Source organism: Trachurus japonicus, unplaced genomic scaffold (assembly GCF_045865225.1).
Source record: "Trachurus japonicus isolate A0001 unplaced genomic scaffold, Traja_1.0 AP029965.1".
NCBI lineage: Eukaryota > Metazoa > Chordata > Actinopteri > Carangiformes > Carangidae > Trachurus > Trachurus japonicus.
The window spans coordinates 38,865-110,953 of NW_028220098.1; the positions used below are offsets into that span (position 1 = coordinate 38,865).

General features: G+C 41.3%; 1 protein-coding gene across 1 annotated transcript; it reads left to right on the forward strand.

Moving 5' to 3' along the window:
* The first annotated feature begins 24,431 nt into the window (after window positions 1–24,431).
* On the forward strand, window positions 24,432–25,364 carry LOC146960814 (olfactory receptor 13G1-like). Its single transcript, XM_085772036.1, has one exon. The coding sequence runs from the start codon at window positions 24,432–24,434 to the stop codon at window positions 25,362–25,364; it is 933 nt and encodes a 310-aa protein (XP_085628162.1).
* The last annotated feature ends 46,725 nt before the right edge of the window (window positions 25,365–72,089 follow it).

Consider the following 72,089-nt stretch of genomic DNA (forward strand, 5'->3'; position numbering starts at 1 on the left):
TCTGCCCCTTTATTCCAGACAATCTTTTTTTTCTTCTTTTACCTATGTTAAAACAATGTAAAGCAGCAGGATAAACTCAGGTGACAGAATAATAACAGTCTCAGCTCTGCAGATCAGTGTGTGCTGCTGCTGGTGTGTTTTTAAACTTGGAGGGTTTGTTTTTTCTTCTCTAATAGGCCTATGTATTTGTGTATGAGAAACAGTGTCTCAGATGAAAAAATAAAATCAGAATGACACTCTGACTATAACGTAATCAATCAATGTCGGAAAAGCGGAATGTTTGAAAAATAGTAAAGTGCCGCTACTCCGACAATGAAAAAAAAAAATGTCGGAATAGTGGGACGCTTAAAAAATAATGTTAATGCTGCTATTCCGACAATTAGAAGTCAATGTCGAAATAGCGGCATGTCTGAATAGCAGCATGTAACCTCCCAGCCCATATCTCCCATCACGGCTAGTGTTGGTGTGAATTTATGTACGCCAAGAAAACACCGCATGGCTCTATTTTGCATTCGCATTTAGGGTACTGTTTGAATCCCCATACTCCTACTACATAATCTAACACTGGACACACACAAGTGTAGTAGTGCGCACCAAATGTTAAAATGATACATTGTTTAATTTTTCAGTTAGTGCGGTTGCTTTCACACCTGCTTTTTGTCACTCGGGACCAAACTTGGAGAGCGTCATGTCTCCATGACTACCGGTTGAAATCTGGAAGCGCTGATTGATAAAACATTAATGATGGAGACTCAAGAGCTGGTTGTTAGTAGCTCTGGTCATTTATTTCTATATTGTTTGTATGTATAACTCTTGTCAAACGATAGTTCCGATCTACTTTTCTAGTTTGGTACTGGGAACTGCCCACTGGTCCGACCTCCCTTTGGTTCGACCTCCCGTTACTCCGACAAAATCAACCTCAAGTCGGACCAATAGGAGGTCGAACCAATGGGTGGTCCTGTTAGTTCGAACTGTCATCGCTACTTTGTGACAAACTTTCTGTCTCTCTCTCTCTGTGAGAGAGAGCAAAATAACGAGAATTACTGAAAGAGAGAGGGCTCTCAGAAACACACAGAAACGCACATCACACACACGCGGCCCAGAAAGGAGCCAGATCATGTCAGATCGCGCACAACCATCATAAATGCTGATCAAGATGTGTAAACTGATAATCAAAGCCCCCCCCCCCCCCCCCCCTCCCAGAGTACAGAGTAAAAGAAATATACTTTCCCCCCTCCGCTCAAGCGTGGCTAAACCTGGCTTGAGCTCACTTCACTAGTGATGGGATCGGCAGCTCTTTTGACTGTACTGAATCACTAGAATCAGTTCCTTAAAATGAGTCATTCAATGTGTTCACCGAATCACTCCCCCCGGTCAGACGTTACGGTTGTCCCCCCCCCCCTGTAAGGGACGGTGCAAAAAAAAAAAAAAAAGAAAGAAAGAAAGGGGACGTGCGTAGTACAGTGTACAGTACAGACATTCGCGGGAGAAGCAGCAAATATTACTACATGGTGAACGCAAGTTCTCTGTGCACAGTACATTCACTTAACATGATGCTACACAGATGTGCTAAGTTTAGCAGTACGTGAATCAAGTCCTCTGCTCTGTGCATGCAGTACACCAGGCAGTGAGTGACACAGCGCCACATTCAGCACAGTACGTGAACCTGAATTACGTCTGCAGCAGCAGTTCTCTGGTGCAGGTTCGCGAATCAGCAGTGGCAGCGCAAACCTGAATCACGTCATCAGCAGCAGTTCTGTGTGTGCAGTAGGTTCGTGAGTGAGTGGCAGCGCGAATGTGAATCACCGTGTCAGTACGTTTGCGAACTACACGGAGTGAATGGGCGGCCTCAGCCCCCAGTACATGCAGTGAACGACGTGCACAGTGAGTGAACTGGAGCCCTCAGCCCCGACTGTCAGTGAACGCATCACTGAACATGCACCGTTCCCTCGCAATGAGAGTCTCCGCCACCAGATTCGCAGGTCATTCAGTGATTCACAGACCACACAGCAGTTCCACTGTCGGCCTGCACGCTCGCTGCTGAGCTCAACTACTGAACTGAGAAAGGAACGAATCAGGTCAGGAAGTGATTCTAGTCAGTACGTTCACTTAAATAATTCGTTCCTTCGAACGAATCACTCGCGAACTAATGAGGACCTCCCATTAGTGGAGTACACCAGGCAGTGAGTGACACAGCGCCACATTCAGCACAGTACGTGAACCTGAATTACGTCTGCAGCAGCAGTTCTCTGGTGCAGGTTCGCGAATCAGCAGTGGCAGCGCAAACCTGAAATCACGTCATCAGCAGCAGTTCTGTGTGTGCAGGTTGGGAGGTCGGACCAGTGCCATGGACCCTTTGTACTTCTGGCTGGTTTCCGGTTGCGTTCACCCAGTTTGGTCCCGTTAGTTCCCGTTAAACACGGGCGGACCTCTGCTGCTCGGTAATCAGCTGCTCCGCGGACACCAGGGACGGACCCGCCGACCTGTCCGGTGTCGGAGCGGACTCAGCGGACACGCACCGACCGGCTGCCCCGCTGCTGCTTCTTCGTTTGTGGGGACAGAGCTGCGTAGGACCGGAGCAGTGGTCTCCCCGCTGCGTTAACTCGTCAACGACTACTGGAGCCCTTTTAGCTCAAACTTGTTGAGTTCGCCTGGCAGTTGGGTCGCACCAGAGTGCGGTTGCTTTCACACATCAACTAGTGCGCACCAAAGTTAGGCTGGAGCCAAACCCAGACTACCTCCTGAGCCGCACTAGTTTTGGTGCGCATTAGAGTGCGATGTGCTTTCACACTGACCCAAACGGGACCAAATTTAGTGCAATCTAAATTTAGTGTGCACTAACACTGCAGGTGTGAAAACACCCTAAAAGCTGGTATGTTGAAGTGGTGGGATGTCGGAATGACAGCATGTGACCCCCATTGCCTTGAAGCGACGTCATCGGCAAACTGCAAACCCCGCTAAGATGACATGATGAAGTCCACAAATCAGTCTCATTTGCCCACAAAAAAAGGCAGAGCAAATAGCTACCTCTGTTAAACAGGAAGCATACATTTATTTTATTGTTTAATTTATTCATCAGAGGTTGTAGCTATTCCTTTTGTAAAGCTACAGAACTTGTTTGACTCATCAACGTTTTGTAAGTTTGAGCTATGTGTTTAAAGGTGTGAAATACAACAAGATGAGAACTTATTCCCAGCACTTCATGTGTGTAGTTTGTTTGCTTATCATAGAAAGTCATTAGGTTTTTTTTTTCCTTTTCAGTAGATACTGAATTAAGTTGTGTTGTTAACCTTCCTGGAACTCCCCGGCATTCATACTTGTTAATGTTAATGTTTTTAACTACCTTCACAATGATGTTAGTTGATAATGTAAACAAGAGCTGAAATACCTAGAGTCTGTTGAGATGAGAATTCACAAAGGTATAAAGACTCACACACAAAGGTCTATTCCCACACATACACTCTTTAATCATACACTTGAGACACTAACTAGCATCCTGTTTAAACATGTTTGTGTTGTAGCTTGTTTACTATAATTCATTCTTGTATTGTACAAATGCCATGTTTACAAACAAAATCCTCTTTAGGGCACTATAGTACCTTCCCCTTTTGGGAGCGATATTATTGATAGTGTTATTGTTATTATGTAATTAATGCAATGATTGCAGTCACTCTTGACATCGGAAGCCATGACTTCTCAGTTGTCTCTAGACAGCCAGACAATGACTGTTTAAAGGAATTTATTAATCAGGCTACTAACGCAGGATAAATGCAATGATATATTCACCAAGATAAAAATTTTACATTTTTCTTTGTTCAAGTTAAAGCGGGTCCAGGGTGCCATTCTGAACGTTTACTTTAATGTTTCAGAATGCCGGCCCTTAAAGGGATAGTTCACCCAAAATTCAAATTTCACTCATTATCTACTCACCCTCATGTCGACTAAGGGCTGTTAGAAGTTTCAGAGTCCTTCGTGCCTTCTCTGAGTTACAGCGGGGCTCCGTGCAGCACTGCATGTCCATATGACTGTTGCAAATGGGCCTCACTTTTCTTCGTCCAAAAAGACACACCAAAAAAACATCCGAATACATCCATAGTGCTCGTCTGTAATGTCCCTCTTGTATTGAAGCCCCAACATGAGAAATTGTTCCGAAATTGTTCCGAAAAAAAAAGTCTATCTACTAAGCTTGTTTGTAACGGAAGCTCCCAGTGTCTCAGTTCACTGCTTTGCCTGTGTCTGTGCAAATCTCGCGCAATTTGCATTGACACCCAGTTCACAGCGCTGCAAATCGCACAAGATTCCGGCAGAGCAACACTGCCCTACAACGCAAGAAGGGGGTAACTCATTTTTTGTCAAAAATGAGATTTTGACATTTTTGGGACAACACAGGTCTGCTACATCATGTGAATAAATATCTTGACTTATCTTGATCTTATTTGGGATATATTTGTGGTTGGTTTTCACGGTAACTCCCAAAAACAGTGGTGAAACAACAAGAGAACACTGTAACTAGAGTTGCCTTATTCTCTCTGTGTATAGAACTACCCAAAGCTGTGGGGAAACAACAGGAGAACACCGTAACACGAGTTACCCTTTTCTATCTGTGTATAGAACGCACAACACGCCCTACTGTACAACGGACTACTAGACGCTCTTGAGATACCGCTTTCTATCGTTGTAGAACGTACACCAACAAGCTCTACTGTACACACACTGAGTTACCCCCACCCGAGTTACCGTGTTCTTTCTGTGTATTGACGTGTCAGATTTTTTGCCGCGCTTTGACTACGCATTCCATTCATAAACCCTGAATAAAACAACACAGATTTTTATTGGTGCTAGAGATTTGTTTCAGCCTATAGATTTTCGTCATCAAGATGGCCCATTTTTCCAGAGGAAAGCTATTGATGGATTTGGCATTGAAGCGCCGCCTCCATAGTACCGGTAAGTAATAAATAAATCAGCGTTGATGGCTTGACAGACCGTTGGATCTCCGCTGTGTCTCTTAGCTAGCTAGCTAACGCAAGTTACACAAGCATAACCCCATAAGCCCACATTTCCGAACGTTTACTCTCATGTTTCATAATGTTTATGACGGTAATTATTTTTGAAAAAGGGTCGCCACTCCGAATATATAAGTAGATCTGTCATTTTGACAGTTTGTTTAGTAGTTTGAGTCTGCTCAGTGAAATAGCATCTGTATCTGACGTCAGTACAGAGGAAACGTCGCTGTGACCGGTGTGAGCATACTGGGTTTGATCCCGAGTACAAACTTTTTTTTTTAAACAGTCTTTATTAATTTTTAATTGTAATATACATATTAACCCACACATTATGTAAATTATTAGCGGACCTAAGCCTAAGCTGCCAGATCCCTCTTGTTTTATCCTTCTTTCTTCCGAGGAAATCCTACTTCCCAGTTCAAATCACATCTCACAACAGACTATCTCACACAAAGCTTTTACTTTGAAAAAAAAAGAAGCTATCACTTTGTAAACTACTCTAACGTAGTTCTAATATTTTGGCTTATTTGAAAGATTGTGCAATCTGATTTATAGTTTGATTGCCTTCACTGCCCCTGTCTGTTTTATTTTAAAAAATAATAGTTTTTATTTAAAAAAATAAACAGTTCTGTGTGGGGCTCGAACCCGGGTCTCCACGCTGTTAAACATAATAGTTACCTCTACACTACGGCAGCATTTGCTTCGCTACCAAAATATTCTCTACTTGTTGAATGTTTTCACAAATGTCTCCCCCCCCCCCCTCCTCCTCCTCCTCCTCCTCCTCCTCCTCTCCAGCTTCCAGTGGAAAAAGAAAGCTCCTATCAGCCACAGTGCCCTCTGCAGGTACATCCATGCCCTATTTGCTAAATTTGTCATTGATTATCAGTCTATAGTTATCATTAAAAATATCATATTAACATGAAAATATTAAGCCAATTCATATTTGAATGTCTATATTAACTGTTAACTCCTCTGCTTCAGCTCTTGCAGTGCCCACCACACCAGACAGTGTGGTTCCAGTTTTGCCACATGCAGATGGTGGGTTATAGGCTTAATCTCAATATCCTCCTGAGACCCAGGAAAAAAAAGTTTTCTGATTTTTATTTTTATTTTTTAACATAATGTTGGGGTGGTAAAGAACAACTTGCAAAGAAAAAAATATGAACATTTAATTTAATTTTGATTTTACAACATGTGCACTGTTACTAAACATGCAATATTTTGATGCTTATAATGTACATGGAAAGACTAATTATCTTGTAAAGTACAGTAATATATATAAAATAATATCAATTATGTTTTTGTTTTTTTTATCAACCACACTACTTATCTTTGTGATTTCATCATTAGACATTCTTCCTGAGATGGTATTTCAGTGAGCATTTAGAAGTTTTAGAGCAAAAGAGCGAGACAGCTTCTGTCAAAAGCTGTCCCTGAAAAACATGTGACCAAAACACAAGTACAGAGTCCCGATGTCCACTACAGTGTACAGTACATTAGTAAAATTAGCTTTTTTTCATATGAAAAGTAAACAATCCAGTTATGAAAAATCACTTAAATGTTGCTGAGATGATTATTTATAATAAACAATCAAAATACTTAAAATTGTCAATACCATGCTCTCTTACTCTTTCCCATAAAATGTGCTTGTTGAGATGTTGGCCATTTTTAAAAGAGACACACAGGAAGTTTTTAATGTCACACCCCACACACAAGATATCATTATAAAGGGCCAGTTGTCCTCTGTAGTGAACAACAGGACGTAATAAGATGACATCCATAGTATAAAAGAAATGGGCTTGAATATGATGTGCACTACAGTGTACAAAAATGCATTGCTGGGTCTCAGGAGGATATTATGGTTGACATGTATTTATCAAATATTGTTATAATATTATGTTGAAATATAGGCTACAATATCATTGTAAATGTGACATATTTGTAATTATTATTTGGAGGTCTCTAATTATTATTTGTTTTATTAATTTCAGTTTCATGTGGGGATGTTGCAGAAGGCCTTGAAGAGGAAGAACGGGCAATTCTTGACAACTGCCTGACCGAGGAGGACCTCTTTCCTGGTTCCCTCTTCCCTGAATACTCCAGTACACCAGAGTCAGACGGTTCACGCCTCCGCGTCGTCCATTAATTTCTGATAATGGACACCTCGTCGGGCATTATCCCTTACTTAATGTACGCACCCAAATGGTTTTGTGCACTTTCACAGTGCATAACATGCAATTACAATGTACTTTGAATGCTGTATTGGATACATGGCCTAATCTACATAATTTCATAAGGCCATTGACATGGTCAATATATTTAAATATTTAAAATAATTTTTATGTATAAATTACGTTCAAATTTGGTCAATATAAGACGTCAAAAGGACGTCCACGCCGAGCATTTTTCAACCTTATTTGAACCTTGTATAGACGTCCTATAAACGTCAAAACTGAACGTCCAGAAGACGTCCAAAAAAGACGTAATAAAAACTTTAATTCTGCACCCGCCAGGGACGTCATTTCGACGTCGGACCATGACGTAGAAAAGACGTTGTTTCGACATCGGCTTGCTCGCTGGGGCAGAGTCTGTGGGAGCCGCGACCGGGGACCGTGGCAGCAACTGTCACAGCAGCAGCAACCGCTCCACTGAGCTGATCTTCCGGGGTGACCTCCGCAATCCCGGGGGAGAAAACGATCGAGCCAAGTAACTTCTGACGGTCTTTCATACTTTCAATAAAAGTGTTTTTTGGGTGGTGGTTGAGGAGGTGCAGTTGGAGGTAGGAAATCCGGCTGGTCCTTCAGCTGTGCCATAACGAATTCCTAGCTTTCATGCTGGTGGCTGTGATGTGCTGTGAAAAAGTGTACAATCAAAGTGCTTGCATATTAGAGCGCATGCACAAAACAGCGTGCACGTTGACTGACAGACGGGCCATCCAACCAAAGTTGTCTGAGACTAAATTGATTGGTCGGCCAAATTTTAGCCCCTCCTCACACAGATGACCAACTTTCGTCATTGATATGTCAAATCACTAATAGCATCAATTACTGTCTAATACTTTACCAACAGAGCTCCGGGAGCTGACGTCACGCTGATCAGCCCCGAAACTGACAGCGACGCCATTTTGGAGTAGATACAGGGGAGAGCCGGGTGCGGAACGAGAGTAACAAAGCGATTTTCTCCGAGCCCATACAAGTTTTACATGTATAACTTTGTCATCATGTAGTATGACCTAACAGAACGTTGGTTACGTATTGTAACCCCAAATTCTATGAGTATAGGCGCAGCCCTCTAAGAGCTATCGCTGTTGGGTTTATCCCCGCGCGCATGCGCAGTCCTGAAAAATTTCTTTCGCGCCACTGTGCCCTGCACAGTTGCCCCTACACAGTCCGCATCATGACTATATTACACCTGCGGACCCGTGTATCTGCTCCCAAAACCAGCCTTTTTCTTCAGCTGACACTAGTGGGACAGTGGGGCCTCGATTCTTAGAGGGCTGCGCCTATACTCATAGAATCTGGGGTTACAATACGTAACCAACGTTCTATTTCGTATAGGCTTCGCCCTCTAAGAGCTATCGCTGTTGGGTTAAGGGCGAAGCTGATGTAGTCAATGCCACACTGTACCACAGTACACAAGCATTAACACACACACCGCATATCCCTTAGTGTGCAGGCAATAAGGGCACGAGATCCTTCAGTTCCATGTCATGAGTAAATAATCCTAAAGAGGAGAATTATACTCAGTCACTAGGCATACGTCATGTTACAGAGGGCGGAGACGATAATTACGCACTGTAAAAAGTCCCAACAGAGGTAACAGGACGTGTGACAGCCTAACACATAGCCAGGGTGCAGCGTAATTACGCACGACGAGACTGTAATGTGCGAGGACGCAGAGACGATGGTTACGCATTGTAACAGTCTCAGGGCTCGCGCGGCACATCTCGGAGTTATGGATATGTGGAGGGTGAGGTCCAGCTTCACTGGCTGTTGACCGAGCTCAACACTGAGTGAGACAGGGAAGGCACAGACATATCACGGAGGTAAAACCGAGTAAAAGCGCAAGGTGAAGCCCAAGAGGCTGCAGCACAGATGTCCGCTACAGCCACGCCTCTGAGGAGGGCTGTGGAGGAGGACACTGCTCTGGTTGAGTGGGCACGAATGCCGGATGGGGGATCCCTACCAGATGTGACGTAGGCCTGTGAAATGACGTCACATAGCCAGTGGGCCAAGCGCTGCTTCGTCAGGGGTTGTCCCTGTGAATGCTCTCTGTAATGCACAAACAGCTGTTGTGTGCGTCTGAGGCTCGCTGTGCGCGCCACATAGAGAGACAGTGCGCGCACCGGGCAGAGTTGATGTAACGTCTCCTCTCCCTCACCTTCATGAGGAGGAGGGAAGAAACCTTCCAGTGTAATAACTCTCGAACTAAACGAGCTCGTTATGACCTTGGGCATGAATGAGGGATTCGGTCTCAGTGTGGCTGCACTCCCGTCTGGTCTGATGACGAGACAGGACGGCGAGACAGAGAGGGCACATAAATCACTCACTCTCTTAGCTGAGCACAGGGCTAAGAGGATCGCTGTCTTCAGAGACAGGTGTTTGAGAGAGGCGTGTAGGAGGGGCTCAAAAGGAGGCTCTCCTAGGGCGCGTAACACCAGAGGGAGATCCCACTGCGGAGCCAGGGGGCGCTCACTGAAGAAAAAATGGGAGCAGATACACGGGTCCGCAGGTGTAATATAGTCATGATGCGGACCGTGTAGGGGCAACTGTGCAGGGCACAGTGGCGCGAAAGAAATTTTTCAGGACTGCGCATGCGCGCGGGGATAAACCCAACAGCGATAGCTCTTAGAGGGCGAAGCCTATACGAAATAGAACTGCAAAACATATTGAGGATATGTCTTACTTTGACCGAGTTACGTTCAAGAACCAGCGGTTTTCAGTGACAGAAAAAATTCACTCTGGCGTAATTTTTTTCGATCGATCAGCTGTGTTTACTAGGGGTGTGACTTTGTACATGTGTACGTTTACACGGAATGAAACTGTAAACGTTTAGTAAAAAATCCCTAAACGATACACGCAATTTTTTTTTTTAAATTTATTACATAGCGTACATTTTGAGGGGGCTGGGTGAAAAATAGTAGCCAGGCTGGCGCCGCCTACTGGTTCCGGCGAATTTCATTTGCCTCAACCATGTAGTCAGGAAACTAGCAATGCGTTTCGGTTTGCTCCGTCCGCCAAAACGGTAGTAATCAGCGAGCAGATGTGGCGATGACGGGCGATGACGTTGAACTGAAGCGCCCAAACTTAAATACCGGTGTAGTTCCCAAGCTGCGGTAAACAGTTGACGAGATGGATGTCGGCGAAGCTATACGCTCTGTGCTTGAGGAACAGAAACGACAACACTCGTCAATACACATGTTCTTCTTCTTCTTCTTGTTTTACGGCGGTTGGGATGTCAATAGCCTACACATGTTTTCAATATGCTCAAAAAGACTACAATGCTAAACCACCCGGCTTCCGGCGCATAGCATACGTCACCGCCAAGCAGCAGCGATTAGTCGAAGCAAACGGAAGCAACCGCCTCCCGGAAGCAAACGAATCCCTACGGCTCGTGTTCAGACGCTATATGAAATGTAATGAAATAAGCGGCTGATGCATCAGGCTAGAAAAATAGTCCCTCACACTGTCTTAATTTAGAGAAAACTATGATTTAATAAAAATGATGCTGTGACGCGCTTCCCTCCTTCAGACAAAATGTGCGTGACTGCGTTCCCCCCCCCCCCCTTTTTTCTTGTCTTTTTTTTTTTTTTTGCGAGCGAGTGTGATGGCGCCGCCACCGAGTAAACGCCCATCCGAAATAAACGCCGGGTCAAACATTGCTTTTCTGGTTGCCAAAAAATATTCTATACAAATATAGCCTCCCTAAACACAAACAAATAACCTTAAACGGATTGAAAGGGGTGTCTAGAGACACTGAAGACGGCAGAGGACTGAGACGCCTCTGGGCTGGTTGCTCCTGTCCGGTCTGTCCACTCCTCTGATCAGCACTTCAGCACCTGTCCTGGGCTGCGGGGAGGGGGGCGGGACGAATCCGCCGTCGGGTCTCCTCCGCTCCGGTGTAACACCGGCCCGGTGGCTGCAGTGGCAGTGCTTCCACCGGCTGCGCATATCAGACTAAACAAAAATAAGGCTATAGCAACCTATAGCGGTCCTGAAGCGTGTACACGAAAAAAAATGCACAGTACATGTGTACATATTTTCGTACACGTTCACACCCCTAGTGTTTACCGTTTCAGGTGTCATAGTTATGATGGTTAGACAGATAAATTAGTCCTCTAACACACCCTAAAGCTTGACATGTCAGAGTTTGTCAGTATAGAAGCAACTAGGTTTAAGTGTCGGGAGTCACTGTGGGGAGTAACAGCTGTCATTTCATCCCTCTGCACATTGACAATGAGCCTGCCTGTCACTCTGCCGGTACCGCGATCACACTGTGTTACAGGATTAATTAAAACACACAACGTAACGTAAACAATGTGACTGTATATGTAGATAGTGCGGGAGGAGGGCAGACGTGGATCACGGTGGACCAGGAGAACAGCTGCATAACATTTTGGCAGTAAAATGGAAGATTTTAAGCCGTCTGTTCACATGATCTCACTTTAATTCCAACACATTGGACTTAATATATAAAAAAACTAAATAGATTAAATATTAACGACCCTTATAATGCTTTTCAAAAGTATCTCCGGCCGCCGGTGGACGTCCCAGACCTGCAGTATGCGGACACAGCTAAGTTAGGCTACCTGATCAACTTTGCATCGCGCTGCTCTGAAAGCATACAAAAGCCTGGAGGGTTACACATGGACGCAGTCTGGCTTTGTGATGAACGTCCAGCTGTGGAATCTACCAGCGAAAAACGGCTGTATCCTCACTAGAAGGGTAAGTGTCGTATCATCCCAGTTAATGCAGTATAGCATGGCTAACATTAGCTAGTAGCTGTCCGGGGTGCCGACCGGGAGCTCTCCCCGGTGCTGATCAGCCCGCGGCGGTGCGCTGCGACCGGCTCTGGGTCAGCTTGGAAAGGCTGGAGGCGAAAGAGACTCACATCTTATAGTGTTTGCCTCTTTCTTTTCTTTTTGTCACCGTCTTTCCTGCTTGTGTCATTTTGTGGAGCACAAAGAGCATAAAGCCGGCTTTTGTATGCTTGTGGAGTAGTTGATCAGGTAGCTGTGTCCGGATACTGCAGGTCTAGGACGTCCTGTTCGGTGGAAATATTTTTGAAAAGCACCCCGGGGGCATTATAAGGGTCGGTAATATTTAATCCATTTAGTTTTTTTTTTATATTAAGTCAAATTTGTTGGAATTAAAGTGAGATCATGTGAGCTCAGACGGCTTCGGCGCTTACAGTCAATGCTTCCACGCTGGCCAGTTTCCTGCCAAAATGGCCGCTCGAACGCTGGAGGTCACGTGGGGTCCGGAGCTCTATATACTCAGATTTTTATATTTTTGCCACAAAATGAGCCGCCCGGGATGGTACCTTTAAGTGTGCACACTTTATTATTTTATTTTTGGGAAACTTGGGTCATTATGGTTTTGTACAAGTTGAACATTTCTCTTGATTCACTGTAAAAATACAGAGTGGCTACTCAACAGTTATTCCTTTGCCTGACTCATTATTGTTGCTCAACACATTGGCTCCTTACGAATTTGGTGTCTTCTGATTCTGGCCAGAGTCTTTTAACTACTCTAAGTTGTTATTATACTGTAATACACTTTTATATCACTAAAATTGGTTACAACCGCAATGCTTCGTGCTGCACTCACTGCAGGCGTTGCTGTGCAGCGGCAAGTGTGATGCCACCCGAAGAGCTACGACTGGTGGAAAAATGTAGTCCTTGGCAGTTTTGACGACAACCAATGGCTCGCTAATTTCAGAATGTGACGAGCAGCGTTTGACATGACTGATCGCCGACGACCAAGGCTCACACGCCTGGACACGCACCTCAGGCAGGCAATAGCGGTGGTTAAACGTGTCGCAGTTACCTTGTGGTGGTTAGCCACAGGGTCAGGGTCCTGCACCGTTGCGCACCTTTTTGGCATCGGCAAGGCAACAGTGTGCATGGTTTTCGGCGAGGTGTGTACCGCCTTGACTGCTCTTCAGAACGAGTACATCAAGCTCCATGTTGGAGATCACCTGCAGCACATCGTCCGGGGCTTCCAAATGCGGTGGGGCTACCCTCGCTGTGGGGGATGCATCGATGGGACACATATCCCGGTGATAGCACCCCAACACAACCACACCGAATACTTCAATAGAAAAGGATGGCATTCAGTGATCCTTCAAGCGGTGTGTGATCATCAGTCAAGGTAACAGTTGTTGTTTTTACTACTACTGAGCAATGGGCTCTATGCACAGCTCCACTACTTCCTGAATTTAAGGCAGCTCCTTTATTTCCTGTCTTACGTTATTGGGTGATTCTCACGAAACTGTCCTAACTTTTGCAAAAACAATTTTGGGTCAATTTGCTAGGTTTTTCTCTTATTAGTAGCAAGCAGGGTCTCAATTAACTGGTTCAATTAAAATGAGTGATCAATACATGTTTTTTTATACATTTTTGGAATGCTTTATTGAGTCATTGACCAAATAAGTTAATTACCGTAACACATTTTCAATTGATGAGAACTGAATATGTATGAAAGGTAGACCTTTTATTTTTTTCATGTATGTTCTATTAATAGTTAAGAATAGCCACATAGTGTAAACATTCAGAATTTTTTTTATTGATACATTAATTTTAGTTATTATGTTCATTACCGTAACAAAATTACATGTTTTACACTAAATTTTTCTTGTAGTGTAAATTTTACAAAAAAAAAAAAAAAAAAGTCAACTCAGTAATCTTAAAAGACTTGACAAATAGTTCCTGTACAAAAATAAAATTTGAAGTTATCACTCATTCCCATCCAAATATTTACATATACAGCAAGTGTTACGGTAATGAAAAGCTGTTACGGTAATGAAAAGTTTTGTTACGGTAATGACCTCACACAGCATTCTTACATAGAAGCCATGTTTCTAGTATTCACAAATTAGGCTATATGGTCCAATCTTTTTCACTGTTTATTATGTAAGGCTACATTAGAACTACTGAATGATTAGATTGTCTTGGGTAATGAAAAATTAAGCTTGACTTTACAAAAAAACAATGAATCAAGAGCAATTCAGAGAACGTTTAATGTAACCACAATCAACAATAACATTTTCAATTCATTAAAACATAACAGAATGTTATGTATAACATGCATAACAGAACCACTATCAATAAAAATGTAAAAATAATCAATACAATACAATAGTCAAATACAATAAACAACCCTCCAACCCTCCTCCCCCTTTCTACCCTCCCTTACTTGTGGTTTGCCCATATTTCTTGGGCAACGCTGAAATGCCTGGCTGATGATGTGGTCGGCATGGGTTCAGGGATGAGGTCCAAGATGTTCTGCTTAAAATACCAGACCTTGTCCCCTGGGATCCTGGTCGCGGGGGTGTAGAAACAATTTCCACCTGCAGACTCCATTGTTTCAACCTCAAATTCATCACCTACGATCTAGAGATGACAAAAAAAGAATCACACTCAGTGTAAAGTGAGCGGCCCTACAATAGCTCAAGCAATGAACAATCATGCATACATAATGATAACTTATTACATTATTCAACTTTTATTATTACTTAAAGCAGAAGTAAGCGATATTTTTGTGTTAATATAAGTCTTAAATAGTTATATCTTCCGACAGCAATCACTTACATGGAGTGTTTGGACCGAAACACGGGTCGCTCAGTCCCTCTGCTCTGCTCTGAGCCGAGGAGAAAACTTCTCTTGTATCCTACAAGTCTTATCCAATGAGGAGAGAGAACGGCTGTTGAAGGGTTGTGTGTGCAGCCAAGGGATGTGCCTGAATGTGGTGACGTAGGGACGAGGACCAATAGATCCATGACGAGGGCGGGGGCTGCTTACTCCGTCGGCTGACAAGAAGTTATGGTGCGTTCAAGGCAGCCCGTAACTCGTGATTTTCCAACCTGTGAAGTCGTACCAGTTCGATCTGGTGCGATCTGTTACCTCCCACTCCCGCCTGTGTTTTGGTACACGTTCTTGCTGCCTGTCCTTGACAAGACTTTGCCTGCTGCCGGACCTGTGATGAAGCCTGTCTCATCTACGTTGTAGATGTTTTCAGGCTTATTCATGCAATCGGCTTTATCAATAAGTATGAGAATGAGAATGGCTGGGTCAGAAGTGGTTTGCATCTGGGATGTGTTCCGCTTTCCTTAAGGTCAGTTCCAGATGGTCCTGCGTTATTATTATTATTGCTCTTGCGATGCGAGGACCCGGTCTCACTCAACAGGATCGTCACGGTGCGTGGAGCCGATCAGCTTCACCAGGGCCAGGTCTGCTGCATCCTCCAAGTTGAATGTACCAGAGGAAGGCGTGGTCTACCATATCAAAAGCAGCTTTGAGATCTATAAAAGCGATGAAGGTGTTGATTCTTCAGAAATTCTCTGACCCGTGGTCTATGGTGGACCGTTTGGACATAAAGCCTGCTTGTTGAGGGCGACGGTGGCTTCTAATGGCAGGAAGAGCACGGGTGAGGAGAATACGGGTTAACAGTTTCGCATACATGGAAAGCAGAGTGATGCCTCTGTGGTTGCTGCAGACTAGTTTGTTGCCTTTCCGCTTCCAAAAGGGCAAGATGATGCCTCGGGTCCAGTTGGTGGGAGGCTACTCCGTCACCCACACATGGTTAATGATGTGGGTGAGCCACTGGACCATGTAGTCACCACCTTCTTTCAGCAACTCTGCGGTGATGGCACAGATTCCTCGGACCATGCAGTTTTTGAGTTTCTCCATTGCCTCTCTGACCTCATTAGCTGTAACCAGGTCAGTTTTGCAGTTGGGGTTTGGGGTGGCTGAGTTGGCAGCAGTAACCAGGTGAGGGTCAGTGGGGACTGGGGGATGATGGAGGAGGTGGAAAGTGCTCTTTCCAGCGTTCAAGGCAGTCGGTTTCTGTGGTGATGAGGCTTCCATTGGCATCCTTCACGAGGGTGTGTCTTGATGCGTGTTCCGGCACGGGCTTGGCGGAGCATGTTGAAAACATGTCTGCGGTCATTGCTCTGTGCTGCTGATTCCAGGCGTTAAGCTTCTTCCCCCCAGTATCTCTCCCTGTCAGCTGCAATGGCTGCGCTGCATTCAACCTCCGGTACTCGGTCATGTCACCGTGGAGACGGGCCTCTCGGTGGCGATCAATGATGTCGAGGGTCGGCTGTTCTGGGGGAGACAAGGCGTGGGTGGTACCTGGTGGATGGGTCCACTCGGAGTTTGAACCGGAGTTGGGCAACCAGCAGGCGATGGTCTGTGTTACCAAGCTGTGCTCCTTTGAAGACCCTGCAGTTGATGACGGTGGATCCCCAGCGGCGGGAGATGATGATAGTGGTCCTGCATGAAGCGGTCAAACCATTTTCGACCCGGTCTTCCGTTCTTGAAGGGGATTTGAAGATCGTTGGCAAACTCACAAACTCTTGAATGAGATCGAGAAGGTCCGTCCGGGTAAAGCCCCAACCCCATTGGTAAAGGCATGGAGAATAACAAAGCATTAGTCTTGGACGCACACCACTGGATTAGGCAAAATCACATTTTTCATGACCTCACTAGTAGGGCTGGGCGATAAACCGAAAATTTACCGATACCGAAATTTACGACGATAACCGACGTCATTTTGCGCATGTCGGTATATTCGGTTTTAAAAAAAGAAGAAAAAAAAGGAACAAAATAAAAGTCGTTTTTGTCTTTTTTGGCTTTGTGTGTTGGTAGGCTATGTTCATGTCCCTTTAAGAGCCATACTACGTGTTCAGCGTGTGTAGTCACGTGACTCCACCCCATCCAGTCAGTAACAGGAAGGGACAGAGCCGGGGACACACCGGCAGCAGCGCGGCGAGCGCGCTCATCTGTACTGAGACTGTTGTTATTTTTTCACCTGAGTTAATGACACACACACACAAGAGCAATGAGAAAACACCTTGCTGAAATGATTAAAAACGTGCAGCGTCGGTCGCCACTGTCACGTGATTTTGTCAACAGACCATCGTGAAGGGAGTGACAAAGAGATTATAGACAGAAACGGACATGACGGTGTTAAATTTATGGGCTGAAATAACCACGTTGACGTTCTTCATTGATAAACAGAGCGCCGTCCAGCGGGTCGAGGCACTTTAAGAAGTTTACAAAGTGACGGTAGATTACTGTGCATCTGCTCCGACCCCATTATGAAATATTGGCGGCGATAATTAAAGGATCATTTCCGTTTTTTTACAACCTGGACCTTATTTCTAGCATAAAATACTATCATTTTACTTACCGAGACAACTTTGGTGTCATTTGGAGTTGTTTTGACGAAATTAGCCCCAGTGGAGCGGTGCGTATATCCATATAATGCGAGATCATGGGGCACGCAATGCAGCCTCTAAATAACACATTATCCGCCGCAAAACTCGTTCATTTCGCCAATATTTTGTTATGATACATTACTGCTATTCCTCTCCGAGCCCATGGTGGCATATTATCAACATACGGCGCCTGTAGGTTGACTACTAACCTCTTATATGGATGATGTCATCTCCGACCGCTGCCCCGGCGCGGCTAACTTGCTACCGCTAGTTCTACGGTTCATTTCTGCGTGTTTCCGACTTGTCAGAACAAAATGAGCAGCTGGATTAAGTTCAGCTTCCACATGCCTCCTCTCCTCAACCTGGTCTCACTAAAGCTCCGGCTAGTTGAGCTAAGAATGGACCTGAATGCCAAAGCAGAATGATTATTATCAGAATGAGCCGGGCAGCGGTCGGAGATGACATCATCCAGGTCAGAGGTTAGTAGGTCAACCTAGAGACCCCGGATGTTGATAACATGCCACCACGGGCTCGGAGGGGAATAGCATTAGTGTATCATAACAAAATATTGGCGAAATGAACGAGTTTTGCGGCAGAAAATGTGTTATTTAGAGGCTGCATTGCGTGCCCCGTGCTCTCGCATTATACGGATATACGCGCCGCTCCACTGGGGCTAATTTCGTCAAAACAACTCCAAATGACACCAAAGCACCACGCCCCCTTCTCATGTGTATGCCAGTGAGTCCCTAGCAACCACTCTACCGTACACCCCACCAGACTGACTCATAACAGTCTGCCTCAACGACTTCTTGTCAAGTTGGGGTAGTTCTAGAATGCTGGCGGCTCTAGTGTTAACTCATTGAGTGCCAACCACGTAATTTCTCGTTTTTCGTTCCCATGCGTTGAGTGCCAAAAACGAAATTTTTCGTTTTTTGCTTTTTTTTTTAAATTATGAAAATAGACACTTTAATACACATTATATGTAAATTTGGGGACTCTACGACGAGGAGAACTGAAATAGATGACGATCAAAGTCACATGACAGCTCATGATCTGGAAGTTTTTATCATAACTCAGCTTCTGCAAACGGAGTTCTGCATGCAGATGCAGCGCAGCTGCTCCGCTGCTGCTCCGCTCTCACCCGCGAGGCTGCAGCAGCTGGGAGCTGAACCAGGAAGCTCTCAGCCGACTGTCCCGCCCGGTCTTCATCTGGAGCAACACCGTGTCCTCCCCAAAGTCCTCCCGCGGTAAAATCTGATGGTCTCTGGGTCAAAGCAGACCGGCACCACCGACCCGTACCACAGAAGGACCACGACCACCGGCGGGACCGGTGTTCGCGAGCCGCTGTGGCCGGCAGAGCCTCACGTTCCGCGGCGAGAGGCTGTGACACGGCACGGTGCGTCTGTGTTATTGTTGTTTAGTGGCGCCCCCCCCCGCCCCCGATGGTGGTTTTGTGAATAGAACAACAATTGTTGTATATATTTATCTTATACGAGCCCTTTGATCCAGAAATGCGAGTGTGAGAAGAGCGACAGGCACAAACAGAGCACCTTTCATAAAAGACGCTCTATCTCCTTTTCTAGAAAAAAAGGAGGGATTTTGGTGAAACCCAGCCATGTTTAGCTTGACTTTTCTCAGGAACGGAGGCACGTAGAAACAAACGGTTTGTGGCCATTTGAAGGATAAAGTTAAACCTTTCAAATGAGCTACAGTATGTGTTGGTGGCAATAATATAGAATACACTATGGCTCTAAAATAAAAAGTCAAATATGGTCTAATTTGCCGGTACACTTGACTAAAACTTTGGAAAGGAGCGCGGCACTCAATGAGTTAAGTCAACTTGAAGTCTAAGGAAAAATGTTTGGTGTTTTTACTGTTCTCAAATGTAAAAATGGCTCACATTGTACCCTCGACATAATGTAAGGCCTAAATAAGGTAATTTAAGGCTTAAATAAGGTGACATGATTGAGGTGTATAAACTTGTCCATAGAATATACAATTCCACAGTGGAGCTGGTTGTTATGCTGCGTTCCATAGTACTCGGAAAGATCCCACCTCCGAGTCGGAAAAGTGCAATAGAACGGCCCTTGAACTCGGGATTCCGACTCTGGAATTTGGGTAGGATCCAAGCAGCCCGAGTAGGTCGGATATACGTGCAAAAACATTAAAGCAAAATGGCGCCGCACACCGTGAGAGGTAAATAAACACTTTCTCCCCAATTTTGGTTGTGTGTCGTTTAATTTAGCATTTGTGTTACTAAACGTGTAGGATTACTTTGTAGTGGTATTTGCACTCCAACTCTGTTAATTAAAGAATTTGTGTGAGCGTAGTAGGGACAAAAAAGTGCAACCATCAAAATAGAAATTTTTACACTTGGTGAGTGAAATTTTGAAAGAAATGTTTCACTGTAGATGTGATACATTCATTCATGCGTTTAGAGCTGCAGCTAAGGATCATTCATCATCATTGGACAAACTGATTAATCCAGGTGTGTCTGAGTAGTCACAATGGCCAGACACACCTAGATTAATCAGTTTGTTCAATAATGTAAGACAGGAAACAAAGGAGCAGCATTAAGTTCAGGAAGTAGTGGAGCTGTGCAAAGAGCCCATTTATCTGATAGCTCTCAAAAAGAGTTTTGGTTGCCTATATACCAAAGAAACACGGCAAGCTTCTGGTGAAGGGGAACCTCTGGTTGGCCTCCAACATGAACCTTCTGGATGTGTTGGTTGAGCTTCTGCAGCAGAAAATCCAATTGCGCCCAGGTCACCCGAAGATGCCGGCGAAAAGTGTGCTCATCCATATGCATGAGTATTTCCCATTCTATACCTGTCTTTAAGATCGACTTACTGATGGATGGTTTTGACAGCAGCAAAGCATACCTGTGAGCCAACTGTCTTTACACTGCAGGCCTTGATGCCCAATTCTGATTTGTTGCCTATATCTGATTTTTTTTGACTGTCTTTTTACATGTTCTATCAGAAGCGACCCATATCGGGTCCAGGTTGCCATTCCGAAGGGCTGCCATTCCGAACGTTTACTTTCATGTTTCAGAATGCCGGCCCTTGACTATTTTTTGAAAAGGAGTGCCATTCCGAACCTGAAAAAATGTCCGCCATCGACAGGATTAAGGCACCTGGCACCTAATGCAGCAAAAGCTATGGTAGTACAGCGGTCAGAGTATCTCTCCAGTGCGGGAGATAAGCGTTCGACTCCCAGAGGAGCTGCATTTTAGCTTTTTTTTTTTTTTGGCCTCTACCTGATCTTTTCACTAAACTTAACCAACTCCTTTCCACATTGCCTAAACCCAACCAAAGTACAGAGCAAGGACATTTCTTTTTCAGCAGGAGCGCCGCGGCTGCATCAGTGAAATTTCGAAGGGGGGGGGGGGCTGGTCTATGTGCCACGGGCGATCGTGTCAGGCAGGAAGTCAAACACAGAAACACGAGAGAATCCGGTCAATTTTCAAAATAAAACACATTCGGAATGACGGCCCTTAGGGGATTTTCGGAATGACGCACTGTCAGAATGGCGGTCCTTCGGAATGGACATCTAAATCACGGGCTACAGAGGTTCAGCGCAATATGTGGGCACATGAATTAATATTATCATTGATGGCGTATGACACGCATTGCCAGGAAAGATCCAATCTGTTAGACTGCAGACGCATTGGCAGATATCCGATTTGTATCTGATTTATTTCCACATAACGGGGGCCTGAATCTGATCTGACAATATCCAATTCCATGTGGATTTGTCCTGTTTACATGTTCATGTTACAGATCCGATCTGAGCCACTTGAGAGGAAAAAACATTGTTTTTTTTATTAATCTGTTTTTATTGTTGTGTGTGACAGGTTTACACATATATATACACACACAACCGAGGGGGAGGTGACACCTGCGCGGGTTGCAAAAGTCATACTTACAGCATACAAGTAAGTACTTTCTCTCTCTCCCTTAAAGCTATGGTCTACGATTTGGAGCATTGGTAATTATTATTAACATCGTTTATACAGCGATTATGGTCCTGTGGTCCGATATACACAATATAAATAACAAAAAGAATCAAAAAAATCCATTCAGTCTATCAGCCGTGGGCCTGCATAGAAATTGACCAATGGGCGCCGCGCGCCCCGCCCGGCTCCCACTGGCTCGTACCCTCCGTCCAATCCCCTCGTCTCGCCCATAGACTGTAAAAGGTCTCGCCTGCTCCTCCTCGACCCGCCTCGTTCCCACCCCCTCCGCTTAGATACTACAAGTAGTTGTAACTGCTCTGAGCTGCTCAGCCACAGACACATGAACCCACCAATTTAGCCCCTTTTGCCCCCCACCTCCGGTCGGTCTGCCCCACTAGGATTCAGAGAAGCACAGTACAGAAGCACAGAATGTTTTGCTGCCGTTATTACTAGTACCGGTGCCGCGCCGAGTCTCCCTGATCCTCTCCCCGACACACAGCTGCTTCCAGCTGCAGCTGACCCGGGTGCTCTGCACCCTGCACACCGCGGCCCTGCTGACCTACTGGTCTTCCTCCTCTCCCCGACACACAGCTGCTTCCAGCCGCAGCCTGACCGGTCTCTCTGCACCGCGGCGCCGCGGAGCTCCAGGCCCCGGTCTTCCTGCTCCTCTCCCCCAGAGACAGCACCCTGTGGCCGGTCACCCAGCGCGAGGAGTCTCCCTGTAGCATGAGGCTGTGCTCGGCGCTAGCCCACTAATAGCGGCGGCGCCAGCCCCGATGCCGCCGCTGTGCACCAGCTGCCGGTGATGAGGCGGTGTGCCAGTACCGTCGACGCCGTCCCCGGCAACGGGACCGCGGCGGGCGACCGCTGGTACGAGCAGCGCCGCCATTAGCAGCCGTTAGCACAGCCTCATGCTACAGGGAGACTCAGGCTGCAGCAGCGGTGCTGAGTTTATGTTGAACAGGTAATTTTTGGTTTTATTGTGGAAGTTATGACTGTGAATATGACATTTTACTCCGCATTCAAAGCCGCGTTTGGTTTCAGCAGGCAGCAGGCTTGTTGCTTGCTCCGCTCTGCTCTGTGAGGGGGGGGGGGGGGCGTGTCGCGAGGAGGTCCCGAGGGACGGGCCATACGAGCTCAGAGGGGAGGGGCGGGGGTGTGTGAGAGGTGCTTTTTTCAAATTTTTCTCATCCTCTTTCAAAACGTAGACCATAGCTTTAAAGCAATACTTACCAATCTGGAATTTCACTCAGCACAGCACAAACATTTGAAAATTAACAGCTCCACCTCCCTCACAAGTCCCACCCACCTCTCCCTCCTGCCGCATCTCCACGAGCCCCCTCCCTCCCTGCTGCATGTGTTGGCATGTCAACGGTAAACAGAACAGGAACGCGAGTGAAACAGGAACAACACAAACACAACACCGGAGTTGTAAACCGTATAAACGGACTCAGTGATGATGACTGATGAGTTTTATAATAAACTGTTGTTAGCCTACTGCTACTGGAGACGCAGGGTAAGTGATTGTTACAGATTACAGTTCTCAACGAGCCGGGCTGGGGCCGGACCAGCGCCACCTGATGCGCTGGTTCAGGGCAAAAATAAATCCAGACCGAGCCGAGTCGAGCCGCGCCGGTCCGGAGTTCAATCGGGTCCAGACCGCTGAGAACTCACAGAGCTAACAGTAGCCTAGCCGTTAGCACTGGATGCTTTATAGACACATGTGACTTCCTGTGTTTACGTATCACTCGGGGCTGCTCACTATAACGTTACAATATCAGACATGAAACGCCACGACCAGCTGCGGCTGCAGTTATTGGTCTTTTAAAAAACTATTTATTTCCAAAAACCTTCTTTCTAGTGTGTTGTGACTCTAGTCTCCTCTGCTCATGTCCTACTGCTCTGTCAATAAGCGTTCTTCCTGGTCAGGAGGGGGGAGAGGAGGAGAGGGGTGCACAAAGTGATTACATATTAAGTAGGTTCGGTCGCTCGTCAAATCTTATTAATCGGACCGAATAATATTATTGGTCAGACTTTTCTCAGAATTATATGAGAATGAAAAAATGATGAGTTTTTAACCCTGTTGGGTTTCTCTTACATTTTAATGTATCATCAGATTATTAATAGCATTTTAACTTAGACAAAGAAATGTGCAAAAGTTCCAGAAAGGTAAGTATTGCTGTACTTCGCCAGAATAATTTTTAAATAGGCTATTCAAAAGACATCCTAACAAACATCAGCTTGCTGTGGCCGGCCATGTTTTCCGAGGTTGTGCAATGAAACACATTTACCTCGGAAGTCGGAATTTCCAAAAAGGTGTCATTGTGACAAAAGAAAACATTTTTTTGCACTTAGGGCTGTAAAAGTATGGAATGAGCTTCCTGAGGATGTATTGCAGGCTCCGTCAGTGAACTCAAACTAAAAATAGACTTGTTAATTTCTGGTCAATTAAGGATTTTTTATAAAATTATAAAGCAAAGTTATGAAATTGTAGACCTTGTTTGTTTTTTTTGTTTGTTGTTTTTTTTTGTTGATGTTGTTGTTCTTTGAGGTAATGTGGGAGATTATTTGTCGGAGTATTCTGATATACAGTATGTACTTAAGTGATATTATGTATGGGTTATTGAAGTTTCTAATGGTATATTTGTGTTTATTTTCTGTATATTGTAATTATTTTGAGTCTGATGTAGAGGATCTATGTCCTCTATCAGATGTATTTTCATTACTTAGACATCTTTCACTGTGCTCCTAAAGTAAACTAACATGTTAGTGTAGAGCCCTGAATTGTGTTCCAGACCCTAGGGAAACAGTGTGTCCATATTCATCCGGGACCTCATTCAAATCTAAAATAACATCAAATACAACTGGGCAAAGGTCCCATCCAATAAGAAGTTACTTTTGTGGAGAGCTTTAAAAGTGTGCAGCTGATTGAGTGAATCTCTTACAGATAGATAATCTTTATAAGTTTATGGGTGACTTTGACAGACTGATTTTTATCTCTGTCAACAGTTGAACTAATTTTGTTAAATATGCCTTTATATAATGATTCAATCATAGTAACAGAATTTGTAATAGGTGGTTTTGACAAAACCGAAACGCCAATGGTGGTTGGTCTGGTTATATTGATAATCTATTGTCTAGCTCTTCTAGCAAACATGGTAAATATCATCTTCATCATTTGTGACAAGAGATTACACAAACCAATGTATGTTCTGATTTGCAACCTTGCTATTGTTGATATACTGTACACCTCCAGTGCCAGTCCAACAATGATTGGGATTCTTGTTGCTGGTGTTAATACTATATCCTATGTGCCTTGCTTTATTCAAATGTTTGCTTTCCACTTAGGAGGGGTGATGGAGATGTTTGCATTAGCAGTTATGGCATTTGATCGATTGGTTGCTATTAGTTATCCTTTTCAGTACCACAGTTATTTAACAAATGTGCGTACTCTTGTTCTTGCATGTTTACTGTGGATTCTTGCCTGTTGCTTTGTGGCTATTTTGCCTGCAAGTCTGGTCCCTCTCCCCCACTGCTCCTCAACGCTGAAGTACACTTTCTGTGACTACGCTGCTATAATGAGAACGACTTGTGTCAATCCTCGTTACTATTTTGGTATGGTTTCAATCATAACATTTTTTCTTTTATTTTTCACTTTCTCCTTTATTTGCCTGTCATACTTGGGGATTATAGTTTTTGTGAAATTATCTTCCAACAGTGATAAAAAGAAAATAGGCAGCACTTGTTTGAGTCATTTGATTGTGGTGGCATGTTATTACTGCCCATTATTTATCCGCGTTGTCCTGACCAGGTTGGGTGTTGTATTAACTCTTGACCAACGCCATGGCTTGATGATTGGGGCCATTCTCGGCCCATCTCTTGTTAATCCTTTTGTGTACTGCTTCAGGACAAAAGAAATTAAATATAAGATATTAAGGATATTCAAAATAGTTGCATCTTAAATTCTTCTTGTGTGGATTTGTTTTCTGTTCATTTGACTGAATTTACTTTCTGTGTGTAAATATGATTTGCAGACTGCTGAGTCCTTCTGAGGAGGGGCCTCTGCTGTGTTGTGCCATGCACTTGTTGTGAAGCAGTTGTGTGTTTTGAAGGTCTGAACTGCAAAAGAGTTTGTCTGGGTGTTTGGTCCTCAGGGTTGAAAACCTTTTGTGTTAGAGAGTTACTGACCTTGATATGCACAGGGAAATGTATTGTATTGTAAATCATCTTCCAGCAATGTGAGGAACTACAACATTGTTGTGTCCTTTGTTGTTTTTTTCTCTTTGTGTCAGGGTAGAACATATCGTCACTTTTACCTATTTCGGCCATACGCTGTCATTCTGACCGCACGGATTTTCCCACGATTAAGGCCCTTTCACACCGGAGACGTATTTTTTCGTGCGGTCGCACCTCACGTACACACAGAAACGGGCGCATGGACAGGTCGCGCTTGGCCGCTAATGTAAACAATGTAAACAATCTGTGTCTCTCACCAAAGACAGTTTAGAAATAGCAACAGAGTGTTTGCTCTCACCATCTCTTGACTTTTATATACTGTCAGGACAGTGATCAGATATTGATCAGGCAGTGATCAGATATTAAAGACCCCCTAAAGAGGCATTTTCATTCTATGACTATTCTTTGATTAAAATTGCTTACCTACACAAAGTTGTTTAAAATAACTCTCCAAGACACTAAAAACACGTCCATTATTTCTCCCTCATTGAAAAATTCATCTTCCATAAATATGCATGACTGCCTGGTCAGGGTTGCTTGGTAACGGCGGTGCGCGTCAGGGGCAAGGGAGACAGAAAGGTGATGTCAAAACACGAAGCTCACGTCAGGTTTCACGTGCAAGCTTGTGTTTCCTCCGGCGAGTAAATGTAAATTTGAATGTAAACTGAAATGTGAATAAACTTTATTACAAAGAAAAAAAAAAAAAAGACCACACCGGGACTCAAACACGAGTATCCTGTTTACAAGGCGGCGACGCTGCCGCTCAGCCACCGCAACCAACTACTTACACACACTGCATCTAGCTGGATATATAGAGTTCTTTAGGTGCTCGCATCCAGGGGCCATGCCCAGAGTCTCTGAGTTGCTCGGTAACAGGCTGGTATCACCGTCCTTAACCGCTCCTCACCCGCTCCTTTACCCTCTTATTTTATTCTTTTTTTAAAATTTTATTTTATTTTATTTTATAACTGCTGTACATCGGAGTTGTCTTACACAGGTTCTTTGATGTGGATGATAATCTGATGGTACAGATTTAATGTAAGATTTTGTTGACTTGTTTTTATGTTGTGATTGCAGATTTATGTTTAAATGTATTGGTTTTAACTGTGGACCCCAGGAAGACTAGCGGCGTTCTAGAGCGCAGCTAATGGGGATCCTAACAAATAAAACAAAACGCAGAGCAACGTCGCCGTCATCGCTGTTTAACGTACGTTACTCCCGCTTTGTACCCTGTTCATATTTTATGTAATGAGATGGGGGAAAAATCAACGGGATTGGTTGCTACAGTTTTGTGACGCACGAAAACGGACTCCAATTTGAAAAATTGAATCCAGTTTTTTCAGAGTCTGGTATTGAAACTGCATTTTCAAGTCTAAAATGCTCAGTTATGGCGTGGATTAGCAATTTTGCAACTGAAATGCCTTGTTACAGAGCCCACACACTAAATTGACATGTTAATCATTTAAAAAAGTGCATTTTTGGTTTAGGGGGTCTTTAATCAGTGATAAGACAGTGAGCTGCTCTGTTGATATAGTAAAGTTGGTAACAAGACAACAGTGGCATAGCGAAGACAAGATGTGGAGGTGAAGAACCAGCCGTTGCATATTTGTGTTCCTGCCGGTGTGAATGTTTTGCAATTTCGTGTTGTTTATTTGTTACGTCCGCGGTGTGAAAGGGGCGTTATTGTTGCAATTGTGGTTGCTCGGCAACTACCATTGTTTATCAAGTTATTTATCAACATCGGAGTGACTTCAGACAATGGTTGCAAATAAACAGGAGAAGAGAAATAATGGCTGCATTGATGCATCAGGTGAGCTCCGCTGTCCTGTCCTGATCACCGGCTGAGCTGTGTTATGTCGCACTGATAGATTATGTCCTGTTCAAAGAGCATAGGAAGAGAAATCTGTGCATACTGCATTGTACACAAAATGGAAAAAGTCTGCAATTCTGTTTACATGAATCAGCTTACACAACTTATTTTTTTCATTCCTCAGAAACAACAATCATCACTTTAATCACAATTTTGAATATTCACAAAATAATAGTTCTAAGCCTAAATGTTAATTGTCACTTTATTTGTCGGCAGATCTTTAAAGCTCTGTATGTTTCACATCGTAGGACTGTGGAACAAATTATGTTTTTTTTTGTCAGAAGGTTTTCCTAACAGAAAATATGCTTACTAATTTATCATGACTCAATGAGAGAAATATTGATTAATTTGGAGCTTGTGACCAAATGTTACTGGAAGAAGTCCTCTTCAGTCAGAACTTTATTGTTCCATTTTACAAAGTGCTGCTCATTTAAATTTTCTAAACAAGACAATGTAGAGGCAAACCACATTTTCACAACAAGCTTACTTGTCTGTTAGAGTTGCAAATGTTGAAAAGCAAAACAGGAGCTGTTTACTCAGTCACCAAACCCTCTGAGGTTCATTAACCAGAGCTAAGTGCTGAGGATACATTACTCGGGGGGGTTGAGTGTGACACATCTTTCCCATCAACAGTTCATAAACAAAGAGTTCATTTACCTAATGAGCAAAGTTAAACAAAGAAACAGTAACCAAGTGCTGGGAACCAAGACACAGCAGATATTTGCATCTGAGTAACAGTTCAGTGGGGCCACCAACAAATCAGATAATAGTAAACATTACTTAGAAACTGAAAAATATTATATTTCTGAGGAAGTGTCTTACATCAGATCATTCTACACAAGACACTTCCAAGTACATTACGTTGGTTTGTAAGTAGTTAAATTAGTATTTGGTTAAACAGCATCTTTGAATGCAGTATTGATTTATCAAGTAAATTTACTTTCATAGGTCTCAATTCCTTACTTTGAATGTATTTACCATCATTCAAGTTCAAACTTTCGAAATATGTGAGAGGGTAAGTGTGTTTTAATTGTTGACCTTCTAGTAATGCAGACACAATGTATGTAGATAGATGCATGGCTTATTGCATGCAATCCAAAAAAATATTAACATAAAGAGGGACAAAGGTTGCTGGATGTTGAGACATGCAGGGGTCAAAACCAGAGAACATGTTCCAAATGGGGAAATTAACCCCAGAAATTCAAGGGCAGGAGTCCAATTTAAAGGCAACAAGACCAAAATCCAGGAAAATCAGGCTAAGATAGGTAGAGATGGGATGGGAGTCATAGCTACAGTAGGTAAACAGCCAGAGAGCTCAGCAGGAGCATAGCAGAAGACATTAAGCAGATACCCTAAAGGTCAAAGAAATGATGAGCAGGAGTGTTGAGTAGCTCATGCAGAGAGGCAGGAGTGTTGAGTAGCTCATGCAGAGAGGCAGAGCTGCTCAGGAGGGTGACCTGGAGGCCAACTGCAGTTCAGGTACAAACAGAAATGCAATGGCCGGATATCTCTATGGCTGAGCAGGAAGCCAAAAGTGAAGATGGGATGTCTCAAGAGGCTTCTTTGGAGTAGTTGGTTAATGACAGGTCGGCACGACATGCCAACAGGCAAAGCTGAGAACCAGGCGTCCTGGTCACCAAGCACACTGCGTGTGTTACTGAGCAGCTGAGGATAATGCTAAATGGCAGCAGGGTAGATGAGTGGGAGGAAGGCTGAAGTATAGGAATTTACATTAAGTACAAATGACAGGTGCTTACAAAGTTTCTTGACCCTTAAAACTTGTGACATCGCCAGTGGTGACATGCAATTTCGTTTTCTTTTTTTTTCCTGTTCTACAGATGTATTGAAAAGCATGTCTATGTTGTTTTCTACATGGGAGTCAAAAGCTGGTCATGTCTGTTCCTCTGCAAAATCAACATAAAACATTCAAATAAATGCCAATTTTGCCCAAAGTGTTTTAATTTACTCACCAAACTCTACATTTACCCAGCTGTCCTGATAGGTCAGTGACTCACAGACACACTCATCCATCCAAAAAAGTATGTCTTATTCTTAACTATTAAAAGTTAATTAGCTGTAAAATAATAATAATAAATAAATAAGGCATTTAGTGCACTATTAAATAACATAACTCACATAGGATATGTATACACTATACATTCTGTGGTTTTATGTGCAACATGAGTTATAACATTTGGGAAAACAAAACTGTAAACGGAGTAGGCAAACCTTAAGTGCAAACCTAAAATAACAATTTAGGCTTCAGTGAAACATTGATGTAACAATGCATGCCCAGCTGAACCAGTATTACTCATGGCTCATTGTCTTCAGGGAAGAGTAGTGGGGCAGATAAGCAAACTAATTGTGCATTTTATGACTAAAGCATGAAACTTTCAGCATATCATCTACATACCCCAAGGTTTGATTTCAGACGTGGAACCACTTTGGTGGCTGACCTTTGGTGAGCTTTAGGGGTCTTTGACCTCAGCATTGCATTTTTCCACTTTTCGTCCCCTTATTCTCCATTGCATTAATATACAGCTCTGGAAAAAATTAAGAGACCATTCCCAAAATGATCAGTTTCTCTGGTTTTACTATTTATAGGTATGTGTTTGAGTAAAATTAAATAAAAAAATTGTTTTATTATATCACAGGGTTTCCGCAGAGTTGTAAAAGCTATTAAAACATAGTAAATGAAATTAGCAAAAATTAAGGCCATTAAAAAGTAATAAATGTCATCTGACGAGGTATTACATTTTCGAAGCACTATTCAACTATGAGTTTTTTCCCATTTGTGTTAAGTGCATGCCTAAAAATCCTGTGAATTTATTTAGCCTATATTTATTAAATTATATGTGCAAGTAGGACCAGAGCGATATCAATGATGTGACTTCAGTCAGTGTGCGTTCGCGGTAAAATTATTTGCGCTTCAGTCTAAAACCATGCTGCCTGGGTGATTTTGGCTGCTGCCTTGGTTAAAACGTGTATGTGTGCATGGGGGACCGTTCCTGTATCGTCATTACTTTCAATATAGATGCGCATCATGCGCGATCACAATGTGTCAGTGTCAGACCAAGATTCTCCCTCGGTGTCTCTCCTACTGTTTCCCACGGAGCTCTGCCCCATTTGAAAGGTGAAGGAAACCCTATGTGAAAAGACGTCGGGTCAGTAAAATGTTAGTCTGGCCTGACGGAAGTGCGTTGCTGCGATTAGCCTCTGATTGGTCGGAACGAGCCACCCGGCGGAAGTCCCGCCTCCGTGCTGCAGCTTTCACAGTCCGCCCGGTAAAGGGAAACATCAACATACAACAACAGGAACCGAACCATGGATCTATTATACATCCGTGTCTTGAACTGAACAGAGGAAGAAATATCCGTCAGCGGTTGCCAACCGCCGTTTAACCAAACAAAAGGATAAATATCCGTCAACGGTTGCCGACCGTCGTTACACCGCGGACCGAAATCCAGTTTCCAACCGGCAATATTTTGCAAGCGCACCGTTGCTACGGCGTTGCTACGGCGCCGATCACAACGATTGTGACTGGTTGAAAGAATTCCAAACGGCCGGAGTGTTTTTTTCTCTGATCGCAGAATCATAGGCGGAGCAGCCAGACTCTCCTTCTTTTCTGGAGGAGGGTCTGGCGAGCGAGACTAGTAAAATGTTGAACAGGCTGACAATCACGTGAAAGTGAAGCAACCTCATTCATAGTTCGCTCTGATTATACTGTAAATATCTACAGTATTAACTTCCAGTGTAGACACATTGATGTAGAAACATTTCATGTCTTTATTTATTCAATTTATTTTAATTGTACTAATTATGACTAACGTTAAATGAAGACCTATAATTCAGTATCCCCAAAAATCTAAATATTACAAAGGACCAATTAAAAAAAAAAAAAAAAAATTGAATACCGAAATGTTGGCTTTACTTCTGGAAATTGACTTCTCCATGATATTGAGATGCACCTGTATATAATTTGTTAATGGTGAGTGTCACCGCCCTAAGCACACACCCCCAACCGGTAACAGGTCCATGGCACTGGTCCGACCTCCCATTAGTCCGACCTCCCATTAGTTCGACCTCCCATTGGTTCGAACTCCCATTGGTCCGACAATCGGAGTAATGAGAGTTCGAACTAATGGGAGGTCCTCATTAGTTCGAACTGGACTAGTTATTAGTCAAACTCTCCATTTTTACCGTTCACGCATTTATATAATTATTCATATAGGCTCCACCTGTCAATAAGACACACGTGGAAGAAGAGGTGCAGTTTATTGTGTTTCACCAACGAGGAGCTGTCATTACGCACGACTTTTACGCACTGCTGCGCGCTCATTAGTGTCAGTAATTAAACCTTGACACTCATATCAAATCAAACTTACATTACAGACAGGTGGATTGGGTTCTCTGTCTCTCTCTCCCACTCCGAACAGACAGACGGACGCAATCAGAAAGGAAACAGAGGCTGCGCATTGATCCTTTTTTCCTTTCTGGGATCAAACGGATCATGTGCATAATTAACTGCAAAACAAGCACTTCATATTAATAACATATAAGGCTCATTATGCTTCCAGCCTGTCTAGCCTCTACCTGGTCTTTTTACTAAACTTAACCAACTCCTTTCTTCATTGCCTGAACCTAACCAAAGCGAAATTTACTTTTTTTTTTCTCTCTCTCTCTCAGTCTGCTGTCAGCAGCAGCGGCGGCTGCAGCAGGCTCGCGCCCGTGAAGTGAGCTCAAGCCGGCCAGGTTCAGCCGTGCTCGAGCGGAGGGGGGGAAAGAAAAAAAAGTGTATTTCTTTTACCCTGTGCTCTGAGAGGGGGGGCTTTGATTATCAGTTTACACATCTTGATCAGCATTTATGATGGTTGTGCGCGATCTGACATGATCTGGCTCTCTGACTGAATATGGTGATATTCTGGGCCGCGCGTGTATGTGTGTGATGTGCGTAGAGAGAGAGAGAAAGCTGCATGCTCCTATCAATGGAAGAGCTTGTCACAAAGTAGCGATGACAGTTCGAACTAACGGGACCACCCATTGGTTCGACCTCCTATTGGTCCGACTTGTGGTTGATTTTGTCGGAGTAACGGGAGGTCGAACCAATGGGAGGTCGGACCAGTGGGTATTTTGTCGGAGTAACGGGAGGTCGAACCAATGGGAGGTCGGACCAATGGGCAGTTCCCACCGGTAACAGGTACTTGATTTGAATTGAAGCATTACTACACTAGTCACTCAGAAAGTTAAGTAAGAAAATGACAGTAATCTGTTACTTTATAATTAGTTACCCCCAACACTGAAGTTCGAAAAGTTGCCACTACAGTTGCAGCTCAAAGTCGTGTTGGTATTAAAAAATATTGTGACAGTATTAAAAAAGGTATTAAATTCAACTGAAGAATTTCTGTATAAACCCTGTATCAACTACCTACAACATTTCTCCCAAAATTGAAATAAAAATATTGTCATTTAGAGCATTTATTGGCTGAAAATGACAACTAGTCAAAATAACCAAAAATATCAAGTCTTTACGGGCCTTGAATAATAATAATGCAAAGAAAACATATTCATATTTATTCTTAAACAACACAGCAGAATGTTTTAACTCAGGAAGAGTTTATAAATCAGTTTTTGTGGGATAATGTGAACGTTTAATCCCAGCAGTGGTTTTTATAATCTTCCTACTGTATAAAATCAGATGTGGTTCAGGTGATGACCTCAGCTGTGTCTCATTAAGTAGAATGAGTTGTGTTTGTGTTGGTATTAAAAAGAAAAGAAAAGAATGACTATCATACCTGTAGAGATGCTTTTAAGAAACATTTGTTAAAGTGGTTGTTAAGAGACATTCTTTTATTTGTGTACTCGGTGTATGTGTAACGGCCAGAAGCTCATGTTGTCATCACGTTCTGTCTAAGCCACGCCCAGCGTGCATGTGTATTCTGTTCTTGTGAAGAAGTGAATTTCGCCATGACACAACTGTGTGCTAGTCTCTAATAAATATGCTCACAGAAGCTAAAGAATATCTCTGCCTCCGTCAACTATTTATGCTGAACTCGGAGAGCTGCAAAGAACAGTTGCAAAGCTCAACAGTGGTCTCTTTTTTTTCCAGAGCTGTATTAGTAACTAGAAAATTTCCTCTCGGGAAATTTTGAATGGGCCGCGGGGCTACTGCCGGTTTTGCCATCTCTGTCAACATGGGAATCAAACCCACGATCTTAAGGTCAAGACAGAGCTGATCAGACAGACACATGATCATCTTTCTATAAGCACTGATATGGAGGAGCTGTAATCACATTAGGTTACCTGTGTGTGTGTGTGTGTGTGTGTGTGTGTGTGTGTGTGTGTGTGTGTGTGTGTGTGTGTGTGTGTGTGTGCACTGTTGTTCCTATCTAAGAGGGGACATCGGCGTCGTTACACATTCACCAACAGGGGACCAAGCAGCCAACAGGGGACTTTTTTTAGGTCCCCTGTTGGACATGCTTTAAATCAACTTAAAATCATGTGAAAAACCTTCTGGTTAATTTTTTCAACTTTAGCCAAGAGGGGACCTGAGTGTGTGTGTGTGTAAAATACCATATTCAGCAGTGCCCCGGCAGGCTGGAGCAGGGGTTTTAACGACTCATTCACACACGTCGTTTCTTACACTCCTCCAGAGTGTGAACGACTTGCAGCCCCGGCAGCCTTTCAGACTGTAGAGAGGCTATCAAACAGGCTCCTTAGTGAACAAACCAGTACCTTGAAACATAATTTGTTATTCTTCGTAACAAAATATGAAGGTCCCAGTTTCATGGATGTCTTAAGTTTAAACTCAACACTGTATTAGGTATAATAGAAATTTTAAAATATTGAAAAAATTGATCACCCATGACAAAATTTGAGATAAAATGGTCATTTAGATAATTTCTGTTGAATTCTGATTAAACATTAAAAATAATTGACCTTGCTATTGTTGCTTGTCCAGTTTTTTTAAGCACAGGGTTTCAATTTTACAATATACATGCGTTCTCAATCTGTATAGGAATTATTAGTTGACTTACATTGCAGAAAAAGGTCCACACTTGGTTTATATGGAATGACAGGGGTCCACTGTTGGTTGGTGCATAATGACACACGATCCCACTTAGTTAGCATGGAGTGACATACACACTCCATCATGTATGAATAAGAAAGAAATAAGCAAAAGTGATAGTTTTTAAGAGAAAACTTTCATCAAAACTTAAAACAAACATTTCTAATAAAGTAGCACCAATAATGTTGTAATAATTTTTTTAATTTAGGGTGTACTACTGCAACACATATTTCTACAGTCTATTCATTTTTTAATAGAGGGTTTTAGGATTTAGGGTAATCTTACTGTTGTACTTGCATCATAAATCTGTATTCATAAGGATGTATTTTATTTACTGTTTTATATTACAGAAAACTCAATGGCAACCTACGATGATATATTATGTACAAGTAAACCATCAAAGAGTAACTGATATTAAAGTATTGGCACGGCAATTTGTTATCTTTGGGGAAAATACAGAGGGTTTGGGAGATCATCAGTTTGTCAGAGATACAAGGGATAATTCATTGAGAGGATTAATCTCACAAAGTCCCTATGTTAAACTATTGCCAGACACATTTCTGAAGTCTATTAATTTTTCACTGTACTGGTGTTTTATACTACTTAACTGCATTGTTGTCACGGGAAAATACTTAAACTACTCACAGTTTGACATGGCCTGATGGCTCAGAGCCACAAAAAGTTACTTTTTGGTCACGTACATCTCATATAAATGAAGCCCTGTTGGGGCCACCTATGGTCAGACTTTTACTTTTTAAATGCATGTGATTGCAATTAATTTTAATGTATTTGCGTCATAAATCTGTATAGGAATTATTCGTTGATTTACGTTGTAGAAAAAGGTCCACACTTGGTTTATATGGAATGACAGGGGTCCACTGTTGGTTGGTGCATAATGATACAAGTTCCCACTTAGTTAGCATGGAGTGAAATACACACTCCATCATGTATGAATAAGAAAGAAATAAGCAAAAGTGATCATCCGTAAGAGAAATTTTTAATCAAAACTTAACACAAACATTTCTAATAAAGTAGCACCAATAATGTTGTAATTATTTTTAAATGTAGGGTGTAGCCTACTACTGCAACACACATATCTACAGTCTATTAATTTTTCCCCTACAAGAGTTTTATACTCCTTGACTGCATTTTTGTTATAGGAAAAATATTTGAATTAAAACTCAGGGTTTTAAGTCATTTTAATGTACTTGCATCATGAATCTGTATTTATAAGGATGTATTTTATTTACTGTTTTACATTACAGAAAAAGGTCCACACTTGGTTTATATGGAATGACAGGGGTCCACTGTTGGTTGGTGCAGAGTGACACACACACTCCAGCATGGGTGAATAAGCAGAAATGAGAGAAATTGCTAAGTTTTAAGATACATTTTAAATCTAAATTTAATACAAACATTTGTAACTATTAATACACATAACACACACACACACACAAACACATGCAAACACACATATTTCAACTTAAGTAGCACTGGTAAAGTTGTAATTGTAGTTTTGTTTTTAAACATGGGGTTAGGGTTAGTTACTGTGAAAACTCAATGGCAACCTATCATGATACTTAAGGGAATATTTCAGTTATTGACATTTATGGATCAACAATAAAACATGTATGGGAAAATAAAAGAGGAGCTGGAGGGTCATCAGTTTGTCTGAGATACAAGGGATAATTCTTCTAGAGGATGGATTAACCTCAAAAGCTCAAAACTTTCATCAAAACTTAATACAAACATTTATAATGAAGTAGCAACGGTAATGTTGTGTTTTTTTATGTGGGGGGTACTGTGAAAACTCAATGGCAACCTACGATGATATATTATGTACAAGTAAACCATCAAAGAGGTAGCCTACTGATATACGACAATTTGATATGGGAAAATACAGAGGGAATGGGGGATCATCAGTTTGTCAGAGATACAAGGGATAATTCATTGAGAGGATCCCTATGTTAAACTATTGCCACACACATTCACACAGTCAAAATGTTTTTAAACTGTCACGACCTCGAGAAAGCCATCCATGTGTTGCAGTAATCAGTTCTAGATTGGACTATTGCAATGCACTTTATGTTGGCGTCTCCCAGTCTTCACTCAGTCGCCTCCAACTTGTCCCAAACGCTGCTGCCCGTCTTTTAACTAACACTAATAGACGTGAGCACATTACTCCTGTTCTTAACATATAACTTTTTAAAGCACTTAACGGCCTGGCCCCACTGTATTTATCTGAGCTACTTTATTAGAAATGTTTGTGTTAAGTTTTGATGAAAAATTTCTCTTAAGGATGATCACTTTTGCTTATTTCTTTCTTATTCATACATGATGGAGTGTGCATTTCACTCCACTTACTTACATTCAAATCAGACTGACTGAAACATGGGTAAATGCAATATAGAGTCACAGAGCATTTTTATGAGCTACCATTCTCTGCCAGAAATGTTGTCTGGGAACAACAGCTTACTTGACATGGCACAAGAAATTAGGATTCATCAGATTGTCAGAGATACAAGGGATAAGGCATTGTGTGGATGGAATAACCCCAAATAGCTCAATGTTGAACTGCTGCAACACAAATAAAAAAAGTTGACAGTGGTGTGGACCCTGTCTGAGGAATATAGTTCTTGCTGTGTCCTAATTGTCCTTTACAAGGCTTTGTAAGGCTTTGCATGTATTTTTATATTTATGCGTTCCTTTGTTTCCCTTGATTTTCTAAATACCTTTTAATGAGTAGTTTAAAGGGATAGTTCACCCTAGAATGATATTTCGCTCATTATCTACTCACCCTCATGTTGACTAAGGGCTGGAAGAAGTTTCAGATTCCTCCGTGGCTTCTCTGAGTTACAGGGGGTCTCGGCATAGCAGTGCATGTCCATATAACGGTTGCAAAGGGACACCGGAGCTCTTCGTAAAAAAACACACAAAAAAACATCCAAATACCTCCATGATGCTCGTATGTAATGTCCGTCTTGTGCTGAAGCCCCAAATTGCGTAATTGTCCCGAAAAAAATTAAATAAGTCTATATTTTAAGCTTGTTTGTAGCGGAAGCTTCTCGAAGCTCCTCTTCCTGGTCCGTCCAAATCTCGCGTGATTTGCGCCGGCGTCAGTATGCGTCAGTGCGGTTACTGCGAATCACGAAATATCATTCTAGGGTGAACTATCCCTTTAACAGGGGGCTTTTTGGGGTTATTCCGTCCACACACTGACATATTCCCTGTATCCATGACAATCTGATGAATCCTAATTTCTTATTCCATGTTAATTGTTCTCAGACAGCATTACTACTAGCAGACAATGGTGGCTCATATAAAGGCCCTGTCACAGAATATTATAACAGGTAATTACACACCGTCACAAAACTCATTAAAGAACTGACAATTCTTTAGACAAAATGGAATATTGCTGGTAGGCCTACACCCACTCTTTACAGTTGCCACAGAAGTTGAGTCACCAAAGGCCATAGGTGCGTAGGTAGCACATGGCCAACCTAAGACCTGGGAATACCTGTGTCTCAGTCAGTCTGATTTGGATAAAGATATTGGCTGAAAGAAGGTAGAAACTCTGAAGCCCAACCTGAAAAAGCTTGACGACCATCGTCAGCGACGACAAACCATCCCCCACACTGCCCACACTCAAGGACTGACACAGGTCATCTGGCTCTCACTCCGCTCTCACTCCATTCACTCACTTCTCAGATCCCAGTTCAACAACTCTACCTTAAAGATAGGATCTGTGAAATACATGAGTGCTGGCAACTTAACTACTTCAATGTAGAGGAATGTTTTGTGCCCACATCATAGACTGAAACCCCATTAAAAATGTTCAACTCGACTTAGAAAACTGTGTGTAAATGTAATGAAGTCACATTGCTTACTACAACATGCACAAGGTTATACCTAGATAATAAGGAATATACACACTTGTGTTTAGCTGGGTACTGAAACGAAAGAAAATCATTAGGAAACAACCAAAATAGATAAGAAATGAATTACTTAAAAATATACATTAATTAGATAACCATCTTCTGAACACAATTAATTGAATTTGTTTATAATCCACTTCAGATGCTATGAATAAGGTAATATGGGATTGTTGAATGTACAATCCACACATCCTGAAAGCAATCAGACCCATTTCTGCTGAGCACCAGTGTGAACTGAATACAGCTTTTATTGTGTACTTCCCACTTAATGTAAACTCTCTGATCCTGTGCCAATCCTGTACCTTTTGACAACTTTAAATTAGGTTTCAATTTATACACCAATTTCATCTATAGATGTGTATGACGATGTGATACAGTGTGTAATATCCAGAAAAAAACACAAATTTAGCTTTAGTTTTCATTTTTGTTGTGGACCAAAAATATTCAGACAGGTATACATGAACTCCAACAGAGCTAACAGTTTGGTAAGTAAAAATGTGTGTTGCAGTAGTTCAACAGTGGGTATTTTGGAGTTATTCCATCCACTATAGCTGATTTATCCCCTGTATCTCTGGCAATCTGATTAATCCTAATTTCAGACAACATTTCTACTGGCACACAATGGTAGATCATATAAAGGCTGACAAAATATTATACTGATCACAAGGCATCACACACCTTTACAAAACTCATCAAAGACTTGACAGGGTGGATTATTGCTGGGACACCCACTCTTTACAGTTGTCACAGAAGTCCATAGATGTGTAGCACATGGCCAACATAGGACTGGGGAATTCCATTGCCTGTTATGGCGCATTTCCACTAGCACGGCTCGGCTCGGTACGGCTCGGCTCGGCGCGCTATTTGCGTGTTTCCACTAGCACGTAGTACCTGCAACCAGGTACACTTTTGGTATCACCTCAGCCCTGGTTCCAAGCGAGCCGAAGCGTTACTAAAACGTGACGTCAGCCGACTGCCTTCCACTGATTGGCCGATGAGTGTCGTCACTGGAAGCGACGACCGACAACAGAAATGTTCCTGCTGAAGCCTGTTATTACCAGAGAATTTCTAATATTTAGACTGGCTCTGTTATTACGTGACTTTATTAAGTTTTAATATTTTTTCATGCGAGAAAGTAACTGTTTAGATCCCCATGTGCGGTTAGTTTATCCAAACGACGGCTGTTTAGAAGTTTGCCCCGATGTTTTTCGGAGAAGTGAAGCTCCAGGTCCGAGCAGCGACCGCGACACCACAGAGGCAGCAGCCCGGCTCCTGACGTGCTCTGCCGGCCAGCCTACCACCGTCACCCCGGGGAGAACAGACCGCTAATTAACTTCCCCGATGGCTTTTTAGAGGTTTACCACCGGCTGGTTAAACTCTTAAATGTTGGTCTCATTGATGAAATCTAACAATTGTGGCTGTAGCAGCAGTTTGTTTGTGGTTAGACAGAAGAGCAGCACTGCCTTGGGGTCTGTACGCACAGAAAACACCACATTTACATCAATAAATAAATGTTTTACAATGAACCAGGCTGATCTCAGAGCTGGCAAGACTCTCCGGTAAGGCATATTGAACGGTTAAATGCCGTTAAGGGGACGAGAGCAGTCAAAACGGCGGTTTAAAGCTAGCTACAGCGAGGGTAGGTTCACTTCCTGTTTCCAAAGTAAAAGCACCAATTCTATCGTAATGGCTTTCCTTATGATAAAAGGCAACGGGTATTTTATTTTGTGAAAATAACCGGAAGTGCGTTGCTCACTACGGCTAGCTTTAGTAACGCCGACTTCGTCGAAACAAAATTGTAAACAGCTAGTATTTAGTCAGATTTTCAACACGTTGGGGATCTAAACGACTACTTTCTCGCCTGAAAATGTTTCAAATGTTGCTAAAGTTATATATTTACAGAGTTTAGAGCGTTGCTCTGCGCCGTGTAAATGACGTCACGGCGGCACTAGTGATACTCAGTTGTAATGGAAACACAACCAAACCGAGCCGAGCCGTGCCGTGCCGAGCCGTATCGAGCCGAGCCGTGCTAGTGGAAATGCGCCATTAGTCTGATTTGGATATAAGATCTTGGCTGAAGGATGTTAGTCTTTTCCAGGTTGCCTTTCAGAGTTGCTAACGACCATCGTCAGCTACAAGAAACCATCCCCCACACTGCCGACAGTCAAGGACTGACACAAGTCATCTGGCACAGATTTAAAGCCCTCACTCACTTCACTCACTTCTCAGAAGCCAGTTCCACATTTAGAGTGGAGAGTGGAGGTAGAGTTAAGCCTACCACACACATAAAGATAATCGGGCTGATTTTGCCCCGATTTTCCCCCTTCCGACCAAAGACAAAAATCAGCCGATTATCCTAAGGTCTTAAGATTATTTTATGAGATTCTCTTGTAGTGTGTGGTGTGTTAAGAGTCAAAATTCTCACAACAATCGCCTCGGAAAACGTTTGACGCCGATAATCGTAAATATTAAACATGTTCAATATTTACAAATCAAAAGTCATCTTGTGTGTGGAAAGCTGGTGTTGTGCTGAGAAGTGCCTGCTTGCCAAGCTCTGCATGCTGCTCGCGGCAAGCCACTTCTCGACACAACACCGGCAATCCCACAGAGAGCCACGGTGCAGCCCTGGCATTACATGAGGTTCACACAGACATTCACGCATAGCCTACACGGGAGATTTCCTGATAGCCGATAGCAAAGACGGTAGCGATCATAGCCGGCAACAGCCAGCAATAGAGCAGCCATGTTTAAGCGATCATGTGACCGCCGCTCACAGCCGCTTGACTGCTCGGCGTCCGAAGCCACAGACACACAGACACACACAGACGGGATCGTTGTAAAGGCTGAAGTGTCTGTCAGTGCCCGATCCGTACCCGGAACACGATCCGTTCCAGGACGCTTCTGCGCATGCGCACGCACATGCGCACTCCCCCCATCTTTTAGTTTACGGCAGACACCGCAGATATGGATGAAAACAGAGACGTTCTATGAGGAAAAACACAAGCACGTCGCAACGAATTCCCCTCTGTTCTATTTCTGATTAAATTAAATGTAATGTAGACCGATCAGTTAATTGTAAAACATTTATTTATTGATGTAAATGTGGTGATTTCTGCACATACAGACAGCAGCAAGTCAGCACTGCTCCTCTGACCAGCTCCTCCTGAAGCTTCACTTTTCATTTACACAAACTAATCAATGAGACCATAAATTAATCTGCTCGCTTTCTCCACCGGCATGACGACGTCTGTGTGACTGGTCAATCACCTCAGCCGGCCGGCTGCTGCCTCTGAGATGAGCCGAGCAGCGAGCTAACGTGAGTTAGCGAGCTACTCCCAGCTATGCTCCCAGCTCTGCTCCCAGCTAGCTCTGCACTTCTCCCAAAACCGGAGCAAACTTCCAAACAGACGTCAGTTGGATAAACTGACCACAGATTAGGACTCTAAACTGTGACTTTCTCGCATGAAAAAATATTTAAAATTAATAAAGTGACGTTTTAACAACGCTACGGCGGACTTTTAGCTGCTCTACTGCTAGGCTATCAGTTAGCATAGCTTTGAAGCTAATGCCGTAAAACGGCGCATGCGCAGAAGCGCTGGAACGGATCGTGTTCCGGGTACGGATCGGGCACTGACAGTGTCCCGCTTTCATTAAAAAAAAATTACGTTGCTCTCATTGTCCATTCCGGAAATAGACCCGAAAGAGTAGCTACAACAATACTGATCTCTTTCTGAGTTTTCTGACCGGAGGGTCAAGATTCTGAAAAATCTTAATGTGTGTGGTGAGCTGTGTTTGGAATATCACAGCACACCACACACAATACGATCAAAACTGTTCAATCACAGATTTTTTATCTTCATGTGTGGGGTCTTTCACAGATAAAAAAAATTGGTTGAAATTTAGAGAATCTCTATGTGTGTACCAGGCTTTAGGATCTGTGAAATACATGAGTGTTGATGACTTCACTACTTCAATGTAGAGGAATGCTTTTGTGTCCACATCATAGACTGAAGTCTATGGGTGGGAACTGAGAACCGGTTCCTCTTCAGAACTGGTTCCCACGTGATCATTTCCTTGGGATTGTGTGTGTGCATGCTTAATGATTCCGCTAATCGATTTAGCTTTTTTTCCTTTGCAAATGTGCATGTTTCTAACCCAAACAACACATGCTGTGTTCAGGTCAGAACGAAGGCAAACACGGCGTCGAGACAGAAGCGCTCTAAAGTGTCGGGGTAGATGTGATGTGACAAAAAATATTCAGATTTATAAAACACTGCATACACACACTTGCAAGTAAAGTGCCTACAAGGCACATACATACTGTAGATAGTAAGGAATATACACACTTGTGTTTAGCTGGGTACTAAAACATCAAAAAATCATTAGGAAGCAACCCAAATGTGTAACAAATTAATCACTGAATCAGATTGCCAGTCTACTATTTGTTTTCAAATTAAATTTGATTAGAATTAGATTTATTGTGTACCTCCCACTTAACTCATTGAGTGCCATTGACATACATATATGTCAAACGCAGTTTTCTGCGGCTGGTAAATGGGGACGCTGTCGCCCACACTGTGAGTAATTTTGGGGCTTCTGGGATGTGTAGAACGAATGAGACTGTAGATCAGAGCAAGAAGTGAAGAAGAAGGAGAAGACGAGTGCGATCGCTACGGAGATAAAAAAGTTGGAAAAAGTTTCTATTTCTAGAGAAAAACGACGGGCAGAGCCTGGAACAAGTGTAACGTGGAGCTGTGATGAAAGATTTCTCTTACGGATGATCACTTTTGCTTATTTCTTTCTTATTCATACATGATGGAGTGTGTATTTCACTCCATGCTAACTAAGTGGGCACTTGTATCATTATGCACCAACCAACAGTGGACCCCTGTCATTCCATATAAAACAAGTGTGGACCTTTTTTTTCTGCAATGCAAAACAATAAGTAAAATGCATCCCTATTAATATATATTTAGAATGCAAGTACATTAAAATTGATTGAAACCATGTGCTGTTAAAAAGTAGAAGAGTGACAATAGGTGGCCACCACAGAGCTTCATCTATATGGGACATTAGGTGACTACAGAATAACACTTTGTGGCTCTGGGCCATCAGACCATGTTGAATCCTGAGTTTAGTTGTTTAAAGTAGTTTTCCCATGACAACAATGCAGTCAAGGAGTATGAAACTTCAGTAAGTCAAAAACTTGACAGACTGTAGAAAGGTGTGTTGCAGTGGTATATCATATTACTTAGTGAGGTTAATCCATCCTCTATAAGAATTATCCCTTGTATCTCAGACAAACTGATGACCCCCCAGCGCCTCCTTTATTTTCCCATACATGTTTTATTGTTGAGCCATAAATGTCAATAACTGAAATATTCCCTTAAGTATCTTGATAGGTTGCCATTGAGTTTTCACAGTACATTCCATGTTTTAAAAAAACTACAATGACAACTTCACCAGTGCTACTTTAGTTTAAATATGTGTGTTTGCATGTGTTTGTGCGTGTGTGTTGTGTGTATTAATAGTTACAAATGTTTGTATTAAATTTAGATTAAAAATGTATCTTAAAACTTAGCAATTTATCTAATTTCTGCTTATCCACCCATGCTGGAGTGTGTGTGTCACTCCGCACCAACCAACAGTGGACCTCTGTCATTCCATATAAACCAAGTGTGGACCTTTTTCTGTAATGTAAAACAGTAAATAAAATACATCCTCATAAATACAGATTCATGATGCAAGTACATTAAAATGACCTAAAACCCTTAGTTTTAATTCAAATATTTTTTCCTATAACAAAAATGCAGTCAAGGAGTATAAAACTCTTGTAGGGGAAAAATTAATAGACTGTAGAAATGTGTGTTGCAGTAGTACAACCTATTTAAAAATAATGAAAACATTATTGGTGCTACTTTATTAGAAATGTTTGTGTTAAGTTTTGATGAAAAAAAAATATCTTAAGAATGATCACTTTTGCTTATTTCTTTCATATTCATACATGATGGAGTGTGTATGTCACTCCATGCTAACTAAGTGGGAACCTGTGTCATTATGCACCAACCAACAGTGGACCCCTGTCATTCCATATAAACCAAGTGTGGACCTTTTTTTTCTGCAATGCAAAACAATAAGTAAAATGCATCCCTATTAATATATATTTAGAATGCAAGTACATTAAAATTGATTGAAACCATGTGCTGTTAAAAAGTAGAAGAGTGACAATAGGTGGCCACCACAGAGCTTCATCTATATGGGACATTAGGTGACTACAGAATAACACTTTGTGGCTCTGGGCCATCAGACCATGTTGAATCCTGAGTTTAGTTGTTTAAAGTAGTTTTCCCATGACAACAATGCAGTCAAGGAGTATGAAACTTCAGTAAGTCAAAAACTTGACAGACTGTAGAAAGGTGTGTTGCAGTGGTATATCATATTACTTAGTGAGGTTAATCCATCCTCTATAAGAATTATCCCTTGTATCTCAGACAAACTGATGACCCCCCAGCGCCTCCTTTATTTTCCCATACATGTTTTATTGTTGAGCCATAAATGTCAATAACTGAAATATTCCCTTAAGTATCTTGATAGGTTGCCACTGAGTTTTCACAGTACATTCCATGTTTTAAAAAAACTACAATGACAACTTCACCAGTGCTACTTTAGTTTAAATATGTGTGTTTGCATGTGTTTGTGTGTGTGTGTTGTGTGTATTAATAGTTACAAATGTTTGTATTAAATTTAGATTAAAAATGTATCTTAAAACTTAGCAATTTATCTCATTTCTGCTTATCCACCCATGCTGGAGTGTGTGTGTCACTCCGCACCAACCAACAGTGGACCCCTGTCATTCCATATAAACCAAGTGTGGACCTTTTTTTTCTGCAATGCAAAACAATAAGTAAAATGCATCCCTATTAATATATATTTAGAATGCAAGTACATTAAAATTGATTGAAACCATGTGCTGTTAAAAAGTAGAAGAGTGACAATAGGTGGCCACCACAGAGCTTCATCTATATGGGACATTAGGTGACTACAGAATAACACTTTGTGGCTCTGGGCCATCAGACCATGTTGAATCCTGAGTTTAGTTGTTTAAAGTAGTTTTCCCATGACAACAATGCAGTCAAGGAGTATGAAACTTCAGTAAGTCAAAAACTTGACAGACTGTAGAAAGGTGTGTTGCAGTGGTATATCATATTACTTAGTGAGGTTAATCCATCCTCTATAAGAATTATCCCTTGTATCTCAGACAAACTGATGACCCCCCAGCGCCTCCTTTATTTTCCCATACATGTTTTATTGTTGAGCCATAAATGTCAATAACTGAAATATTCCCTTAAGTATCTTGATAGGTTGCCACTGAGTTTTCACAGTACATTCCATGTTTTAAAAAAACTACAATGACAACTTCACCAGTGCTACTTTAGTTTAAATATGTGTGTTTGCATGTGTTTGTGTGTGTGTGTTGTGTGTATTAATAGTTACAAATGTTTGTATTAAATTTAGATTAAAAATGTATCTTAAAACTTAGCAATTTATCTCATTTCTGCTTATCCACCCATGCTGGAGTGTGTGTGTCACTCCGCACCAACCAACAGTGGACCTCTGTCATTCCATATAAACCAAGTGTGGACCTTTTTCTGTAATGTAAAACAGTAAATAAAATACATCCTCATAAATACAGATTCATGATGCAAGTACATTAAAATGGCCTAAAACCCTTAGTTTTAATTCAAATATTTTTTCCTATAACAAAAATGCAGTCAAGGAGTATAAAACTAAACTAAAATTAATAGACTGTAGATATGTGTGTGTTGCAGTAGTACAACCTACATTTAAAAATAATGAAATATTATTGGTGCTACTTTATTAGAAATGTTTGTGTTAAGTTTTGATGAAAAAAAAATATCTTAAGAATGATCACTTTTGCTTATTTCTTTCATATTCATACATGATGGAGTGTGTATGTCACTCCATGCTAACTAAGTGGGAACCTGTGTCATTATGCACCAGCCAACAGTGGACCCCTGTCATTCCATATGAACCAAGTGTGGACCTTTTTTCTGCAATGCAAAACAATAAATAAAATGCATTCCTATTTCCTATTAATTGGTTGAAACCAAATGTCTAGAGCATTTTGACTATTTAAAATTGAGATGATAGTAGATCCCCTCTTGGACTGCTAAGAATGACAGAGGCAACACATTTATGGATGAGTAAAGACGGACGAGCAAATTATCTTTGTTAAGAAAAAAGAATTAATCTATATTAAAGCCGGTTTAAAGTAAATGTTGTTGCTTATACTGCAGAACTTGATATTAGTGCATGCAGTCATGTTACTTCTGAACTGCATGCAATTCAATAAAAAATATTCACTCTCAAATGTGGCCATGATTATATATTTATATACAATTTGTACTACAGAGACTTTAAAATAAGTAATGATAACTCTAAAGTTATATTATCCATTTTTGAAAGAAACTGAGAAAGTCATTGTTGTGAACAAAGACTCATTAGGTGAATGGGTCGTTAGGTGAATGAATGGGTGCAGACAGCTCCACTGCAGTATGTGGAGGTCCACTCTTTGATAGGTAAATGTCGCTCAGAGATCCAAGTCCCCTCTTGGCAATTTCTCTAAAAATAATTAAAAGTCACATTTTCAGTAATATTATGGTAAAACACCTTAAAAGTAAATTTTATATTCCATGTTTGTTTTTTCAAAATAAGTGTAAACATAAGACCCCTCTTGGCAGCTTGGCCCGACAGGTCCCCTGTTCCCCCTATTGGTGTGTATGTGTGTGTGTGTGTGTGTGTGTGTGTGTGTGTGTGTGTGTGTGTGTGTGTGACTGTAATCACATGAAGCTGGCTCTAGAGTCTGTGTGTGTGTGTGTGTGACTGACTTGACACATAGTTAGTTAGTAGCTGCATCCTGTGTCAGTCTGATTTAGCTGTGTCTGTGTTTATAAACATTTAAACGAGCGCCAGGTGGATTGTTTATGAAGTTAACGAGCTCTGGCCTGAGGATCAAAGAGGTTACCACGGCGATAGGGGCCCCCGCAGGCTGAGACAGACAGAAACGTGGAGAAAAAGAGCCATTTTCTGCCTCTAAACCGGTCTCACAATTAGGCTTAGCATGACAAAACGGTAACTCCTATCAGAACAAAACACAGATCAACGTTGCTCTAAGGACTTAATGAAAATTTCGGTACGATTTGGTGTTTCTACAGTAAATATTTTGGCGACGCTGGCAGTTTTAAAACATCAGGCCGTTCTGCTCCTCTCAGAAAATATTTGTATTGGACTCAATGAGGAGCAGAGACAGACGTGGCCGCACTCAGAGGCTGATTCTGTCAATTCTGTAAGTCTCTCTGATATTTTGAGCACATGACATGAGAGATAACAAGTTTGTCTTACAAATTCTGAAAAAATTATGTGTGTAGAGTGAAAATTGTGGCCGTGCTGACAGTTTATCCAGAAAAAATACAGAATGTTTCTTCACTCTCTCCCACTCTAACCGATGATGTCACGCACTCTGACACGAACATTCCATGCAATACACACCCATTATAAACTCATAATTTCTCCAAAAATGATCATGGTCATTGATCAGGGATTGATCAAAAACTATATGACCTATCAAAACGTGGAGTAATACGACAATACACAAGACTTGTGTCTACTGTTTAAAGTTTAAATGGAGTCTCTAGGTGAAAGTATGCCTGAGCAGTAGACGTTTGTTAAACTCCAATGATTGGTCTTTTTCGGTCTTTTTTTTCCGCCCGTCCCATTGACTTACATGCAAAAATTTTGCGCAGTAAATCGCAACTTACGTCGCGAAAAATTCGTAAACTGTTGAGAAAAGTAATAGCACAGCGATCCCGATCAAGCCGCACGTTTTGATATATAATATGTCCTGCAACTCTTCGAGTTGCAGGACTAGTAGCGAACCGAAAAAGCGTCCGGAAGATGAAGGAGAAGAACTAGAAAAAGCATTTCCAAGAATGGAAATGGTGTGACTGCTGACAGCAACTGAACGCTGTTGCAGAATTAGCAAATAGTGCAAGCAGTGATCACCATACAAATGTTTGACCAAGGTCAGAATCGAACCCACATCCTCATGGTCATTAGACTTCCACTCTGCCTCTAGGCCACAGTGCACACACAGTTGCAGAGACTGTTGTCTGTTAATGATCTGCACACTGTCAACATCAAGAAAGCTTGAGAGTCAAGCTTGAATGACTTAGAATGAAAATGTCTGTGAATTTCAGGCTGAGCACTAACCATATGGCCACAGAGAACCTGAGTTACAATGAGCTTTATACTATGAGGAATCAAAGACTGTCCAATGACAGCTGAATAATTGGAATCAAAAGTCAAGCAATGAAGTGAAAAGACTGAGGCAGGAATCGAACCCATGACCATATGATCACTAAACCTTTACTCTGCCACTCGGCTACAGAGAGCACACTGCTTTCAAGACTGTTGTCATTCATTGTAATGTGATGATGTGCTGCAAACTGGTACGAGTAATCAAGGAGATAACAAACACCTGTAACCAATTGAAGGCGGGGGAGGAGAGCAGAATTCAACATAACATAACAAGAGTTCTTCCCTTGGATTCGAACCAGTGACCTTAGGGTTGGCAACCAGTTACCCTACCCCCTACACTACAGTGGAGTTGTGAAGAAGAGAGGTTGAGACTTTGATGAATGTGAGATTTTTTGTGAAAAAGTTAAATATTTGAAAAAGTATAAATAGTTAAAAAGAGAAAAGTAATGCCGATAAAGTTCAAAAAAAGCTGCACGTTTTGATATATGAATTGTTGAAATAGCACAAAGTATGAAGGACTAGAAGAAGACCGTAAAAAGGCGGAAGAAAATGGCCAAACAGAAGAACAATAGTGTGACTGCTTCAGCAGTCACACTAACTAGAAAAAACATTTCCAAGAATGGAAATGGTGTGAATGCTGTACGCAATGCTGAATGAGCTGAAGAAATTGTTGAAACAATGCTAAATGAGCTGAAGAAAGAAAGAAAGAAAGAAAGAAAGAAAGAAGAGAGAAAAAAGAAAAGGACAGAAGGAAAGAAAGAAAATCGGAAGGGTAGATGGAGAAAGAAAGAAAGAAAGAAAGAACAAAAGGACAGAAAGAAAGAAAAAGACACAGAGAGAAGGGTAGATAGAGAAAGAAAAAGGTAAGAAAAACAGAATAATAGAAGATAAAGAGAATAGAGAATGAATGAAAGAGACAGAGGGGTAGTAAGAAAGAAGTAAAGAAATTGGGGTGGATAAATGAAAGAGAGAGATATACAGAGAGCGGTAGAAAGAAAGAAAGAAAGAAAGAAAGAAAGAAATGGGGTAGAAACAAAGAAAGAGAAAAGGAGTAGAAAGAAAGAAAGAAAGAAAGAAAAAGATTGGAACAAGAGAGAAAAAAGAAAAGGACAGAAGGAAAGAAAGAAAACGGGAAGGGTAGATGGAGAAAGAAAGAAAGAAAGAAAGAAAGAAAAAGACACAGAGAGAAGGGTAGATAGAGAAAGACAAAGGAAAGAAAAACAGAAAGATAGAAGATAAAGAGAATAGAGAATGAATGAAAGAGACAGAGGGGTACTAAGAAAGAAGGAAAGAAATTGGGGTGGATAAATGAAAGAGAGAGATATACGGAGAGCGGTAGAAAGAAAGAAATGGGGTAGAAACAAAGAAAGAGAAAAGGAGTAGAAAGAAACAAAGAAGTAAAAATAAATGGGGTAGAAGAAAGAAAGAAAGAAAGAAGAAAAAGAGAGAGGGGGATGATAGATAGAACGAAGTAGATGGATGGATGGATGGAGAGGGAAATATAGAAATAAGTTATGTAAAATACAAATGAAGGAGTAAAAGAAGGAAAGAAAAAGTGAAAAAAGAGACAAAGGGTTTGAAGAGATAGATAGATAGATAGATAGATAGATAGATAGATAGATAGATAGATAGATAGATAGATAGATAGATAGATAGATAGATAGATAGATAGATAGATAGATAGATAGATAGATTTGACACATGTTAAAAGCTGCATCCTATATCCCAGGCTCCACCTGTAATTGTACTACTATTAATAGAGTTGGAAAGACTAAACGTCTGAACTTAAATTCATGAGAAAAATATAAATTGTTGGAGATGTTTACATCAAAAGTATAAAGTAATTGAAAGGCTGATGAATTTGAGCTGAAAACCTGTGTGTGTGTCTGGGTGTGTGAGTCTGGCGGTCTCTCTGTCTGTGTGTACATGTGCAGAAAGTAAAACTGTTGATAAGCGCCACAGAACTCCTCTCTCCCTAATGATCTGATTGATTACACCTGCGTGGCAGCCTGCCCTCAGAAGTTACCATGGCGACTACCATGCTTACATTTTACTGTGTGGAACAGTGTTGTGTTGTGTCTGTTTGTCTGTTTGTGTATGTGTGCATGTGTGACTGTGTGTGAGTGTCTGTGTGTGTCTGTCTGTGTGAGTGTGATGCCTGTGTTTGTGCGTGGACATCCTCTGTCAGTCTGGTTTATCATGTGTGTGTGTGGGGCTGTGTTTAAAAACATCTTAACGAGCGGCCAGGCTGCACCTGACCTGTTCTATTAATAGACATGATAACGAGCTGGCCGCTACAGCTGGACCAACTGCACACAGAGCAGAGCAGAGCAGAGAGATTTGAGCTCTGTGCAGCTTCCGAAAACAGCCCAGAAAAAGAGAACCGTAACTCTTATCAGAATGTGGCCATGACTACTGGGCAAGGAGACCCTCCTGAGCACATTGATGTGCATTAAATGTTTGTAGGGCAAAAACTTTTCTCAGAATCGCAAGGTAGAAAAGGGGGGCATTTCTGCTTTTCTAAAAAAATCAGCTCCTACTTTTATATTGAAGTGGATGAGCCACTGGAGCGGGTCTAGCTGGACAATTAGGCTCACTGAGACAATTCTGTAAGTCTGTCTGCTGTTTTGAGCACATCAGATGAGACACGACAAGTGTGGCTACAAACCGGTGAGGAAATCATGTGTCTAGAGTTTAATTTGTGGCCGTGCTGGCAATTTATCCAGAAAAAATCCAGGATGTTTTTTCGATCCCTCTCACTCTAACGATGATGTCACTCACTCTAAGCCCTGCTCGTTAAGCGCAATACACAACCATTATAAAGTTGGATTTTGTCGAAAATTTTAATGATTTTAAAACGGCCACATATCAGAAACTGTTGAAGATATTAATAAGCTGAGTAATATGTGAATAGATTAAAAGTTTGTCTACAATTTAAAAGACAAATGGAGTCTGTGGGAGAAAGTATGCTGAAGTTTTAGAGGTTCAAAGTAGTAAGAAGATTTTAAAAGTTTGAAGACATTTTCAATGCATTCCTATGGGAAAAAATTTGCAGAAAAAGTTAAATATTTTAAAAAGTATAAATAGTTAAAAAGAGAAAAGTAATGCCGATAAAGTTCAAAAAAAGCTGCACGTTTTGATATATGAATTGTTGAAATCGCACAAAGTATGAAGGACTAGTTAAAGACCGTAAAAAGGAGGAAAGTAGTAAGAACTAGAAAAAGCATTTCCAAGAATGGAAATGGTGTGACTGCTGATAGCAACTGAACGCTGTTGCAGAATTAGCAAATAGTGCAAGCAGTGATCACCCACAACCTTGAACCCACAACCTCATGGTCATTAGACTTCCACTCTGCCTCTAGGCCACGGTGCACACACAGTTGCAGAGACTGTTGTCTGTTAATGATCTGCACACTGTCAACATCAAGAAAGCTTGAGAGTCAAGCTTGAATGACTTAGAATGAAAATTTCTGTGAATTTCAGGCTGAGAGCAGCAGTTTCAACATGAGGCAAGTTATCAGAAGTCAACAGAGGACAACTGGGAAAATAATTCACTATAATTGTTGTTGAGGCAAGAATTGAACCAGCAACCTTCAGGTCTCCAGACCAGCAAGCTAACCACTAGGCTACAGACAGAGACAGTATGTGAGGGGTAAAGAAAACCTTTGATAAGAGGATCACTGGCTTCTGCTTTAAAAAAAAAGTAAGGAATCGAACCCATGACCTCATGATCAATAAACCTTTACTCTGCCACTTCGCCACAGAGAGCACAGACATAAGCATGTTTCAGACAGAGTTGTGGAGAATTCTCAGCATTGGGCTGAATGAGAGCAGAGAGCTCCCTGGCTGCATTTAAAAAATATTTAAAATTATTATCTAAGTCTCTTTGCATTTTTGACCAGAATTTTAGCCAGAAGACAAGTGTGGCTACAAAACTGGAGAAAATAATTTGTCTAGAGTTTAATTTGCAGAAAAAGTTAAATATTTTAAAAAGTATAAATAGTTAAAAAGAGAAAAGTAACGCCGATAAAGTTCAAAAAAAGCTGCACGTTTTGATATATGAATTGTTGAAATAGCACAACACCTAACACACTAACCATATGGCCACAGAGAACCTGAGTTACAATGAGCTTTATACTATGAGGAATCAAAGACTGTCCAATGACAGCTGAATAATTGGAATCAAAAGTCAAGCAATGATGTGAAATGACTGAGGCAGGAATCGAACCCGTGACCATATGATCACTAAACCTTTACTCTGCCACTCGGCTACAGAGAGCACACTGCTTTCAAGACTGTTGTCATTCATTGTAATGTGATGATGTGCTGCAAACTGGTACGAGTAATCAAGGAGATAACAAACACCTGTAACCAATTGAAGGCGGGGGAGGAGAGCAGAATTCAACATAACATAACAAGAATTCTTCCCTTGGATTCGAACCAGTGACCTTAGGGTTGGCAGGCAGTTACCCTAACCCCTACACTACAGAGGAGTTGTCAAGAAGAGAGGTTGAGACTTTGATGAATGTGAGATTTTTCAATGATGCTTAAAACAAAAATAAATTAATATAACTTAGCCACACCAAGTAAGAAGAGGACTTTTTTGTGACCTGTGACTATTTTTTGGTGAATTCAAATGAATTAAAAAGCACTTAACAGCAAGTTACAAAGTTGAGCTCCTTCTCCTGCTGATGTGAAAAAAATGCATTGAGCTTAATGAGAGCAGAGAGCTCCCTGGCTGCATTTAAAAAATATTTAAAATTATTATCTAAGTCTCTTTGCATTTTTGACCAGAATTTTAGCCAGAAGACAAGTGTGGCTACAAAACTGGAGAAAATAATTTGTCTAGAGTTTAATTTGTGGCCATGCTGACAGTTTAGCCAGAAAAACTCTAGAATGTTTTTTTGCCTCTCTCCACTCTGACACCACTCTGGCTCTGCTCGTTAGACGCAATACACACATATTATAAAGCTGAAAAAAATCAGAAAAAGTTAAATATTTGAAAAAGTATAAATAGTTAAAAAGAGAAAAGTAATGCCGATAAAGTTCAAAAGAAGCTGCACGTTTTGATATATGAATTGTTGAAATAGCACAAAGTATGAAGGACTAGAAGAAGACCGTAAAAAGGCGGAAGAAAATGGCCAAACAGAAGAACAATAGTGTGACTGCTTCAGCAGTCACACTAACTAGAAAAAGCATTTCCAAGAATGGAAATGGTGTGACTGCTGATAGCAACTGAACGCTGTTGCAGAATTAGCAAATAGTGCAAGCAGTGATCACCATACAAATGTTTGACCAAGGTCGGAATCGAACCCACAACCTCATGGTCATTAGACTTCCACTCTGCCTCTAGGCCACAGTGCACACACAGTTGCAGAGACTGTTGTCTGTTAATGATCTGCACACTGTCAACATCAAGAAAGCTTGAGAGTCAAGCTTGAATGACTTAGAATGAAAATTTCTGTGAATTTCAGGCTGAGAGCAGCAGTTTCAACATGAAGCAAGTTATCAGAAGTCAACAGAGGACGACTGGGAAAATAATTCACTATAATTGTTGTTGAGGCAAGATTTGAACCAGCAACCTTCAGGTCTCCAGACCAGCAAGCTAACCACTAGGCTACAGACAGAGACAGTATGTAAGGGGTAAAGAAAACCTTTGATAAGAGGATCACTGGCTTCTGCTTAAAAAAAAAAGTAAGGAATCGAACCCATGACCTCATGATCAATAAACCTTTACTCTGCCACTTCGCCACAGAGAGCACAGACATAAGCATGTTGCCATTGTAATGTGATGATGTGCTGCAAACGGTGGCAGAAGCAATTAATGCGTCTCTTAACAAACACCTGTAACCAACTGGACTACAGACAGAGTTGTGGAGAACTCTCAGCATTGGGCTGAATGAGAGCAGAGAGCTCCCTGGCTGCATTTAAAAAATATTTTAAATTATTATCTAAGTCTCTTTGCATTTTTGACCAGAATTTTAGCCAGAAGACAAGTGTGGCTACAAAACTGGAGAAAATAATTTGTCTAGAGTTTAATTTGCAGAAAAAGTTTAATATTTGAAAAAGTATAAATAGTTAAAAAGAGAAAAGTAACGCCGATAAAGTTCAAAAAAAGCTGCACGTTTTGATATATGAATTGTTGAAATAGCACAACACCTAACACACTAACCATATGGCCACAGAGAACCTGAGTTACAATGAGCTTTATACTATGAGGAATCAAAGACTGTCCAATGACAGCTGAATAATTGGAATCAAAAGTCAAGCAATGAAGTGAAAAGACTGAGGCAGGAATCGAACCCATGACCATATGATCACTAAACCTTTACTCTGCCACTCAGCTACAGAGAGCACACTGCTTTCAAAACTGTTGTCATTCATTGTAATGTGATGATGTGCTGCAAACTGGTATGAGTAATCAAGGAGATAACAAACACCTGTAACCAATTGAAAGCGGGGGAGGAGAGCAGAATTCAACATAACATAACAAGAGTTCCTCCCTTGGATTTGAACCAGTGACCTTAGGGTTGTCAAGCATGCACCCTAACCCCTACACTACAGTGGAGTTGTGAAGAAGAGAGGTTGAGACTTTGATGAATGTGAGATTTTTTGTGAAAAAGTTAAATATTTTAAAAAGTATAAATAGTTAAAAAGAGAAAAGTAATGCCGATAAAGTTCAAAAAAAGCTGCACGTTTTGATATATGAATTGTTGAAATAGCACAAAGTATGAAGGACTAGAAGAAGACCGTAAAAAGGCGGAAGAAAATGGCCAAACAGAAGAACAATAGTGTGACTGCTTCAGCAGTCACACTAACTAGAAAAAGCATTTCCAAGAATGGAAATGGTGTGACTGCTGATAGCAACTGAACGCTGTTGCAGAATTAGCAAATAGTGCAAGCAGTGATCACCATACAAATGTTTGACCAAGGTCGGAATTGAACCCACATCCTCATGGTCATTAGACTTCCACTCTGCCTCTAGGCCACAGTGCACACACAGTTGCAGAGACTGTTGTCTGTTAATGATCTGCACACTGTCAACATCAAGAAAGCTTGAGAGTCAAGCTTGAATGACTTAGAATGAAAATTTCTGTGAATTTCAGGCTGAGAGCAGCAGTTTCAACATGAAGCAAGTTATCAGAAGTCAACAGAGGACAACTGGGAAAATAATTCACTATAATTGTTGTTGAGGCAAGAATTGAACCAGCAACCTTCAGGTCTCCAGACCAGCTAGCTAACCACTAGGCTACAGACAGAGACAGTGTGTGAGGGGTAAAGAAAACCTTTGATAAGAGGATCACTGGCTTCTGCTTAAAAAAAAAAGTAAGGAATCGAACCCATGACCTCATGATCAATAAACCTTTACTCTGCCACTTCGCCACAGAGAGCACAGACATAAGCATGTTTCAGACAGAGTTGTGGAGAATTCTCAGCATTGGGCTGAATGAGAGCAGAGAGCTCCCTGGCTGCATTTAAAAAATATTTAAAATTATTATCTAAGTCTCTTTGCATTTTTGACCAGAATTTTAGCCAGAAGACAAGTGTGGCTACAAAACTGGAGAAAATAATTTGTCTAGAGTTTAATTTGCAGAAAAAGTTAAATATTTTAAAAAGTATAAATAGTTAAAAAGAGAAAAGTAACGCCGATAAAGTTCAAAAAAAGCTGCACGTTTTGATATATGAATTGTTGAAATAGCACAACACCTAACACACTAACCATATGGCCACAGAGAACCTGAGTTACAATGAGCTTTATACTATGAGGAATCAAAGACTGTCCAATGACAGCTGAATAATTGGAATCAAAAGTCAAGCAATGATGTGAAATGACTGAGGCAGGAATCGAACCCGTGACCATATGATCACTAAACCTTTACTCTGCCACTCGGCTACAGAGAGCACACTGCTTTCAAGACTGTTGTCATTCATTGTAATGTGATGATGTGCTGCAAACTGGTACGAGTAATCAAGGAGATAACAAACACCTGTAACCAATTGAAGGCGGGGGAGGAGAGCAGAATTCAACATAACATAACAAGAATTCTTCCCTTGGATTCGAACCAGTGACCTTAGGGTTGGCAGGCAGTTACCCTAACCCCTACACTACAGAGGAGTTGTCAAGAAGAGAGGTTGAGACTTTCATGAATGTGAGATTTTTCAATGATGCTTAAAACAAAAATAAATTAATATAAATTAGCCACACCAAGTATGAAGAGGACTTTTTTGTGACCTGTGACTATTTTTTGGTGAATTAAAATGAATTAAAAAGCACTTAACAGCAAGTTACAAAGTTGAGCTCCTTCTCCTGCTGATGTGAAAAAAATGCATTGAGCTTAATGAGAGCAGAGAGCTCCCTGGCTGCATTTAAAAAATATTTAAAATTATTATCTAAGTCTCTTTGCATTTTTGACCAGAATTTTAGCCAGAAGACAAGTGTGGCTACAAAACTGGAGAAAATAATTTGTCTAGAGTTTAATTTGTGGCCATGCTGACAGTTTAGCCAGAAAAACTCTAGAATGTTTTTTTGCCTCTCTCCACTCTGACACCACTCTGGCTCTGCTCGTTAGACGCAATACACACACATTATAAAGCTGAAAAAAATCAGAAAAAGTTAAATATTTGAAAAAGTATAAATAGTTAAAAAGAGAAAAGTAATGCCGATAAAGTTCAAAAGAAGCTGCACGTTTTGATATATGAATTGTTGAAATAGCACAAAGTATGAAGGACTAGAAGAAGACCGTAAAAAGGCGGAAGAAAATGGCCAAACAGAAGAACAATAGTGTGACTGCTTCAGCAGTCACACTAACTAGAAAAAGCATTTCCAAGAATGGAAATGGTGTGAATGCAATGCTGAATGAGCTGAAGAAAGAAAGAAAGAAAGAAAGAAAGAAAGAAAGAAAGAAAGAAAGAAAGAAAGAAACAAACAAAGAAACAAACAAACAAACAAACAAACAAACAAACAAACAAACAAACAAACAAAGAAGTAAAAAGACATAAATGGAGTGAAAGAAAGAAAGAAAGAAAAACAAAGGAAGAGAAAAGGAGTAGAAAGAAAGAAAGAAAGAAACAATCAAGCAAACAAAGAAGTAAAAAGACAGAAATGGAGTGAAAGAAAGAAAGAAAGAAAGAATAGATAGATCAGAGGGGTTAAAAAATAGGGAGGGGTACAGATAGATAGATAGATAGATAGATAGATAGATAGATAGATAGATAGATAGATAGATAGATAGATAGATAGATAGATAGATAGATAGATAGATAGATAGATAGATAGATAGATCGATCGATCAGAGGGGTTAAAAAATAGGGAGGGGTATAGATAGATAGATAGATAGATAGATAGATAGATAGATAGATAGATAGATAGATAGATAGATAGATAGATAGATAGATAGATAGATCAGAGGGGTTAAAAAATAGGGAGGGGTATAGATAGATAGATAGATAGATAGATAGATAGATAGATAGATAGATAGATAGATAGATAGATAGATAGATAGATAGATAGATAGATAGATCAGAGGGGTTAACAAATAGGGAGGGGTATAGATAGATAGATAGATAGATAGATAGATAGATAGATAGATAGATAGATAGATAGATAGATAGATAGATAGATAGATAGATAGATAGATAGATAGATAGATCCTATGTCCTAGGCTCCACCTGGAATTACACTACTATTTATAGAGGTGGAAAGGTTAAATGTCTGAACTGAAATTCATGAGAAAAATATAAATTGTTGGAGATGTTTACATCAAAAGTATAAAATAATTGAGAGGCTGATGAATTTGAGCTGAAAACCTGTGTGTGTGTGTGTGTGTGTGTGTGTGTGTGTGTGTGTGTCTGGGTGTGTGAGTCTGACGGTCTCTCTGTCTGTGTGTACATGTGCAGAAAGTAAAACTGTTGATAAGCGCCACAGAACTCCTCTCTCCCTAATGATCTGATTGATTACACCTGTGTGGCAGCCTGCCCTCAGAAGTTACCATGGCGACTACCATGCTTACATTTTACTGTATGGAACAGTGTTGTGTTTGTGTGTTTGTCTGTTTGTGTATGCGTGCATGTGTGACTGTGTGTGAGTGTCTGTGTGTGTGTGTCTGTCTGTGTGAGTGTGATGCCTGTGTTTGTGCGTGGACATCCTCTGTCAGTCTGGTTTATCATGTGTGTGTGTGGGGCTGTGTTTAAAAACATCTTAACGAGCGGCCAGGCTGCACCTGCACTGTTCTATTAATAGACATGATAACGAGCTGGCCCCAACAGCTGGACCAACTGCACACAGAGCAGAGCAGAGCAGAGAGATTTGAGCTCTGTGCAGCTTCCCAAAACAGCCCAGTAAAAGAGAACCGTAACTCTTATCAGAATGTGGTCCTGACCATCGGGGCAAGGAGACCTTCCTGAGCGAGCCAATGTGCATTAAATGTTTGTAGGGCAAAAACTTTTCTTGCCGTCGCAAGGTAGAAAAGGGGGGCATTTCTGTTTTTCTAAAAAAAATCAGCTCCTACTTTTATATTGAAGTGGATGAGCCACTGGAGCGGGTCTAGCTGGACAATTAAGCTCATTGAGACAATTCTGTAAGTCTGTCTGCTGTTTTGAGCACATCAGATGAGACACGACAAGTGTGGCTACAAACCGGTGAGGAAATCATGTGTCTAGAGTTTAATTTGTGGCCATGCTGGCAATTTATCCAGAAAAAATCCTGAATGTTTTTTCGATCCCTCTCACTCTAACGATGATGTCACTCACTCTAAGCCCTGCTCGTTAAGCGCAATACACAACCATTATAAAGTTGGATTTTGTCGAAAATTTTAATGATTTTAAAACAGCCAAATACCTAAAAACTGTTGAAGATATCAATAAGCTGAGTAATATGTGAATAGATTAAAAGTTTGTCTACAGTTTAAAAGTCAAATGGAGTCTGTGGGAGAAAGTATGCTGACGTTTTAGAGGTTCAAAGTAGTAAGAAAATTTTAAAAGTTTGAAGATGTTTTCAATGCATTCCTATGGGAAAAAATTAGCAGAAAAAGTTAAATATTTTAAAAAGTATAAATAGTTAAAAAGAGAAAAGTAATGCCGATAAAGTTCAAAAAAAGCTGCACGTTTTGATATATGAATTGTTGAAATCGCACAAAGTATGAAGGACTAGTTTAAAACCGTAGAAAGGCGGAAAGTAGTAAGAAGAAAACTAGAAAAAGCATTTCCAAGAATGGAAATGGTGTGACTGCTGATAGCAACTGAACGCTGTTGCAGAATTAGCAAATAGTGCAAGCAGTGATCACCATACAAATGTTTGACCAAGGTCGGAATTGAACCCATAACCTCATGGTCATTAGACTTCCACTCTGCCTCTAGGCCACGGTGCACACACAGTTGCAGAGACTGTTGTCTGTTAATGATCTGCACACTGTCAACATCAAGAAAGCTTGAGAGTCAAGCTTGAATGACTTAGAATGAAAATTTCTGTGAATTTCAGGCTGAGAGCAGCAGTTTCAACATGAAGCAAGTTATCAGAAGTCAACAGAGGACAACTGGGAAAATAATTCACTATAATTGTTGTTGAGGCAAGAATTGAACCAGCAACCTTCAGGTCTCCAGACCAGCAAGCTAACCACTAGGCTACAGACAGAGACAGTATGTGAGGGGTAAAGAAAACCTTTGATAACAGGATCACTGGCTTCTGCTTAAAAAAAAAAGTAAGGAATCGAACCCATGACCTCATGATCAATAAACCTTTACTCTGCCACTTCGCCACAGAGAGCACAGACATAAGCATGTTTCAGACAGAGTTGTGGAGAATTCTCAGCATTGGGCTGAATGAGAGCAGAGAGCTCCCTGGCTGCATTTAAAAAATATTTAAAATTATTATCTAAGTCTCTTTGCATTTTTGACCAGAATTTTAGCCAGAAGACAAGTGTGGCTACAAAACTGGAGAAAATAATTTGTCTAGAGTTTAATTTGCAGAAAAAGTTAAATATTTGAAAAAGTATAAATAGTTAAAAAGAGAAAAGTAACGCCGATAAAGTTCAAAAAAAGCTGCACGTTTTGATATATGAATTGTTGAAATAGCACAACACCTAACACACTAACCATATGGCCACAGAGAACCTGAGTTACAATGAGCTTTATACTATGAGGAATCAAAGACTGTCCAATGACAGCTGAATAATTGGAATGAAAAGTCAAGCAATGATGTGAAATGACTGAGGCAGGAATCGAACCCGTGACCATATGATCACTAAACCTTTACTCTGCCACTCGGCTACAGAGAGCACACTGCTTTCAAGACTGTTGTCATTCATTGTAATGTGATGATGTGCTGCAAACTGGTACGAGTAATCAAGGAGATAACAAACACCTGTAACCAATTGAAGGCGGGGGAGGAGAGCAGAATTCAACATAACATAACAAGAGTTCTTCCCTTGGATTCGAACCAGTGACCTTAGGGTTGGCAGGCAGTTACCCTAACCCCTACACTACAGAGGAGTTGTGAAGAAGAGAGGTTGAGACTCTGATGAATGTGAGATTTTTCAATGATGCTTAAAACAAAAATAAATTAATATAAATTAGCCACACCAAGTGAGAAGAGGACTTTTTTGTGACCTGTGACTATTTTTTGGTGAATTCAAATGAATTAAAAAGCACTTAACAGCAAGTTACAAAGTTGAGCTCCTTCTCCTGCTGATGTGAAAAAAATGCATTGAGCTTAATGAGAGCAGAGAGCTCCCTGGCTGCATTTAAAAAATATTTAAAATTATTATCTAAGTCTCTTTGCATTTTTGACCAGAATTTTAGCCAGAAGACAAGTGTGGCTACAAAACTGGAGAAAATAATTTGTCTAGAGTTTAATTTGTGGCCATGCTGACAGTTTAGCCAGAAAAACTCTAGAATGTTTTTTTGCCTCTCTCCACTCTGACACCACTCTGGCTCTGCTCGTTAGACGCAATACACACACATTATAAAGCTGAAAAAAATCAGAAAAAGTTAAATATTTGAAAAAGTATAAATAGTTAAAAAGAGAAAAGTAATGCCGATAAAGTTCAAAAGAAGCTGCACGTTTTGATATATGAATTGTTGAAATAGCACAAAGTATGAAGGACTAGAAGAAGACCGTAAAAAGGCGGAAGAAAATGGCCAAACAGAAGAACAATAGTGTGACTGCTTCAGCAGTCACACTAACTAGAAAAAGCATTTCCAAGAATGGAAATGGTGTGACTGCTGATAGCAACTGAACGCTGTTGCAGAATTAGCAAATAGTGCAAGCAGTGATCACCATACAAATGTTTGACCAAGGTCAGAATCGAACCCACAACCTCAAGGTCATTAGACTTCCACTCTGCCTCTAGGCCACAGTGCACACACAGTTGCAGAGACTGTTGTCTGTTAATGATCTGCACACTGTCTCACTCTGACATCAAGAAAGCTTGAGAGTCAAGCTTGAATGACTTAGAATGAAAATTTCTGTGAATTTCAGGCTGAGAGCAGCAGTTTCAACATGAAGCAAGTTATCAGAAGTCAACAGAGGACAACTGGGAAATTAATTCACTATAATTGTTTTTGAGGCAAGATTTGAACCAGCAACCTTCAGGTCTCCAGACCAGCAAGCTAACCACTAGGCTACAGACAGAGACAGTATGTGAGGGGTAAAGAAAACCTTTGATAAGAGGATCACTGGCTTCTGCTTTAAAAAAAAAGTAAGGAATCGAACCCATGACCTCATGATCAATAAACCTTTACTCTGCCACTTCGCCACAGAGAGCACAGACATAAGCATGTTTCAGACAGAGTTGTGGAGAATTCTCAGCATTGGGCTGAATGAGAGCAGAGAGCTCCCTGGCTGCATTTAAAAAATATTTAAAATTATTATCTAAGTCTCTTTGCATTTTTGACCAGAATTTTAGCCAGAAGACAAGTGTGGCTACAAAACTGGAGAAAATAATTTGTCTAGAGTTTAATTTGCAGAAAAAGTTAAATATTTGAAAAAGTATAAATAGTTAAAAAGAGAAAAGTAATGCCGATAAAGTTCAAAAAAAGCTGCACGTTTTGATATATGAATTGTTGAAATAGCACAACACCTAACACACTAACCATATGGCCACAGATAACCTGAGTTACAATGAGCTTTATACTATGAGGAATCAAAGACTGTCCAATGACAGCTGAATAATTGGAATCAAAAGTCAAGCAATGAAGTGAAAAGACTGAGGCAGGAATCGAACCCATGACCATATGATCACTAAACCTTTACTCTGCCACTCGGCTACAGAGAGCACACTGCTTTGAAAACTGTTGTCATTCATTGTAATGTGATGATGTGCTGCAAACTGGTATGAGTAATCAAGGAGATAACAAACACCTGTAACCAATTGAAGGCGGGGGAGGAGAGCAGAATTCAACATAACATAACAAGAATTCTTCCCTTGGATTCGAACCAGTGACCTTAGGGTTGGCAGGCAGTTACCCTAACCCCTACACTACAGTGGAGTTGTGAAGAAGAGAGGTTGAGACTTTGATGAATGTGAGATTTTTTGTGAAAAAGTTAAATATTTGAAAAAGTATAAATAGTTAAAAAGAGAAAAGTAATGCCGATAAAGTTCAAAAAAAGCTGCACGTTTTGATATATGAATTGTTGAAATAGCACAAAGTATGAAGGACTAGAAGAAGACCGTAAAAAGGCGGAAGAAAATGGCCAAACAGAAGAACAATAGTGTGACTGCTTCAGCAGTCACACTAACTAGATAAAGTATCATTTCCTGATGGAAATGCGTGTGACTGCTGAAAGCAGCTGAACGCTGTTGCAGAATTAGCAAATAGTGCAAGCAGTGATCACCATACAAATGGTTTCCCAAGGTAGGTATCGAACCCACAACCTCATGATCAGCAGACTTTCACTCTGCCTCTAGGCCAGTGTATACACAGTTGCAGAGACTGTTGTCTGTTGATGAACTGCACTCTGTCTCACTCTGAAGTTAACTAGCCCAAAGCTGTAGTTCCAGTGCAAATCAATCTTAGTGCAGTGGTATAAACAAGAAACATGTTAACATAAACCAAGATTGAAAGAGGTAAAGAGAATAGGTGGGGGCGCATATGCATTATCAAGTTTGATCTTGTGACCAGACCAAGTGGTATTGGTTAAAGGTCAAAGTGGCTGACACTAACAAGACTCAGGTGGGATTTGAACCTGTGACCTTGTGATTGGTTGGCAGGAACCTTATCCACTAGGCCATTGCAACACTTCCAATGAAGTAGAGGTTGAGACTTTCACTCCCCCGACCCTTTTCGGCCATTTTAAAACCAGCTCATTAGCCATGCACATTAGCAATTCACCTCTGGGGGGTGGGTGGAGACTGCACTGTTTTGCACCCGCCCAGCCACCTCCTCGCACCCCACCCCCCGGTTGCTGACAGCTGGACATTGTATAATTACAGATTCAGCGCATTTAGTGTAAAACTCTCCACTGGGATTTGATCCCAGACTGGGGCATAGTCCTTGCTCACAGTGCAAGCTGCTCTACCAGGTGAGCTATACCTATTATACCTTGACAGCTACACCGAGCTGCCAAGCCTTTCAACTCTGAGCCATATGAAGAACTTTTGTGACAGACTGTATATTGTAAAATAGCCAATCTGTTAAAAAAAATGGAAGACCAGAAAAATTTCTGCATCTGTTCCTGCACCACATGATTACACGCACCCGGTCCCTTGTCATAGAGGCACCACTCAAGGAGCCTGGGAAAGTAGATAATCTCACAATTCAGATGATGTTTACAGCTCGTCTCTATCATAAACAGTTCAGATGTTATAATGTCTTGTTGATGTTTTGCAAAACAAGTAATCATATCATGGTCACACAATGAATACTTGAAGTTTCTATTCAGCATAAACACAATTCTGAGTTGAGGACACCCCTAGACACAACAATATAGACTATTAGGCTACATTGTATCATGAAATACTCATAACATCTAAGACATGACAGGTGTGGCATGATAAGCTGGGGGCCAATTTTGGCCAGCTGTAGTCACTATAGAATAGAAAATACTTTATATTAACCTATATTATTTAAATTTCGCATTTTTGCATGTACGGTATGTATTATTTCCAAACTAGTTTTTATTTTCATTTAACATTCATTTATATGCCAATCAAGAGTGGGTGAGTGAAGGAGTGCAAGAGAAGCACCTGCCCACCTCTCATGTCCAAGAGACTTTGTCCTGTCCTCACAACATGAACGAGGAAGGATAGGATGATAGCCCAGGTTTAATTATTATTATAACCTTTATTTAAATTTGGAAATATATTGAAGAGCAACCTCATTTACTATAATAATGAGGATTAATGATGAGGAAACTGTCACTGTCACATCTGTGCAACACCACATCTAGGCCTGCAAGCCTGCCCGTCTTGTGAGTTCGGGCTGGGCTCCAGCTCACTGAACTCAAGTTACATTAGGCTTGTAAATGTGCAGAAAACCTGAGTTACAATGAGCTTTATACTATCAGGAATCAAAGACTGTCCAATGACAGCTGAATAATCGGAATCAAAAGTCAAGCAATGATGTGAAATGACTGAGGTAGAAATCGAACCCATGACCTTATGATCATTAAGCCTTTACTCTGCCACTCAGCTACAGAGAGCACACTGCTTTCAAGACTGTTGTCATTCATTGTAATGTGATGATGTGCTGCAAACTGGTATGAGTAATCAAGGAGATAACAAACACCTGTAACCAATTGAAGGTGGTGGAGGAGAGCAGAATTCAACATAACATAACAAGAGTTCTTCCCTTGGATTCGAACCAGTGACCTTAGGGTTGGCAAACGGCCACCCTAACCCCTACACTACAGTGGTATTGTGCAAAAGAGGTTGAGACTTTGATGAATGTGAGATTTTTCAATGATTCTTAAAATAAAGAGAAATTAGTATAAATTAGCCACACCAAGTAAGAAGAGGACTTTTTTGTGACCTGTGACTATTTTTTGGTGAATTAAAATGAATTAAAAAGCACCTAACAGCAAGTTACAAAGTTGAGCTCCTTCTCCTGCTGCTGTGAAAAAAATACATTGAGCTGAATGAGAGCAGAGAGCTCCCTGGCTGCATTTAAAAAATATTTTAAATTATTATCTAAGTCTCTTTGCATTTTTGACCAGAATTTTAGCCAGAAGACAAGTGTGGCTACAAAACTGGAGAAAATAATTTGTCTAGAGTTTAATTTGTGGCCATGCTGACAGTTTAGCCAGAAAAACTCTAGAATGTTTTTTTGCCTCTCTCCACTCTGACACCACTCTGGCTCTGCTCGTTAGACGCAATACACACACATTATAAAGCTGAAAAAAGTCAGAAAAAGTTAAATATTTTAAAAAGTATAAAGAGTTAAAAAGAGAAAAGTAATGCCGATAAAGTTCAAAAAAAGCTGCACGTTTTGATATATGAATTGTTGAAATAGCACAAAGTATGAAGGACTAGAAGAAGACCGTAAAAAGGCGGAAGAAAATGGCCAAACAGAAGAACAATAGTGTGACTGCTTCAGCAGTCACACTAAATAAAGAAAATGGCCGAACCGAATAACAATAGTGTGAATGCCTTTTGCATTCACACTAACTAGAAAAAACATTTCCAAGAATGGAAATGGTGTGAATGCTTCCAGCAATGCTGAATGAGCTGAAGAAATTGTTGAAAGAAAGAAAGAAAGAAAGAAAGAAAGAAAGAAAGAAAGAAAGAAAGAAAGGAAGAAAGATTGAAACAAGAGAGAAAAAAGAAAAGGACAGAAAGAAAGAAAGAAAGAAAGAAAGAAAGAAAGAAAGAAAGAAAGGAAGAAAGAAAGAAAGAATCAAACAAACAAAGAAGTAAAAAGACAGAAATGGAGTGAAAGAAAGAAAGAAAGAAAGAAAGAAATGGAGTAAAAACAAAGGAAGAGAAAAGGAGTAGAAAGAAAGAAAGAAAGAATCAAACAAACAAAGAAGTAAACAAACAGAAATGGAGTGAAAGAAAGAAAGAAAGAAATGGAGTAAAAACAAAGGAAGAGAAAAGGAATAGAAAGAAAGAAAGAAACAATCAAACAAACAAAGAAGTAAAAAGACAGAAATGGAGTGAGTGAAAGAAAGAAGGAAAGAAAGAAAGAAAGAAAGAAAGAAAGAAAAAGAGAGAGGGGGATGATAGATAGAAAGAGGTAGATGGATGGATGGATGGATGGATGGATGGATGGATAGAGAGGGAAGGATAGAAAAAGTTACGTAAAATACAAATGAAGGAGTAGAAGAAAGAAAGAAAGAAAAAAAGGAGACAGAGGGGTTAAAAATAGGGAGGGGGATAGATAGATAGATAGATAGATAGATAGATAGATAGATAGATAGATAGATAGATAGATAGATAGATAGATAGATAGATAGATAGATAGATAGATAGATAGATAAATTCATGAGAAAAAAATTAATTGTTGGAGATGTTTACATCAAAAGTATAAAATAATTGAGAGGCTGATGAATTTGAGCTGAAAACCTGTGTGTGTGTGTGTGTGAGTCTGACGGTCTCTCTGTCTGTGTGTACATGTGCAGAAAGTAAAACTGTTAAGCGCCACAAAACTCCTCTCTCCCTAATGATCTGATTGATTGGCATCCTGCCCTCAGAAGTTACCATGGCGACTACCATGCTTACATTTTACTGTGTGGAACACAGGGTTGCCAACTTTTGGTCCTGGGCTGGAGTGAGATTCTGTTGGCGGGGGGAGGGGGGGGGGGGGGGGGGGGGGGCAGGAATGAGGCTGTCTATAATAATAATACTCTCTCTCTCTCACACACACACACACACACACTTTAGGCTATACCTGCAAACTGAGTAGGCTAGAGGTGTAATAGGTGACAAAATATATCCCTCTAGGGGGCTCTGGGGGCACCCCCCCAGGAAAAAATTGTGATATTAAAGCAGATATCAGTGGAATGTTTTTGTTAATATAAGTCCTAAATAGTCCTATTTTCCGTCAGCAATCACTTACATGAAGTATTTCAGCCTAAACACGAGTCTCTCCGTCACTCTGCTCTGCTGTAACCCGAGGAGAAAATTTTCCTTGTGGGATACAAGTGTTATCCAATGAGGGGAGAGAACGGCATGAAGGGCTGTGTGTGCAGCCAAGGGATGCGCGTGAATGTGGTGACGTAGCACGAGGACCAATTGATGCCTGACAAGGGCGGGGGCTGCTAACTCATGGTGCGTTCAAGGAAACTCGTACTTTGTGTTTTTCCTTCCTGTGAAGTCATACCAGTTCGATCTGGTACGAGTTCACGGGTCGGAAGTTACGAGTGGCCGTTATAGGGAACTTTCACAGACAACAGGACGGTAAAAACACGAGCTACGGGTTACCTGGAACGCTACCAAGTCGTAGTTGTGACTTGAAGCTGTAACTTACGGTTTCAAAAGCCTGCCTTGAACACAGCATTAGCCGAAACGGCCGTGCCACTGATATCTGCTTTAACATGTATTTGAAGCATTCTGGTGTACTCTGAGAAGAAAATAAAGGGAAAACACAACATTTGCTTCAGATAACAGGGGAAAAAGCAGATCTGTGGTTCCTATCATTGTATGGCTGGAGTGTATGAAACTGGTCTAGTGGGGAGCTGTGGCTTTTGGCCTGGACCAGCCTATTGAGCCTATTAATATACGAAAGGACAGAACAGACATGTCCTGTGATTTTCAGTCTTCTATTACAGCCTGATGATACAAGTCAGGTCCTGAAATGTGTGTTTCTCTTCTGTAATAAACATACCCATTCGGAGTTTGCAGGTATGGCACACGTGCATGCATGCGCAGTTGCGCACACACGTACACACACACACACACACACACACACACACACACACACACACACACACACACACACACACACACACACACACACACACACACACACACACACACACACACACACACCTGTTGCTGCGCTGTCTCTCTCTCCTCTGCTCTCTGGACTGAGCTGCCTGGCTGTACTTTTGTGCTACCCAGTCTGCATCTTGATTTTATAGTTTTCAACGGACTGGCCCAACCAGCCCAGGCCCAGGTCGGGCTTCGCTCTCTCCCTCTTTTTTTTGATCATCGGATTCGGACCAAGTCGGGTCGGTCCAGGCTTCAGCACCGTGCCGCTGTTGGTGGGGGTGTGGGGGGGTCGCGGATCGACAACTCCCCGTCCTACTGTGCTGTGATCACAGGCTTGAGCAGCCGTCCAATCGACACGCGGATAAGCATCGCGCACCAATCAGAGAGCCTATTGATGAGTGCCAAAGCTTGCTTTAAAATTTTTTTTTTTTTTTTTTTTTTCCAAATCGCTTGATTTTGGCGTGAGAATTGTTTGAGTGGCGTGAGAGCGTGAGACAGGACCTAAAAGCGTGTGACACACGCCAGATGCGTGAGAGTTGGCAACCCTGGTGGAACAGTGTTGTGTTTGTGTGTTTGTCTGTTTGTGTATGTGTGTGTGTGTGTGACTGTGTGTGAGTGTCTGTGTGTGTCTGTCTGTGTGAGTGTGATGCCTGTGTTTGTGCGTGGACATCCTCTGTCAGTCTGGTTTATCATGTGTGTGTGTGGGGCTGTGTTTAAAAACATCTTAACGAGCGGCCAGGCTGCACCTGACCTGTTCTATTAATAGACATGATAACGAGCTGGCCACTACAGCTGGACCAACTGCACACAGAGCAGAGCAGAGCAGAGAGATTTGAGCTCTGAGCAGCTTCCCAAAACAGCCCAGAAAAAGAGAACCGTAACTCTTATCAGAATGTGGTCCTCCTGACCATCTGGGCAAGCAGACCTTCCTGAGCACATTGATGTGCATTAAATGTTTGTAGGGCAAAAACTTTTCTCAGGGTCGCAAGGTAGAAAAGGGGGGCATTTCTGCTTTTCTAAAAAAATCAGCTCCTACTTTTATATTGAAGTGGATGAGCCACTGGAGCGGGTCTAGCTGGACAATTAGGCTCATAGAGACAATTCTGTAAGTCTGTCTGCTGTTTTGAACACATTAAATGAGACACGACAAGTGTGGCTACAAACCGGTGAGGAAATCATGTGTCTAGAGTTTAATTTGTGGCCGTGCTGGCAATTTATCCAGAAAAAATCCTGAATGTTTTTTCGATCCCTCTCACTCTAACGATGATGTCACTCACTCTGACCCAACCCCATACACACTCATTGAAAAGTGTGAAATTTGTCAGAAATCCTCATGTGCTTTTAAAGGATTTATCTCAAAAACGGTACAAGCTATGAAAAAGTTGTAAATACAGGATGAATACATTAGAAGTTTGTCTACAGCTCAGAATTTGAATGAAGTCTCTAGCTGAAAGTATGTGGACGCTTTAAAGGCTGAAAGAAGTAAGAAGATTTGAAGAGTTTCAAGACTGTTCCAATGCATTCTCTATGGGGAAAAAAAAATCAGAAATAGTTGAATATTGCAAAAAGTATGAATAGTTGAAAAGAGAAAAGACATAGCACACCTGTCCCGAAAAGGCTGAACATTTTGATATTTGAATTGTTGAAATAGCACAAAGTATGAAGGACTAGTTACATGACGAAGAAAGGCAGAAAATGGCCGAACCGAATAACAATAGTGTGAATGCTTCCAGCATTCACACTAACTAGAAAAAGCATTTCCAAGAATGGAAATGGTGTGACTGCTGATAGCAACTGAACGCTGTTGCAGAATTAGCAAATAGTGCAAGCAGTGATCACCATACAAATGTTTGACCAAGGTCGGAATTGAACCCACAACCTCATGGTCATTAGACTTCCACTCTGCCTCTAGGCCACAGTGCACACGCAGTTGCAGAGACTGTTGTCTGTTAATGATCTGCACACTGTCAACATCAAGAAAGCTTGAGAGTCAAGCTTGAATGACTTAGAATGAAAATTTCTGTGAATTTCAGGCTGAGAGCAGCAGTTTCAACATGAAGCAAGTTATCAGAAGTCGACAGAGGACAACTGGGAAAATAATTCACTATAATTGTTGTTGAGGCAAGATTTGAACCAGTAACCTTCAGGTCTCCAGACCAGCAAGCTAACCACTAGGCTACAGACAGAGACAGTATATGAGGGGTAAAGAAAACCTTTGATAAGAGGATCACTGGCTTCTGCTTAAAAAAAAAAGTAAGGAATCGAACCCATGACCTCATGATCATTAAACCTTTACTCTGCCACTTCGCCACAGAGAGCACACACATAAGCATGTTGCCATTGTAATGTGATGATGTGCTGCAAACGGTGGCAGAAGCAATTAATGCGTCTCTTAACGAACACCTGTAACCAATTGAGGGTGGGGGAGGGGAGCAGAATTCAACATCACATAACAAGATTGCTCAGCCTGGATTCGAACTAGTGACCTTGGGGTTGGCAAACGGCCATCTTACCAACTGGACTACAGACAGAGTTGTGGAGAACTCTCAGCATTGGGCTGAGGCCACAGTGCACACACAGTTGCAGAGACTGTTGTCTGTTAATGATCTGCACACTGTCAACATCAAGAAAGCTTGAGAGTCAAGCTTGAATGACTTAGAATGAAAATGTCTGTGAATTTCAGGCTGAGCACTAACCATATGGCCACAGAGAACCTGAGTTACAATGAGCTTTATATTATGAGGAATCAAAGACTGTCCAATGACAGCTGAATAATTGGAATCAAAAGTCAAGCAATGAAGTGAAAAGACTGAGGCAGGAATCGAACCCATGACCATATGATCACTAAACCTTTACTCTGCCACTCGGCTACAGACAGCACACTGCTTTCAAGACTGTTGTCATTCATTGTAATGTGATGATGTGCTGCAAACTGGTATGAGTAATCAAGGAGATGACAAACACCTGTAACCAATTGAAGGCGGGGGAGGAGAGCAGAATTCAACATAACATAACAAGAATTCTTCACTTGGATTCGAACCAGTGACCTTCGGGTTGGTAAGCAGTTACCATAACCCCTACACTACAGTGGAGTTGTGAAGAAGAGAGGTTGAGACTTTGATGAATGTGAGATTTTTTGTGAAAAAGTTAAATATTTGAAAAAGTATAAATAGTTAAAAAGAGAAAAGTAATGCCGATAAAGTTCAAAGAAAGCTGCACGTTTTGATATATGAATTGTTGAAATAGCACAAAGTATGAAGGACTAGAAGAAGACCGTAAAAAGGCGGAAGAAAATGGCCAAACAGAAGAACAATAGTGTGACTGCTTCAGCAGTCACACTAATAAAGATTTGAATAACAATAGTGTGAATGCCTTTT

Excerpts from the sequence above, each read along its gene's own strand:
- LOC146960814 (XM_085772036.1), top strand. The coding sequence starts at position 24,432 with ATGCCTTTATATAATGATTCAATCATAGTAACAGAATTTGTAATAGGT.